The sequence below is a fragment of the Symphalangus syndactylus genome, chromosome 5 (assembly GCF_028878055.3).
Source record: "Symphalangus syndactylus isolate Jambi chromosome 5, NHGRI_mSymSyn1-v2.1_pri, whole genome shotgun sequence".
NCBI classification, from domain to species: Eukaryota; Metazoa; Chordata; class Mammalia; order Primates; family Hylobatidae; genus Symphalangus; species Symphalangus syndactylus.
In genome coordinates this window covers 147,967,532-148,028,479 of record NC_072427.2, presented here as the reverse complement: position 1 = coordinate 148,028,479, position 60,948 = coordinate 147,967,532, and the positions used below count along the sequence as shown (strand labels likewise).

Sequence of the window (60,948 nt, the reverse complement as noted above, 5' to 3'; positions counted from 1 at the left end):
CACAGGCTGGGCACTGTGTGGCGGCACAGCCCAACTCCTGCCCAGCTGACCCCTTGCTGACCTCAGGGATCTCTGGCCTTCCAGCTCTGCTGTGGGCAGGATCTGAGGCCACAGAGGAATGGGCTAGTCCTGGGGGCAGCAGCTGCTGTGGGGAGGGGACCCAAGGACAGCCCCCCTTTTTGTGCCTCTGGAGACAAGGGTGAGACTAGGCAGGTTGGAGAAAAGAGGCCCCTGGGAGAGGGTGGGAGGCCTAGAGGAGTGGCCAAGCCTTAGAGGAGGTGCCCGTGGCTGGCGCTGGGAGGGAAGGGGTTAAGGCAGTGGGGGGGCAGCCTATGGCAGGAGGACACACCTGTGCGCAGGGTGGCAGGCGGGGCCCAGGTAAGGAGCCTGCGCTGCCCGGCAGGCGGAGAAGGAAGGAGGAAGAGCGGAGGCCAGGGCGGGCTCTAGGCCGTGGAATCTGGGGACTTAAAGCTCCTTCGTCTCCCCAGCACCCACTCTCTGGGGGCAGGTGGGCCCGGTGACAGGTAAAGGCCACCAGGGGAGAGGTCCTGGGCTGAGCTTGGGACTGCAGAGGGGGGATGAGGGTGGGTAAATCGGTGTGTATTGCGTGTCGGGAAAGGCTGCGGGGGTGGGGGAAGGTGGCTCAGAGGCGGGTGGCTGACGGTCGAGGGGCTTCGGAGGGCCTGCTTGGACCGAAACCTGGGCCTAGTGATCAGCGAGCCAGGGTGTGGCTGGTGGCGGGCAGCAGGGCTCACCAGGAAGTGTCCCCAGGGACTCGGGTAGTGGGGGGATGGGAGCCAGGGATCTGCAGCTTTTCCGCAGGGAGCCTGGGCCTGAAGCTCCCCGACCCAAGGTGGGCGGGCTGGGTGGGGGCCCTCGTCTTACCCAGCAGTGTTTGGGTGCGGTTGGGAGTCTCTAATACTGCCGGGTAATGATGGAGGCCCCTGTCCCTGTGTCAGCAACATCCATCGCCTCAGGTCCCCAGCCCTTAGCTGGCTGCAGCCCCCTCCCCACTTCCCACGCACCCCGGAAGCCCCTTGTCTTGAGCTGAGAGTGTTGCACAAGGGGTGGTTCTTGTTGGCTGGCTGCCACTAAGGGACACAATGGGCCCCAGCCCCTCCTCCCACCCAGTGCTATTTGTCACCTGGTGGATCGAGAACCCACAGTCGACCTTGAGTTTGGGGTTGGCTCGCCCCCTCTCAAGAGACCTCACCTGGCCTGTGGCCAGGGTCCCTGTAGCAACTGGTGAGCGCGCACCGTAGTTCTCTGTTGGCCGGCCCTGGGTCCATCTTCCAGTACAGTGTTGGATGGTCTAATTGTGAAGCTCCTAACACTGTCTGGTAAAGATGGCCCCCGGGTGGGTTCTCTCGGCAGTGACCTTCAGGGAGCCCTGAAGACCATGGAGGACTACTGACCAACAACCTCTGACCTTCATCCCTCTGGATGGGGGACGAATCACTAGGCAAACGGGAACAATGGGAAGGAGACAAAATGGCTGCCTTTACAGCTGCAGCAAGATGTGGAAACACAGGTTCCCTAGGCACCTCCATTGTCTTCCCGCCTTGCGAACATGAAATAAAGTGTGAATGGGAACATGAGGAAGACTGATCCAGGTCACTTGACCTGTCTTTTGTCTAATTGTTGATCTCATCTTAGCCTCCCAGCAACTCAGGATTGGGGCTGCAACGTCTGCTTCGTCTTCGATGATAGTCAACCCCAAGCAGAGAAAAACATCTTAAAAATCGAAGCAGATTAACCCAGTCCCTCTGTTCAGATCCACCCATCTGCATTTGGCAGCTCCTGTACATACTTTGCCCCCATGTTTTGTCTGAGTTCCACATCTTCCTTGTCTCCCCGCAGAGGTGGGAAATGGGCAGTAGCGGGAGATTCAGGTATAAACGGTGGCTCTGGTTCTCTGGTGCCTGAGATTCGGGAAGGCCTGTCTTGGGAAGATAAGTGTCAGCTTATCTGTGGACTGAACAGACAGGCACCTGTTCTGTTGGCCCCAGAGCTGTGGGGATGAAAAGCCCACCTCCACAGGGGTTAGCTAGCAGCTCCTCACGCCTGGTGACTGAGAGATGGAGTCGCGAGCAGGCCACGCGATCCACTGGGCTGGGCACAGAAGTGCCTCAACAGGCACAGGCAGGCTCCCCACAGCCACAAGGAACCCTGCTACCAAGGAAGCAGCTCCTGTTGGGGTCATCAGATTTTTAATCTGGCTCAGCAAAGCCACGGCTGTCCAGCCTTAAAAAAATGGGTGATGTGGGAGAAATGGAGGGTGGGGTGAAGAACACAGCTGGGCCTCCAGAACTCAGGGACAGCCTTCCCAGCTCGGGACCTGTTTCGGAGCCCAGGCCTTGCTTCCCCTTAGCCGCCCCAGCCAGATTCTTTTGCGCCCCCTGCTGGCAGACACAAAGACAGACCCAGGAGCGTAGATGTGAACGTGCGCATGCGTGCTGCCCGTTACCCAGTTCATGAACACGTGAAGCCTTGACTTTGGGTTAAGTAATAAAAATTTATTGAGAATTCCTGGGTTGGTGGTTATCTCCTCCCAGCCTTGAGGGAGGGAACAACACTGTAGGAAATCACTGGGAAATCACGCACTGTCCCAACAGCCCCAGTGTACCCTGGGAGGAAGAAAGTAATTCCCCAGCAAAGGGGCTAGTCTTCAGTCTTCCTTAATCCAAGAGGGGTTCAGGGAACTGGTGTGGTGGACCATCGCATGATACTGGGGCAGGGTAGGGCTGTGCTGGACCCCTGGCTGGCTCCTCAAAAACTGGAGAAGCAGATCCACTTCCTCTGGGGGTGGAGTTCTTGGTAACTAGGCTCATTTCTTACCCTTGATAAGGCTGTCACTGTAGAAAAAAAAGATAGATAATGACATTATTAGGGGACATAAATGTGAGAGGCAGGACACTCTAGGCCATTCCCTCTACGACCCTCCTACCCTGATTGAGGGTTTGTCTGCGGGAAGGTGGGAAAGGGGGTAGGGTAGGAGGCAGGTACTGGGAGAAGGTGGCCTGCAGGACCCCACAGAAGCAGCAACAACTTACCTTCCTCTGTGGTGCCAGATCGCCAGATGAACAAGAAACAGAGAAGAGAAATGCACATGTTAATTGACAGCTTCAGGCCCCACTCAGCTTTGAACCCTCCTTCGCTCCCAAGAGAAAAGACAAACAGGGTTGCCAGCCAGGAATCTCAGGCTCATGAAAGGAGGAGGCATGTTCTCATGGCCACTGCTATTTCTCATCTCCTTTCCTAACATCCCTCCATGCACCAGGAGTTTGAGGGCTCTTGAGTAAGAAAACTGAGTATCATCTTTCATCACTTTTTGGTTAGACGAAAACTTTATAATTAAAGTGCTTTTTATGTGAATAATCCTATTTGATCTCATAAAATCAATCCTATGAGATGCAAGATAGAAACTGTCAACCACCCCCTTTTCTAATTTTGGTTCAATGTCTCTGAGCCATATGAATAGCTGTAGCAGGCTCCAGAGCCCAAGCAACCAGACTCAAGTCCCATGTTCTTTGTGATACCCCACTGTGTGGTCACATCTCTCACCTGGTGAAACTTTCATCCTGTAGGTTCAGTACAAGGTTGTCAGCCGTGAGATAGATACGATTCTGTGATGTGGCGATCTACAGGGCAGGAAATAAGACAGATGCGTGCATTAAGCAAAGACCTCAATTCTGACCCCTGCGATTCAGTAGCTACTTAATGGAGCACATGCAGATTAGGGCAGGGATACAGCAATGAATAATACATGGTTTCTGCTCTCATTTAGGGATCCAGAGCAGTGAGCAGCAGCTATGATTATTAGCAAAGTAACAGAGGCAAGAACAAAAGGTCAGGGAACCCAGAGGAATCATTCTTGATGGGAAGAGTACTGGAGAAGCCAATTATTTATTTATTTATTTTTGAGACGGAGTCTTGCTCTGTGGCCCAGGCTGGAGTGCAGCGGCATGATCTCAGCTCACTGCAACTTCCGCCTCCTGGGTTCAAGTGATTCTCCTGCCTCAGCCTCCTGCATAGCTGGGAATATAGCTAAACGCCACCACAGCAGGCTCATTATCTTTCGTATTTTTAGTAGAGATGGGGTTTCACCATGTTGGCCAGGTTGGTCTCGAACTCCTGACCTCAGGTGATCCACCCACCTTGGCCTCCCAAAGTGCGGGGATTACATGCGTCACCCACCGCGCCGGCCAGAGAAGCCAATCTGAGTAGAAACCCGAACAAGCAAGGTTCGAATTCCCTCACTTCAATGTGCCTTAACTGAAAGCACTTTCTCAAGGCAGCTCCATCAGAGCCGCTGGGCTGACACACTCACCGTCTTGGAGATATTCTGGGCTGCTCGAATCTTGCGAAGTTTGATGTAGCCAGGGTTCTTGCTCAGTGCTTCTCCAAGGTGAGGAGGGTTAAGGTTCACGCAAGGGCAGGTCTCAATCCCTGGCCCTGTCCTTACCACACTCCCTTGCTCCAGTCCTCCTCTGGGCTGTCAGATCCAAGGTTGCGCTCAGGTGGCTTGTGCCCAGCCCTACCTTGGACCCCACCTGTGGGCCTCCCTGCAGGCTGCTGCCAGGAACTAGGGGCAGCAGCAGAAATGAAGGCAAGGCCACCAATGCTATTGATCTGGCCTTACAGTGGGGAGTCATGGCTCAGGTACCCCCACTAAGATTTCAGATCTCATCTGTAGTCCCCACCCCCAACAAGAAGCCAAGGGCCAGAGAGCACGGAGTCGCATTCGCCTTAGTCTCATCAGCCTGCCCATGAAGGAGGATGGGGAACTCAGGCGCCCTAGGGGCTGCGCTGAGATCTCTCCAGCAGAAGGATATCATCTTGGCAGCCTCGGCCTCACCCTCGGCCTGCACAATCTTCTGCCGCTGTTCCTGCTTCGCTTTTTCTACCAAGAATTGGGCCCGCTGGGCCTCCTGCTGGGCTGTGGTGGGAGAGAGTCAGGGAGACCCTGTCCTGGGTCAGGAGCCCCGTCCACGGAGTCTTTCCACCTCCTGCATCTCGGAAGCCCTCACCCCATGGCTCTTGCAACTCACCCACTTGTTTGGCTTCTACAGCAGCTGTGTACTCTCGGCTAAAGCTCAGCTCTGTGATGGCCACATCATCCAGGATGAGGCTGAAGTCCTTGGCCCTCTCTGTCAGCTCCCGGCGGATCAACAGGGATACCTGAGGGCAAGGGAGGGGTGGTTTGAGGGGACTGGGGAACTGAAAGAAAGGTTGCGACCCCTAATGCTTCACTCTCAATACAAGAGGCACTGCCTTAGCTTCCTGTCAGGCAAACCTGTAACATAAGCCTCTCTGCTCAAAGAGGTGCAGGAAAAGCCAAGACTTGGCCATTTTCCTCTGTGCTTCCTAACACCAAGTGCTCTCGAGTTCTAATGCTGACTCTCCTTATTTCACAGTGGCAATTAGCACAGCTTTTAGGTGGAAATGGCACTAGGGTGACAATCCTTTTCTAATAAGCTGCCTTTCCTAATTCCCAATACCCTGGGCCTAGGAGGGAAAGGCTGACACCATGCAGATGGTGGTGGGAGTCAGACCTGGGCCCGCTGGGTGATCAGCTGTGAGGCATTGAACTTGGCCACCACACTCTTGAGCACCTCGTTGACAATGGACGGCAACACTCGTTCCTCGTAGTCCAGCCCTAGGCGCTGGTACATGCTAGGAAGCTCCTGAGCATTGGGTCGAGACAACACTCGCAGGGAGATATTCACCATCTGCAGGTCTGAGATTGAGGTCAGCAGTGGCTGGTCAAGGCTAAACACCCTTTCCCAAGCATTTTCTCCTTCATGTTCCTCCCTGTATGCCCTGTGCAATGGTGTACAGCCTGGCACTACCCTGGGGGGAGGAGAGTTAATCAGGCTGACAAGGAAGACAAGACGCAGCACAGGTGAAATGCACCCTCACCCACTGCGAAGCCTTGAACTGCAACCCCCGTCACCAGCAGAGCTGACTACCTTTTCCCTCTCTGTACTCTGTGCAACCTCTAACGTGGGCGCTTTCATGCTGTACCATAATCATGTCTCCTGTAAAGACTCGGGGAACAAGAATTGTGTTTAATGAATCTTTTATTAAAGATTAGGTATAGCATTAGGTATAGCACAAAGAAGTACGTTACAGGTGAGCTACCTGACCCACGGTGTATGTGTGTGGGTGGGTGGGGAGGAGGAAGAGGTCTGGGGAACTCAAAGGCACGGCTTTTATGTATGGTCTAGAAGGAGAGAACAGGTGAACTAGTCAAGAGTAGGGACAACCTTCTCCAGAACAGAGTGTACTAGTGGATGTAACTGTAGATATAATAAGTCAAGCAGTTAGAAAAAAAGGCTTTAAAACAAGGCTTTGATCTAGGCAGTGAGTAAGACAAGGGACAAACAATACTCTTATTGAATACACGTCAGGGAGGAGACAGTAAAAAGCACGCAAACACAGTGTGTTCAGAAAGTGCTGCTTTGACCCCAGGAGGCAGGTATTTTTGTTACAGCTCTTGCAGATGTGGAAACTAAGGCCTTTAGGCCTGACACTACCATCTTCCCCTGGGGTTTCTTGCCAGCTCCCTTTATCATCCCACCTACCATGTGATTACCAAGTGCTCAGACCTACCTTTGGAGCCTGTAGGGGAGGAGATTTTTCGAGGTCTGGCCCGAATGTCATAGATAATGGGGTACTGGAACCAAGGGATCCTGGAGAGGACAGGGATAGGTATTAAGAGTTAAGAGGCCGCAGTTTCGGCCAGGCGCGGTGGCTCACGCCTGTAATCCCAGCACTTTGGGAGGCCGAGGCGGGCGGATCATTTGAGGTCAGGAGTTCGAGACCAGCTTGACCTACACAGTGAAACCCCGTCTCTACTAAAATACAAAAATTAGCCGGGCGTGGTGGCGGGCGCCTGTAATCCCAGCTACTCGTGAGGCTGAGGCAGGAGAATCGCTTGAACCCAGGAGGCAGAGGTTGCAGTGAGCCGAGATCGCGCCACTGCACTCCAGCCTGGACGACAGAGCAACACTCCGTCTCAAAAAAAAAAACAAAAAAAAGCCGCAGTTTCACTAGCTTTGCCCGGTTTCCCCTCACCACGCGTTTTTTGGCCTGCTCCTCCCCACGACCACAGACAAAGAGAGATTCTCTTGTCCCTTTGGAAAACAGCAGTTTGTATGCTGCTAGAGGGTCGCGCAGCACCCACTATCCAAGGGGCAGGGATGAGGAGGGTGGGAAAAGAGCAGCGTTGAATCCTGTTGCACGTCCGACTATAGCCACTGCTGGGTCGGCGTTAAAGGTGAAAGGTCAGGGTCAGCAAGCTCTGCCCGCCATTACCTGAAGTGAAGGCCCTCGGCCAGGATAGTGTCCTGCTGCACTCCACCGATCCGATTGAAGAAGATGGCTCTGTGCCCGCCTTCCACTGTGGGGAGAGGGGTGGTGATCAGGCCAGGCCGATAGCAGCTCAAAGGAAATGCTAGGCTCGTGGAGGGGCGCGGGGACAGGGCAACGGGTTTGGGGGAGGGACTGGAAGCGTCCGGCGAGCGGGCGGAGGTTGCTCACCGGTGAACACGGATTCGCGCACACCGTAGGCCACGGCGCCGGCCCCCAGCAACAGCTTCAGGGCCGTGCCCATGCCCCGGGGCCCGGCGGGCAGCCGTCCCGCCAAGTCCTTCAAGTTCTGGGCCATGTCTGATCTTGAGGCCGGCGGCACCGGAGGTCAGAAGAGGGTGCCGGCCCGCCTCTACCCCGCTCTGGCTTAGGTACTGCACCCTTCACACGAGGGTTCGGGCCCGTAAGGCTGGCGAAAGAAAGGGCACCGGAAGTGCGCTCCTTTTGAAACCCTCCCCCTTAGCCCACTATGGACCCGAACTTCGCGCACAGGAATCGCGCATACGGAAGTCCCGCCCCTTTCTGGAAGCCTGCCCTCCCTGGGAGGGCAGAGCAAGACAGCAAGTCATCTCCATTTCCGAGCCCACTTTCAAAATGGCAGCCGGAAGGACATTTGTGATTAGAAGCCGCGCTGTTCTCATTTAAGAGCGTTAGCGCAACTTCCGGTCTCGTTGCAAGATGGCCGCACCCAGTGGTGGATTCAAGGCTCGTGAACGAAGCGGTGGGGAGCAGGCACAGGACTGGGATGCTGTGCCACCCAAGCGGCCCCGACTAGGGGCGGGAAACAAGATCGGAGGCCGTAGGCTTATTGTGGTGCTGGAAGGGGCCAGTCTGGAGACAGTCAAGGTACTTTGGGACAGGAAGCGGAGAAGTAGTAAATCGACAGGCTGGGACTCCGTGGAATGAGGGTAAGGGGCTTTTGAAGGAAGATACTTTTGAAGGAAGGCGAAAGATGCTTTTGAAGGAAGGTGGCTTGGTTGGCTTTGCGTTGATTTGACATCCTGGGATGGTAGTACTCATTTTTCCTTTCTTTTTTTTTTTTTTTTTTTTTTTGAGACGGAGTCTCGCTCTGTCGGCCAGGCTGGAGTGCAGTGGCGCGACCTCGGCTCACTGCAACCTCTGCCTCCCGGCTTCAAACAGTTCTCCTGAATCAGCCTCTGGAGTAGCTGGGACCACAGGCACGTGCCACCACGCCCGACTAATTTTTTTGTATTTTTAGTAGAGATGGGGTTTCACCATGTTGGCCAGGCTGGTCTGGAACTCCTGACCTCAAGTGATCCGCCCGCCTCGGCCTCCCAAAGTGTTGGGATTAGAGGCGTGAGCCACCGTGCCCGGCCGGTAGTACTCATTTTCTTTTGCTCTTCTTGAATGATATTCCAGCCCTCACCTCCTTGCTTCCAATTAGTTTACCAGGATTCTGTGATACAGTAGTCTAAGCAGAGAAAAGTTTCGTTCCTTGCGTCATTCCACATCCCAAGACAAGTTACTGGGCAGATGAGAAAGGTAGTTATGTAGCCTAGTCTGCCCACACTTTTTGTAAGGGCTTCATGTTTCAATTCATTAGTGTCCATAGTCACCTCTTTCTAATATCCACCTACGATACACTGTCCAGACCTGGTTATTATTTAAAACTTTTACATCTGCATTTTTATCTATCATTCATCTCTTTCCCCACATGTAATAGAACCAGCTGTTCTCTATCTTAAAGCCTTGGGCAGTGTTCTTCGTCCTCCTTTCTCTTACCCATTAGAACTAATTCAATGAATAGGCCCAGAAGAAATCGCATTGGTTTAGAAGTCAGACCAGGATTTTAATCTTCGTTCAAAATACATTTTTTTTTTTTTTTTTTTTTTTTGAGATAGAGTCTCAGTCTCTCCCAGGCTGGAGTGCAGTGGCACGATCTTGGCTCACTACAGCCTCCGCCTCCTGGGTTCAATAGATTCTCCTGCCTCAGCCTCCAGAGTAGCTGGGATTACAGGCCTGCGCCTGTAATCTATTAAAAGAATAGAAAACATGGTTATATCCTACTAATGGGTTGAAACTGTATTATTCATTCAAGAAGGTTTTTTTCTTCTATAACTAAGGGTGTCTCATGGACTTAGTTCTTGGTCATTTGTTCTTTCTTTGTGCTTACTCTCTGTGACATTATTACTTCAACTATTCAATTTCAAAATCTCTTTTTTCGCAGACTTTTTGGAGCCATATATCTCAAGAATCTTTTTTTTTTTTTTTTTTTTTTTTGAGATGGAGTCTCGCTCTGTTGCCCAGGCTGGAGTGCAGTGGCGCGATCTCGGCTCACTGCAAGCTCCGGCTCCCGGGTTCACGCCATTCTCCTGCCTCAGCCTCCCGAGTAGCTGGGACTACAGGCGCCCGCCAACACGCCCGGCTAATTTTTTGTATTTTTAGTAGAGACGGGGTTTCACCGTGTTAGCCAGGATGGTCTCGATCTCCTGACCTCGTGATCCGCCCGCCTCGGCCTCCCAAAGTGCTGGGATTACAGGCTTGAGCCACCGCGCCCGGCCTATCTCAAGAATCTTGCTAGACATATACATTCCAGTGATACATAAAAACTTAGCCTTCCAAAACTTGTATTTGTATATAACAGTTTGTTTTTAGACTTTTTACTGACCACCCTAATGCTCCTTGGGACTCCAAATTGCAACTTGGAATTATTTCTTTCAGCTGCTACAGATGTAGTCCACTTCTTTAACAGCAAACTTCTGATGTCTTTTCCAGTGTACAGAGAGTTGTTAGGATAGTGTCTGTCAGTCATTCCCATCCTGCCCTGCTTACTCCATAATTATTTTTGGCTTTGTGCTTGATACATTAGGATTCTGTGGTTTACAAAGCAGCTTCATGTATAATCACTGCCCTTCAGTGTCTCAGCTCCCAATTTTCCTCAAAATTTCCTTTCTTCGTTTCCACTTTTTTGTTTCTTTTTTAAGATAGGGTCTTGCTCTGTTGCCTGGGCAACAGAGTGCAGTGGTGTGATGGTTCACTGCAGCCTCTACCTCCCTGGCTCAAGCAGTCCTCCCACCTCATCCTCCTGAGTAACTGGGACTGCCAGCAAATGCCACTGTGCCTGGCTTTTTTTTTTTTTTTTTTTTTTGTGAGACAAGGTCCCACCGTGTTGCCCAGGCCGGTCTCAAATTCCTGGGCTCAAGTGATCCTCCCGCCTCGGCCTCCTAAAGTGTTGGGATCACAGGCATAAGCCACCACACCTGGCTACTTTGTCTTGATTCCATCTGTACCTTTGCTCATGCCAGTCTTTTTTTTTCTTTTTTTTGAGACAGGGTCTTGCTGTGTCACCCAGGCTGGAGTGCAGTGGTGCAGTCTTGGCTCACTGCAATCTCTGTCTCCCGGGCTCAAGCCATCCTCCCACTTTAGCCTCCCAAGTAGCTAGGACTACAGGCATGTGCCACCATGCCCAGCTAATTTTTGTATTTTTAGTAGAGATGGGGTTTTGCCATTTTGCCCAGGCTGGTCTTGAACTCCTGACCTTAAATGATTTGCCTGCCTTGGCCTCCCAGAGTGCTGGGATTACAGGCATGAGCCACTGCACCTGCCCCCATGCCAGTCTTAAAACTGGGAATAACCCCTCTTCATTTTACTTCTGAGAGTTTTCTTTGATTAAACTGCCTCCTGCATCATTAGTTTTCACATTTCTTTTTTTTTTTTTTTTTGAGACGGAGTCTTGCTCTGTTGCCCGGGCTGGAGTGCAGTGGCGCTACAAGCTCCACCTCCTGGGTTCACGCCATTCTCCTGCCTCCACCTCCCAAGTAGCTGGGACTACAGGTGCCTGCCACAACGCCCGGCTAATTTTTTATATTTTTAGTAGAGATGGGGTTTCACCGTGTTAGCCATGATGGTCTCCATCTCCTGACCTTGTGATCCGCCCGCCTCAGCCTCCCAAAGTGCTGGGATTACAGGGGTGAGCCACCACGCCTGGCCTTCACATTTCTTCTTGTTCAGATTTGCAGCTCTTCACTTAGTGCATGTTTGGTGTACGCAAACTGAAGGTAGTGACTGTGTATTTTGCACAGTACATACTTACTGCTCCTGTAATAAACACAGCATTCAGCCTTGCTCACTACTAACTCCTGCCTAGTTCCAGGATGTCTCATTGGCCTTGCCTAACAGCTACAGGTTTTTAAATTAAATCCAGTGTATTAGTAGATAATGTGAAGTCACAGGTTGTGCCCTTCCTCCTGTTTCCCTCTAAGACCATTTACTGGGGAGTGCAAATAAGGCTGCACGGTAATCCCCCGAAGGGCTTGCTGGGCTCCACCTCCAGTGTTTCTGGTTTAGTAGGTCTAGGGTGGGCCTGAGAATTTGCCTAACAAGTTTCCAGGTGCAGCTGCTGCTGGTAGTTTGGGGACCACACTTGAAGAACCACGGGGCTAGGTAACAGAAGCTTATGCTGTTCTTTTGTCATGCTCCCTGTTCTTCAGGTAGGGAAGACATATGAGCTACTCAACTGTGACAAGCACAAGTCTATATTGTTGAAGAATGGACGGGACCCTGGGGAAGTGCGGCCAGACATCGCCCACCAGGTAACTCCAGGGACAGTGCTCACAACTCTTTGAGCCTCTGTATGGAAGAGTTGGCAGCTGAATGCTGCCTCTCTTCAGCCTTAACCATGCCTTGGTTTCTGCTTTGCTCAGAGTTTGCTGATGCTGATGGATAGTCCCCTGAACCGAGCTGGCTTGCTACAGGTTTACATCCATACACAGAAGAATGTTCTGATTGAAGTGAATCCCCAGACCCGAATTCCCAGAACCTTTGACCGCTTTTGTGGCCTCATGGGTAAGAAGCCTTAGAACAAAGTTGGAATGAACTTGTCAGTAGGCAAGAAGGGAGGAAGAGGAAAAGGGAGAACTAAATATGTGATTTTTAAGCGAGGAAATGGGAGAACAACATGATTAATACCAGGACAAGGACTGTTACTATTTTTCTATGTTTGTGGAAACTCCACTCCTGTTCTTGCAGTAGCTTCCTGGCTGAGTGAAAGAGGGAGTCTGAACCCATCACTGTACAGCTAGCCATATGCTTAGCAACTGTTTGTTCCTAACATTTCAGGAGTCCAGTCTGGATATAAAGTACACAGGGAACTCATCTTACCTATGGGGTTTTCCTTGTTAGATGACTGGACAGAAGGACTGTGGTCTCCATCTAGCTCTGAACTCCTTTTCCCCCTTCTAGTTCAACTTTTACACAAGCTCAGTGTTCGAGCAGCTGATGGCCCCCAGAAGCTCTTGAAGGTGAGGTATTGAAACCTATTAGTTGAAGGTTGGTTCTGGGAATGTTTCTGGGGCTGACTTTTCTCTTTTTTACTTTAGGTAATTAAGAATCCAGTATCAGATCACTTTCCAGTTGGATGTATGAAAGTTGGCACTTCTTTTTCCATCCCAGTTGTCAGTGATGTGCGTGAGCTGGTGCCCAGCAGTGATCCTATTGTTTTTGTGGTAGGGGCCTTTGCCCATGGCAAGGTAAGGTCTGGGCTCAACCCTGAAATTCTTGGTAGAGCTGAACTTAGTATAGAATTCCCAGAGCAGTAGGCATTTTAACAATGCTTACAGTGAGCTAGACGACACATGACAGTTCCACACTCTGCCCCTTTGAGGACTGCTGCCATAATTGTAATAGTCACAGTTAGGACCTTCTTCATCCTTTGTCGGAATTTGATATTAAACAGCACAGCTGAAATACCAGCTCAGCCATAGTTTTCCTGCTCTAAAGAAGGGTTGAAACAGCTACTGAGTGACAGAGTTGGCTGACAAAACTGTTCTTTTCTTAGGTCAGTGTGGAGTATACAGAGAAGATGGTGTCCATCAGCAACTATCCCCTTTCTGCTGCCCTCACCTGTGCAAAACTTACCACAGCCTTTGAGGAAGTATGGGGGGTCATTTGACAGTAGTAGAACCTGTTCTGAAACCAGAAACTGTTGATGTAACATCCTTTGACCCTGGTCTGAGCCGACTGCTGGAAGATGATCTTTCTGCACTGAGGCTGTGGAGTTTGGGGAAGCCAAGGCTGTACATTTGCTGTTGGTTTATCCTATGAATGCTGTTCTTGCAAACCTGGTTGTTTTGGGATTCCTAAAGTATCCAATGTTGTAAAACTGTTTGTTCCCTGGGACTTCAGGGACAGATAAGAGGTTACAGAGTTTGCAATTTGGTTCCATGCTTTGAAGGCGGGCTGTAGCTCCCAGATTCCTGTGCACTAAAGGAGAGAACCCTGATGGTCAGCCATGGCAAGGATGGAGAAGAACTGTGAAAGAGAGCAGTCAGGAATGCTAGTGGTGAAAAACTGAACAAACAGAAGTGATTTTATCTAATACAGTTCCAAGGTAGAAAAAGTGGAGCAGGCAGGGCCTTGCACCCCTCTCCACCCCCCCATGGGGGGGGTGGTGGTAGCGGCACATACACAATCATAGTAAATTGGCAGAAGAAAAACACAATAGATTCCTGGCTAGATGGGGAGAGATAAGGCAATGTGCATGGGGGAGTCAGGGGAGATGTGGGCCCCTCTGCTCCTTCCACAGGAGTTTCCCCTTTGGGCCGGGCATGGTGGCTCACGCCTGTAATCCCAGCACTTTGGGAGGTGGAGGCGGGTGGATCACTTGCGGTCAGGAGTTCGAGACCAGCCTGGCCAACATGGTGAAACCCCGTTTCTACCGAAAATACAAAAATTAGCTGGGCGTGGTGGCGTGCCTGTATTCCCAGGTACTTGGGAGGCTGAGGCAGGAAAATCACTTGAACCCGGGAGGTGGAGGTTGCGGTGAGCTGAGATCGCGCCACTGCATTCCAGCGTGGGTGACAAAGCAAGACTCCTTCTCCAAAACAAAGTTTCCCCTTTGGCCCCAAATGAAGACTTGGCTGGCAGCAGAGGCACAGCTGGAAGCATCGATCTTCCACCTCCCTGGCTTTTCCATTCTCTGCTCTGGGGCAAAGGAGTGTTGTGAAAAGGGAGACAAGTAGTTTCTGCACCAGTCCTGCATAGGCCACCTGCAAGACAAGATGTGATTGGAAGGCTGGTTAGTTACTCCCCTAATTCCTGGTCTGTAGCCCTTCCAGATGTTTCCTAGCATGCCTCAGTAAGTCACAGCAGTCATTGCCCACACTGTGTTCCTTAGTAGCCAGGCTAATCCTTGGAATTCACCCCAGATTTCTAATACTATTGTTTTTTTTCCAGTCTGTTGCTCTATTCTGTAACCTGGTGGTAGTTTTAGCTTAGTTGTATTTACTCACCAGGGAAATGGATTATTCCATCTTCTTTAACTTCTCTTTCCTTGGCACCATTGCTTTGTGAATATAAGGCAATATGAATAGTAGGCTCAAGAAGAAGACGTGGCCAAGGAAATAGATGGATTTATACACCTGTGGAGAGAGAGGCCACTGAGGTAGACAGGCCTGGAGCGTCCCTTGCTGCCCGAGGTTGCAGTGGGTCCCTCCCAGTCTCACAAGCAGGCCTTCACTTGCCTTAAGCCATTTGTCCCACGTGAAGAGGCAGAAGGCAGTCATGGAGTAACCCATGAAGAGCCAGTGGATGGTCTGTTGCACCAAATAGTAGAAGGGCTGGAGGACAGTAATGGCGGCCAGGTTGCTCAGGGTGGGGCTCTCTTGAATGAGCCTGGCAGCCTGGGGAGGGAGGAGGAGCTTATCAGCATCTTGTCCCTTATATTCCCCTTCACCCCCACCCTGGAGGCCTACCTGTCTTTCCACGATAACAATGAGGAATTCCATCTGGAAGCAGACCAGGTATCCTGAGTGCAGGCCGTGCCAGAGGGCCAGGAATAGCAACGAGAGACCCTGAGAGAGTTCTTTATTTCCAAGGAACTTGAGTCGTTTGAAGAAGTAGCTGGAGAAAAGGGTGGGTGGGGCGACCCTCAAACTGACTGGTCCTTGCATCCCGCCACCTGCCTCTGGGTCCTCACCCTGAGGATTAGAGTGGAGTGCTGGTGGGCTCCCACGTGTAGCCCCCAGAGGGTACAGGAGGCAGTGCTGACTGATTACTTTTAGAGATGGAAAGCAGACCCAAGGCAGAGCTGGAGACCATGTGCGCACGAGCCACTTGGTTCAGCAGCAGTGACTGAGTGCTGATACCGAGATCAGTGGTGAACCAGACACTCTACTCAAGCTGCTCACACCCTAATGGTGGGGACAAACAAGTAAAGCTGTTTATAAACAGGGCAGTGGAGGACATAAGTCTATTGGCAGAGCTGGAGTAACACCCAGGTCTTAACGCACTTTTATATCTTGCCTTTTTTTCAAATATGACAGGAATGTTTTTTTTGGGGGAGGGTATAGGTGGGGGGGTCAAAGTCAGTGTGAGCGACGGGGGGTTCTGCCCAGGTAGGAAAGACACATAGGGGTGACATGGTACATCCCTGCCCTCCAATCTGGGAAGACAGTGGAAGGAAGGAACCAGGGTCCAGGCTCCCCACCAGCAGCTCACCGGGCCACCCAGGCGTTGGTGTTGATGTTGAATGAGGCAATGGTGCCAGTGAAGCGGGGGTTTGTTTCAAAGAGCCACACCTTCATGTTGGCACAGGCATCCCACTTTGCCTTGCCCTTTTCTTCAAAGCCATTGAAGCCCAGGCCCGTCAAAATGCATACTCCTTCCTGAGAGGGAATAGCTCAGTTAGGGCTCTTGCCATACCAGCCCCCATGGCTTGTCTAAATAGGACCCTGTTTCAACTTTCCTACTTACTGTGACCAGCCAACAGGTGACATATTTGTACAGCACAAACTTGCCCCAGATCAGCATGTACATGCAGCGGAACCAGAAGGGGTGGTTCTTGAGAGAAGAAAGCACAGTGCATTAGGGATATCGCATGATTAGGCAGTTTCTCTTAGCACTCTTCCTTTTCACACTTGTGGCTACTTCATACCTGCCTGAGTCCTGCTGCCAGATGCCCCCAATAGTCTGGCCTGATTGCCTTCACAACAGGCAGAGAGGAATAAGCAGAGGGCCTGGAGAATATTCATTCACCTTTCCCTTGGAGAGCCCCAAGGGCAGCACTGTGTTTAACTTCTCTACTGTTTGCCTTCATTGGCAAAGTTTTTGGAATGAGCATTTGGAATGTTAAGTATGGAGGGGCCCATACTGGATTTTAATTTAAGGAGAGAAACCTGCCCAGAATTACTGAACTGTTTTCAAGCCTTTCAGCTGGGCAGGAGCAAAAGCCAGCACTTCCCCCCTTCCCTTGGTTTCTGATTTCCCTAGAAGCACCCAAATGTATCAGTCAAGAGAAGAAAATAGGATGGAGAATCAGAAGCTGCTGTGCTCTGAGGGGTCACGTGGATGTGATAAGGCAAGCTAGGAGCGGCTCCTAGAGAAGGCAAGGGGTGCTAAATGTGCACCTGGCACAGCCCTGTGCCCGCGAAGGTCGTTCATTGCTGGCTGATGAACGTGTCCCGGCATGCCTGACATTGACACCAACTCACAGATCTACAGCAAAACCAACATGCATTTGTAGATGATATTTCCTACGTCTCTGCTATCTATAGGGATCCTTGCCTGTCCATTTTCTAGCTCTGGTGCAGTCATGCTGCTGCTGCTTTAGTAGACACTCACGTCATAGTCTTCAGTGAGGAGATAGTCTTCTGTGATGTGGGGGCTGAGCAGTGTGTAGCCCACTAGGTAGAAAAGGCCCAGACTCAGGCGCTTGAGAGCAGGAATGGTGCTGGAAAGGAACGAGTGAAGTTCCTGGTCACAGAGAGCAGAGACTATTCCCTTCACCCTCTGACCTTCAGTTATGGAGAGGAGTGTTTAGGGGTGTGGTTGTCTACCTGGAATGGGATGAGAAGCTGTGCTGCCCAAAGTGTTTCCTGTTTCAGGAAAAGATTTCTATGGCTGGCTATGAGGAATGGGAAGTGCAAACCTCTAAGAGTTGTGGGAAGGTCAGGGCAGCAGACAGTGGACCAGTCTTGTGTTTACCCCTCAGGGATGCTACTGATCTCAAGGTCTTGCCAGGTTTCACAGTCTCCATTGGGACTGAAAACCCAGTGGAGGTAAGATAATAAAAATAACTACTTTGAATCTGCTCCTTCATTTCTTGGTTGAATTGAAGCTGAAACACGGGATGGACAAGTTCTCAGTGAAGGAATTCTGGCAATTAAACTTTTTTTTTTTTTTTTTTTTACCATTTTAATTTTTATTTTCTAGAGACAGGGCCTTGCTCTGCCACTCGGGCTAGAGTACAGAGGCATAGTCATTGCTCGCTGTGGCCTTGAACTCCTGGGCTCAAGCGATCCTCCTGCCTTGGCCACCTGAGTAGCTGGGACTATGGGCAGGTACCACCTTGCCTGGATAATTTTTTTTGTGGAGATGGGGTCTCACTATGTTGCCCAGGCTGGTCTTGAACTCCTGGCCTCCAGTGATCCTCCTGCCTTGGCCTCCCAGAGCGTTGGCATTACAGGCATGAGCCACTGTGCCCTCCTACGTTTCCTACTGATAAATAAATATTTTTGAGACAGGATTTTGCTATGTCGCCCAGAATGGAGTGCAGTGGTGTGATCAAAGCTCACTGCAGCCTTGACCCACCTCCCCTGGGCTCAAGCAATCCTCCCACTTCAGCTTCCTAAGTAGCTGGGACTACAGATGTATGCCACTATGCCTGCTAATTTTTGTATTTTTTTGTAGAGACAGAGTCTGTCTATGTTGCCAGGCTGGTCTAGAACTCATGGGCTCAAGTGATCCTCCCACCTCGGCCTCCCAAAGTGCTGGGACTATAGAGGTGAAACCACTGTGCCCAGCCTCTATCTACCTACCTACCTATCAATCATAAATATATTTCATATATACATGAAAATAGGCTTTAAAGGCAGAAATGTGACTGGTGCAGGCAAAATCCTGTGGCATAAATGTGGATTTTTATGTTTGTACCAGTGTTAGAATGGATAGCTGGGAGAACCCTAAACTAAAAAGGCCTACTCCTGGCACAGAGTGCCTGTTACAACAGTCCAGGGCCTGCATGACACAGGTCTCTATGCCAGGGTCATGCTGGAGGAATGCAGCTTTCAGAAGAGTCACTTCAGTGAGTGAAATACCTACATGAACATCTGGACCAAGAGGGGCAATTACCTGTTTGGTATCTTTCCTGGTATGTCAGTCAGCTCTCCCTGCACCAGCTTCATGTAGTGATTCATTGAGAACTGGGGCCCTACCAAGAAGGCCCCATAGAAGTAGGAGAAACCAGCAACTTCCAGCAGGGAAGGAACACCACGTATGGCATATTTCTGTTGCTCAGAGGACAAGGAATTCTATGCCAAGAAGAGAATGCATGGTTCAGGATAGCCTTGAATCTCCCCACAAGAGCCATTTTGAATGTTCCCCACCCATGTGCCCCACTGACTGGGGTTCTTCAAATAGCCTTCTCTTTGGGGGATGACAAATAGTTGCTTCTTGTGGAAATGCGTATGTGTGTGCATAGCTGGCTGTTGCTGCTTTAGCAAATGCCTTGCTGGCATTGATCTCTGGACTTTGTGCAAGAGCTGGATCCTGGGCAAATTAGATTTGTTGATCCTCACTCAGTGCTGTCTGAAAGGGAGATTGCACAGGCTGGGGAATGAGGGAGAGGCTCTGCTCTGGAATTTGGGTTCAGTCTTCTGTTAACCTTTTTCTTCCCTTTCATTAAGTCTTGAACCTCTCTGCGGATGAATGGGTACTTACCTGATCTTTCCCTCCGTCAAAGTAGTCAACAGCCAAACCTGAGCAGAGAGAGAACGGGTGGGTAGGGTGGTGGGAGAGGACACTGAGGATGTGGCCTGTAGACTGAGTGCAGCCAGAAGTGTATGGCGGGGGAGTGCCGAGGAAGTTTTTAGTGAGATGGGGGAGGGACCTACATGTAAGGAAGGTAGGCAGTGACCATCACTCACCAATCAGCTTCAAAGTCAGAACACAATGTGGCATTGTCCACTTGATATCATAGTTGCCGGTGGCTGTGTAATAATATCCAGCCAGAAGGTAGGCCTAGGAGAGGCAGAAGTATTTATTCTAGCATCACTACTATTTCTTCTCCCTGCTCTGGAATTCAATGTTCTCTTTCCTTTTTCCTTTCTCCTCATCCCACCATTAAAAGCCTTAATAAATTCCTACAAATGGAGGTGCTGAAAACCTATAATGGGAAGAGCGTTGCTCAAGGCTTCTTGGCAAAATGAGGGCTAAACTGAGATGAGAATTTAGATGCTGGGACCACAGGTGCATGCCACCCCACCCGGCTAATTTTTAATTTTTTTTGTTTCACCATGTTGCCCAGGCTGGAGGGCTAATTCTTGTATTTTTTTTTGTAGAGATGGGGTTTCACCATGTTGCCCGGGTTAGTCTCAAACTCCTGGGCTCAAGCAATCTGACTGCCTTGGCCTCCCAAGGTGCTGGGATTACAGGTGTGAGCCACTTTGCCTGGCCTAGGCTTAGGTTCTTTAACTCATTCTAAGTTGCTTTTCTGTCCTGCCTTGAAGTGACTCTGCTCCTGGATAGTGGGCTAAACCAGAGCCTAATGGCACAGTATGCAAAGGGTTAGCTGGTGGCCCTTCCTTGAGGCAGGCAAAGAGTTACCATTACAATCTGTGGATGGAACACTTGGGGCCGGTGATAAGCCACCTACCTGAAGTCATACTGCTAAGTGCTGGGAGAGGGGTTAGAAATTAGGTCTACTAATTTCCATACTACAATCCCCTGCCTACCCCTGTCCCCTGAACTGCTGTCAGTTGTAGCCTGAGCTGCTAAGGGAAAGACGTTTACCATCTGGAAGCAAAAGGTAGTGAGGACGGCAGTGATGGTGCGGCCCATTAGTCGAAGGATGAGGAACTGAAGCACAATACATAGCAGGGAGTGGTAGAGCTGGTTTCCTGGATGCAAGAAGAGAGAATTTAGCTTGGTTTTTTTTTTTTTTGAGACGGAGTCTCGCTCTGTCGCCCAGGCTGGAGTGCAGTGGCGCAGTCTCGGCTCACTGCAAGCTCCGCCACCCAGGTTCACGCCATTCTCCTGCCTCAGCCTCTCCGAGTAGCTGGGACTACAGGCGCCCGCCACCACGCCCGGCTAATTTTTTGTATTTTTAGTAGAGACGGGGTTTCACTGTGGTCTCGATCTCCTGACCTCGTGATCCGCCCGCCTCGGCCTCCCAAAGTGCTGGGATTACAAGCGTGAGCCACCGCGCCCGGCCTTTAGCTTGGTTTTTACACTCCCATCCGTCCTGAGACTTCCAATCACAACGTAATATATAAAGAAATAACGTTGGCATCAGGATCTTTTTTTTCAGAATAACCTCATGTTTTGGAGGAGAGGATGGAAATTCGTTATTAAAATAAAAAGATTATTAGGGTGTTATTTTATTTCTTTTCTTTTTTTGTTTGTTTTTTTAGAGATGAGACTTGCTCTGTTGTCCAGACTTGAGTGCAGTAGCTCAATCATAGCTCACTGTAGCCTTGAATTCCTGGGCAAGGGCTACGACGCCCAGCTTGTTACTGTATTTTTGAATGTCTGAAGTGAAGAATGAATCTAAGTGGGGATTGCTTGGCTCGGTCATTCAGTTACATCCACAGCGGAGAGAAACTAAGGATTCTTTGTTGATGAGGTATGGCGAGGGTAACCACCCTCAAAATGTTTTTATCTGACAGATGAATGTACATAAAAGAAAAAAAGGAAAAGTTAAGCTGTGTTCCTCTTCATACATCCCTCTTTGCAAGTGGGAGCATTATAACTTCCCTACCTGTTAGATTCTCTCAAGGAAATTTTGTTCAAGTCTGTTCCCTCCAGGTTCCCACTACTTGCAGTGTCACTGCTAATTTAGTTTACTCACCAAAGTTAAAATAAGCAATTGAGAGGCCTGTAAAGGTATGGAAGAGGTGGATGAGGTAGCTCTCCTTGTAGAAAAGGTAATGCCGATAAAACAAAGCAAAGGGGTAACCTAGATGGGGAAAAAGATAAGAAGAGTGTTATTTGTGCCTGGGGCCATCCCAGTTTGGTTTGGAAGTTTATCTGGCATGAAACGCAGCCCAGAGGGAGAGAGAAAAAAGAAAACATACATTATATGTATGGCAACAGAGAAGGCAATAACAGTATCCCCAAAAACCAAAATTTTTTTGTAAATACAAATTTTGAACTAAAGATATTAATATTTGATTGAGGCAATATAAAGGTGGGTCCTAAGACTAGGTTTCATTTATAGCTTATGAACTATTGCCAGACATTTTCTCTTACTTGAATTTAAAAAAATGATACAAGGAAGCTAGATATGGTGGCTCCCATGTATAATCCCAGCACTCTGGGAGGCTGAGGCAAGGGGATTGCTTGAGCCGAGGAGTTTGACACCAGCCTGAGCAACACAGCGAAACCCCGTCTCTATTAAAAAACAAGATACAAAGATTTGAGGGTACCCATCTATGCTCCAGAAACACTCATTTACACTTTGTGATCTATCTTGCTAGCACAGTATTATCAGATTATGAGGAAAAATATAAATTAATATCAGGCTAAATACTGGAATTGCTGACTGCATATATAGCAGTTACAAGATATGTGGAGATACTCCTCACAGTCTGTAATCTGGGCATAAACCAAGTTATAAAATCCATTTAAGTATACTGGAAAAATGTCTTCTAAAGCCATGATTCAGAGTATAGTCCAAAGGCCATGAGTGAACCACAGAGGATCTCCTGATGGGTCATGAACTGATTACACACGGCCAAGGGTTGCTTATTGAATTAAAAACGGTCAATAACATTTGGTATTCCTAAACTAAAATTAGCATATTCCATGGCTTTACTGCAGACTCACCTTCAGTGTTCTATCTAGAGGTCTGGCTGCCATGCCTGGCAACGTTCCCACTGCCCTAGTGCATATGTGGAGGATGGGAATCTCTCAACTGCTTTTTGGAAAGACATTCTGCCTATTCTTTCATTGATTATTCTCTTGAGTTGGTCATGGTTTATACTTTCTGCAATTCTTGCTTTTATTTTTATTTATTTTGAGACAGGGTCTTGCTCTGTCACCCAGGCTGGAGCGCAGTGGCACGATCGTCGCTCACTGCGGCCTTGACCTCCTGGGCTCAAGTGATCCTCCAACTTTAGCCTCCTGAGTAGCTGGGACCACAGATGCTTGCCACCATGTCTGGCTATTTTGTAATTTTTATGGACATGAGGTCTCACTATGTTGCCCAGGCTGACCTTGAACTCCTGGGCTCAAGGAATCTTCCTACCTGGCCTCCTAAAGTGTTGGGATTACAGGCGTGAGCCACTGTGCCTGATGAATTGCTGCGATTCTTGCTTTTAAATTATGTAAGTGCAGTTTTTATCATGGGCAATACAGTTTACTGTGAGTTTCATTAACTCTAAAACGCTTAGAATAGTATCATACAGAAATAAGTTGCTCAATTATTTGTTAAATAAGTAAATGCACAATCATGTTATATGTTGGTTTCTGTCCTTCTAGTCACTTTCCCCCCATACATTAAAAAAAAAAAAAAAAAAAGGCCGGGCGCAGTGGCTCATGCCTGTAATCCCAGCACTATGGGAGGCTGAGATGGGCAGATCATGAGGTCAGGAGCTCGAGACCATCCTGGCTAACATGGTGAAACCCCATTTCTACAAAAATACAAAAAAAAAAAAAATTAGCCAGGTGTGGTGGTGGGCGCCTATAGTCCCAGCTACTCGGGTGGCTGAGGCAGGAGAATGGCATGAACCCGGGAGGCGGAGCTTGCAGTGAGCTGAGATGGCGCCACTGCACTCCAGCCTGGGCGACAGAGCGAGATTCCGTCTCAAAAAAACAAAACAAAACAAAAAACAAAAAACTGTACTGACTGGGTGCAGTGGCTCATGCCTGTAAACCAAGGCACTTTGGGAGGCTGAGGTGGGTGGATCACTTGAGATCAGGAGTTTGAGACCATACTGGCCAACATGGTGAAACCCCATCTCTACCAAAAATATAAAAAATTAGCTGGGTGTGGTGGCGGGCACCTGTAATCCCAGCTACTTGGGAGGCTGAGGCAGGAGAATCACTTGAACCTGGGAGGCAGAGTTTGCAGTGAGCTGAGATCGTGCCACTGCACTCCAGCCTGGGCAAGAGAGAGAGACTCTGTCTCAAAACAAACAAACAAACAAAGAAACTGTACTGATGTGTGTCCTAGTTTTCCCACACAACAGCATATCCACCATTTGATCTTCCCGGTGCCAGGATCAACTGGTGTTTTTTTTTTTTGAGATGGAGTTTAGCTGTTTTTACCCAGGCTGGAGCGCAATGGCGCGATCTTGGCGGCTCACTGCAACCTCCGGCCCATAGGTTCAAGCAATTCTCCTGCTTCAGCCTCCCGAGTAGCTGGGATTACAGGTGCCCGCCACCATGCCCAGTGAATTTTTGTATTTTTAGTGGAGACGGTATTTCACCATGTTGGCCAGGCTGGTCTCGAACTCCTGACCTCAGGTGATCCACCTGCCTCGGCCTCCCAAAGTGCTAGGATTACAGGCGTGAGCCACCACGCCCGGCCAACTGGTGTTTTTTTTTTTTATTGCTGTTCCCATAATGGGCTAGGCTCTTAAATTTATAGCTTCATGCAAGTATAGTTGACCCTTGATAAACACAATTTTGAACAGCATAGGTCCCCTTAGACTTCCCTCTGCCTCTGCCACTGCTGAGATGGCAACCCTTTCTCTTTCTCCTTCTCCTTGCCTGCTCAACCTGAAGATCATGAGGAGGAAGACCTTTATGCTGATCCACTTCCACTGAATGAATGAAGGGTAAACATATTTTCTCTTGCTTATGATTTTCTTAATAACATTTTCTTTTCTATAGTTTACTTTATGGTAAGAAATACATATATAATACAAATGACATATAAAATATATGTTAATCAACTTGTTTATGCTATTGGTAAGTCTACTATTAGTAGCTAAGTTTTTGGAGAGTCAAAATTTATATGTGGCTCATGCCTGTAATCTCAGCACTTAGGGAGGCCGAAGCAGGCGGATCACAAGGTCAGGAAATCAAGACCATCCTGGCTAATATGGTGAAATTCCGTCTCTACTAAAATACAAAAAATTAGCTGGGCATGGTGGCATGCAGCTGTAGTCCCAGCTACTCAGGAGGCTGAGGTAAGGGAATCGTCTGAACCCGGGAGGCAGAGGTTGCAGTGAGCAGAGATTGCACTGAGCAGAGAGAGCCACTGCACTTCAGCCTGGTGACAGTGCGAGACTCTGTCTCAAAAAAAAAAAAAAAAAAAAGTTATACGTGTGCGCCAGGTGCGGCAGCTCACACCTGTAATCCCCTACTTTGGGAGGCTTAGGCGGGTGGGTCGCCTGAGGTCAGGAGTTTGAGACAAGCCTGACCAACATGGTGAATCCCATCTCTACCAAAAATACAAAAATTAGTTAGGCATGGTGGCAGGCACCTGTAATCCCAGCTACTTGGGAAGCTGAGGCAGGAGAATTGCTTGAACCCGGGAGGCGGAGGTGGCAGTGAGCTGAGATCACGCCATTGCACTCCAGCTTGGGCAACAAGCAAGATTCTGTCTCAAAAAAAAAAAAAAGTTTTATGAGGATTTTTGACTGTACAAGGGGTGGGATCCCATAGGCCCTGTGCTGTTCAAGGCTCAACTGTAATTAATTCTACAGATATCTTGTGGATTACCGGCTCATGTATTCATTCACCAAGTGTTTAGTAAATGCCTGCTATATGCCAGGTATTCTGTTTATGGAGCACGTAATTGGGGAGGAGGTGGCATGTGATGGTTCATTTTCTAGCTGGCTGAGATGATGGGACATAGTATCACTACTAGCTCCAGGGAGGTGGAGACATCTATGACCCTTTCAGGCAGATGAATGAGCAAGGAAATAGGATCAAGTCTCATACATTTCACATGGGCAGAAATTTGGCAGAGACAGAACACCAGGTTAGCAGCAAATATTGCTAAGAACTAGAGCCAGGAACTAGAAAGTATATAGACTAAAAGTCAATGCCTTCAATCTTTTGCTTTATTTTTACTTTTTTTTAATAATGGGGTATAAATAAATAAAAATATAAAACAGAGTAGATAATTATCTAGAGCACTCATAAATAAGTTCTAGATAGCTAAGTTTCTCTCTTTAAGCATGAAAACCCTTAACCATTTGGAATGCTCGAAATTAAAAAACACCACACATATTACTCTGCCTCTTTAAGTTGAATCTAATTTAACATTTTCTAGGTGTCTGGATCATATGTATTCCAGAGTAAAGTCACGATGGCTTTATGACGTTCTGAGGTATGTGAAATTGTCTGCCTGACTCTAACAAGACCTACACTGTCCTGAGTTCTGAGTTCTTGTGTCCACTTCTTATAGCCTGTCTGTCCCTTTCCTTGCTACTCTGGGATCAACAGTCACCTCTTGAACTTTCGGGGTGCTTGGCAATAGTTCCTTTCCCTACTCCTAATTTACGGCAGGCCTTAGAAACCATAACCTTATTTTAAAGGTGTAAAAAAAAGATTTAAGACAAAAGCAAAGGGCTTGGGTGCTTTCCTTATGGACTTAGTGCATACGCCTGGTAACATCTGTTCTGGCCACTTAGAGGCCTTGTGTGCTATTTCTTGCTTTCAGGTACGTTCCAAACAGGTGAGGTATTGCACACTAGCAAACACATGATAAGAAGGTGGAGGAATTGGGAGAAAAATAAAAAGAATGCAGCAGGCCAGGTTAGCAGGAACGTTAAGACGGTGACAGGAACAGCAAAGCCTGGAAGCAAGCCGCCGTGGAGAAGGAAGAACTGTGCTGGGGTGAGTTGCTGTGACAACCCAGGCTGATTTTGAGTATGTAAACACCAAACCTTGTTCTTGGCTGCCGCTCAGCTCAGCGGGCTTTGGAGCCTGGCTGCCCAGCCACCACTTCAGGGATGTGCTGTTTTTAGGGAGGGTGTGACCCTACAAGATGTTTCTGAGCCTTAATGCTTTTTTGTGGGAGCCAATGTTTAATATGGTGGCTAGAGTTACCTGAAGAATCTATAAAAAATGACCGAAGCCCCTTCTGCTCACCCTCCCACTCATCAGAGTCGGCTTCTGTGGGTCTGAATAGGAAGGACTTCCACTTTTAACAGCATGAGACACGGTTCTGACAGCCCCACTAACATCCGAATGCAGGCTGCAGTGCTCAGTCCTGAGGATAAAATTCTCAGCTTGGAGATTGGGGTTGATGCCTTACCTTTATTAGCACCAGATGGGTTCGTAACAACCCAGAGGTTTGTAAGAACTTGTTGGCCGGGCGCGGTGGCTCACGCCTGTAATCCCAGCACTTTGGGAGGCTGAGGTGGGCGGATCACCTGAGGTCAGGAGTTTGAGACTAGCCTCAACATGGAGAAACCCTGTGTCTACTAAAAAAATACAAAATTAGCTGGGCGTGGTAGTGCATGCCTGTAATCCCAGCTACTCGGGAGGCTGAGGCAGGAGAATTGCTTGAACCTGGGAGGCGGAGGTTGGGGTGAGCCGAGATCACGCCATTGCACTCCAGCCTGGCAACAAGCGCGAAACTCTATCTCAAAAGAAAAAAAAAAAAAGAACTTGTTTGGCAGCACTGTAACTGTTCCTTCTTTTTGATTGTTTGTTTAAAGCAGGGCCTTCAGAAACTTAATAGCAGACGAAGGATGATGACCTTTAGTACACTCCAAACCTGAGGATCTTCTACTAGAATGGGAGCTCTATAAGCCCTAATGCTAGGGACATTCAAAATGCTGTGTGTTTTTTTTTTTTTCTTTTGAGACAGAGTCTCTGTCACCCAGGGTGGAGTGCAGTGGCGCGATCTCGGCTCACTGCAAGCTCCGCCTCCCAGGTTCACGCCATTCTCCTGCCTCAGCCTCTCCGAGTAGCTGGGACTACAGGCGCCCGCCACCACGCCCAGCTAATTTTTTGTATTTTTAGTAGAGACAGGGTTTCACCGTGGTCTCGATCTCCTGACCTCATGATCCGCCCGCCTCAGCCTCCCAAAGTGCTGGGATTACAAGCGTGAGCCACCATGCCTGGCCAATGCTGTGGTCTTTCAAGCAGCTGCTGGGATACATTTAATTTGTACAAGCCCTCTTTAGGGGTTGTAGTCAAGCACAGGGAGCGGACAGAACTGTATTCTTCAGTCTCTGGACTTCACTCAGTTCCAAGTGCTGTTTGTGTCAGGGACCAGTTCTATCACAACCTGCATTGTTAGTGGGAACGTTTTCTTATTTCCTGTGCAATAGTTGTGAGATTACTTATTAATCCTAAAGTTGTGAGGTTTCATCTGAAGAAACAGAAATGGGCTGTTTCCATTAAGTCTGGTAAATTTGGCTAGGAGTGGTGGCTCACGCCTGTAATCCCAGCGCTTTGGGAGGCTGAGACGGGAGAATCACTTGAACCCAGGAGTTTTGAGACCAGCCTGGGCAACATAGCAAGACTCTGTCTCTACAAAAAATAAAAAAAATAGCTGGGTGGGGTGGGTGGTGCGTGCCTGTAGTCCCAGCTACTTGAGGGGCTGAGGCAGGAGGATCACCTGAGTCTGGGGAGATGGAAGCTACAGTGAGCTACGATGATGCCACTGCATTCCAGCCTGGGCAACAAAGTTGGTTTTTTTTGAGACCCTGTCTCAAAAAATAAAAAATAAAAAAAAAAATAAGCTGGGCACGGTGGCTCATGCCTGTAATCCCAGCACTTTGGGAGGCCGAGGCGGGCGGATCACAAGGTCAGAAGATCGAGACCATCCTGGCTAACATGGTGAAACCCCGTCTCTACTAAAAATACAAAAAATTAGCCGGGCGTGGTGGCGGGTGCCTGTAGTCCCAGCTACTCGGGAGGCTGAGGCAGGAGAATGGCGTGAACCCGGGAGGCGGAGCTTGCAGTGAGCCGAGATTGCGCCACTGCACTCCAGCCTGGGCGACACAGTGAGATTCCGCCTCAAAAAATAAAAATAAAAATAAATACAGCACCCCAAACAACTTTTGTTAATGTGGGAACTATATCTCAATGTTTACTGTGTTAGAAAATAAGACTAAAGACCGGGTGTGGTGGCTCACTCCTGTAATCCCAATGCTTTGGGAGGCCAAGGTGGGTGGATCACTTGAGGTCAGGAGTTTGAGACCAGCCTGGACAACATGGTGAAGCCCTGTCTCTACTAAAAAATACAAAAATCAGCGAGACATGGTGGCAGGTGCCTGTGATCCCAGCTACTTGGGAGGCTGAGGCAGGAGAATCGCTTGAACCCAGGAGGCGGGGGTTGTAGTGAGCTGAGATCATGCCACTGTGCTCCAGACTAGGCAACAGAGCGAGACTCCATATCAAAAAAAAAAAAGAAAGAAAGAAAATAAAACTAAAAAAAAGTAAAAGATATGATTAATTCAGTAAAAATATTAACAGTAAAACTACTATACATTAATATAAATAACATACTTTAAATGTAAACCACTATATTTCCCAAAACAATCAAAGAAATAAAGCCATCTAATGAGAAGAATGCCATTGTTTTACATTTTCATAAATTTATGGCCTCTGTCTGACTTAATAGAAGATGGCTGGATTCTCAAATCTGCTTCTGCATTTAATCTGTTGTAATATGTTAGTTTGGTTAAAATATACAAAGAAAATCTGGCTTTACAAAGACAGAGAAAGTATCTGCATTTTCAGATAATTTTGGATATTCTTTAGCACTACATAAAAACTTGACAAGTAGTAGTTTCTTAACAGGAACTTTTGTTATAATAAAACCCATTGGCTTCTCTTGCGCTTTGAATGGATATTTTACCATGCATGACTTTGTAACATCACACATGGGTCACTGCAAAATACCGGTTCACTGTTGTTAGGCAGATCTTCTAAATATTGACATATTTCATTAGAATGCATATCAAAAAATCATATTCCTTAAATTTCACCATTGATTTCAGCAGAAAAGTCTGTATATATCGGCAAGTGGTCAAGCTCATGGGAGTGGATACAAGTTTTCCAAAATTCTAATTTTTACTTGAAAGTGTAAATTTTATCACTGGCTACAAATATTGTCATTTGTTTACCTTGAAGTGACAGGCTCATTTCATACAGTTTCAAAAGACTGTCTGCCAGATGCCTAAGTCTAAAACCATAGTTTGTCCATCATTCTTTCAAGTAAAAATGGTGGTCGGTGAAAAAAGAAGCTGCTAAATCAATATGCAACTTGAATAATCGCCCAAATGCTTTTCCTTGTGACAACCACTGTACTCTACCAGTGTGCAGCACTGGTAGCGGTTTATGCATATTTCCCATTTCTTCAGACAAGGTTAAAAAGATGTACTCAGGATCAGGCATGGTGGGCTACGCCTCCTAGCACTTTGGGAGGCCAAGACAGTGGATCACTTGAGGTCAGGAGTTCCAGACCAGCCTGGCTAACATGGCGAAACCCTGTCTCTACTAAAAATACAAAAATTAGCTGGGTGTGGTGGTGCATACCAGTTAAAAAAAAGATTTATTCAAGGACTGACATTTGATACAATTAACAATATTTAGCCTGGGCAACAGAGTGAAACCCCATCTCTAAAACAAAACAAAACAAAAACAAAAATTAGCCAGGTGTGGTGGTACACACCTGTAGCCTCAGCTACTCAGGAGGCTGAGGTAGGATCATCTGAGCCCAGGAAGTTGAGGCGGCAGTGAGCTGTGATGGCCCCACTGCACTCCAGCTTGGGTGAGACCCTCACTCAAAAAAAAAAACAAAAAAATTTACCACTTCATCAACGATTCTTAAGTGAAAGTGGCTCTGTTTTGATTGTGAGTGCATGGCAGTAAAGAATGCAGCCACCACTGGTACAGTTTGGTGCCACTTTCCTGATTTGTGCTAAGGTGCCAGCGGTTTTACCACCATTTTGCAACATCAGTGCAAGTGTCAACCCAGTGAAAAGACAAATACATCTTAGTAGTATCATGAAAATAATTTTTACCCCAAAGAAAAGAAGTCTCAGGAACTTTTAGGAGTAGTCTGTGGACTGCATGCTGATATGGAATGATTTGTTTTAATCTTTCATCTTCTAATACCCAAATCCAGTAGTCTTTCCTTCCTCCCTGGTTTCCTTGACTGCCCTGCTGTGTTTTCAATCTTTTTGAAACTTCTCTGTCACTGGTTTCATTGGTTTTGAATACAGTTATCTCTTGGTATCCATAAAGGATTGGTTCTAGTACTCCCAGAGGACACCACAGATGCTCAAGTCCCTTATATAATATGGTGTGGTATTGCATGTAACCTATGCACATCTTCACATACACTTTAAATCATCTCTGGATTACTCATAATACCTAATATAATGTAAATGCTATGCAAATAGCTGCTATATAGCATATTGTTTTTTATTTATATTTTTATTATTGTATTATTATTTAGCTTAGAATCCATGAATGTGGTACCCACAAATATGGAGGGCTGACTATACACAGTTTCCTGGATTTTTTCTACTGAGATATAATTTAACATAAAATTCACCCTTCAAAGTGTAAAATGTAATGTTTTTTAGTATATTCAAAAGGTTGTGGCTGGGCACGGTGGCTCATGCCTGTAATCCCAGCACTTTGGGAGCCCGAGGGGGCAGATCACGAGGTCAGGAGATCAAGACCATCCTGGCCAACATGGTGAAACCCTGTCTCTACTAAAATACAAAAAATTAGCCAGGCGTGGTGGTGCCTGCCTGTAGTCCCAGCTACTCAGGAGGCTGAGGCAGGAGAATTGCTTGAACCCAGGAGGCACAGATTGCAGTGAGCTGAGATGGCGCCACTGCACTCCAGCCTGGCAACAGAGCGAGACTCTGTCTCAAAAAGAAAAAAAAAAAAAAAAAAGGTTGTGCAACCATCCCCACTATCTATCTAATTTCAGAATATCTTCATCACCTCAAGTAGAAACCCCATACATGCTGGCAGTCATTTCCCATTCTCTCTTAACTCCCAGAGCCTGGCAACCATTAATCTACTTTATGTCTCTATAGATTTGCCTATTCTAGGTGTTTCATATAAATAGAGTCATGCAATATGTAGATTTTGTGTCTAGCTTATTTCACTTAGCATGTTTTCAAGGTTCATCCATGTTGTAGCATGTATCAGTACTTCATTCCTGTTTATGGCTGAATAATATTCCATTGTATGGATACTCCGCATTTTTTTTTTTTAACATTTAAAAACTTTTTTATAGACAAGGTCTCACCATGTTGCTCAGGCTGATCTTGAATTCCTGAGCTCAAATGATCTGTCCACCTCAGCTTCCCAAAGTGCTAGGATTGCAGGCATAAGCCACCATGCCCAGCCTGGATACTCTGCATATAATCCACCCATTCATCAGCTGACAAACAACTGGCTTGTTTCCACTTTTGGGGCATTATGAAGAATGCTGCTACAAACATTCATGCATTTTGTAGAGACAGGGTCTCACTATGTTGCCTAGGCTGGTCTTGAACTCCTGGCCTCAAATGATCCTCCTGCTTTGGCCTCCCAGAGTGCTGCAATTACAGGTATGAGCCCATGTACAAGTTTTTGTGTGAACATATGTTTTTATGCTTTCAATTCTCTTGGGTATATACCTAGGAATGGATCTCCTGGATCTTTTTTTTTTTTTCCCTTTGGGACAGAGTCTCTCTCTGTTGTCCAGGCTGAAGTGCAGTGGCATCATCTTGGCTCACTGCAACCTCCGCTTCCCAGGTTCAAGTGATTCTCCTGTCTCAGCCTCCCAAGTAGCTGGGATTACAGTTGTGCACCACCATGCCCAGCTAATTTTTGTATTTTCAGTAGAGATGGGGTTTCTCCATGTTGGCCAGGCTAGTCTCCAACTCCTGACCTCAAGTGATCCACCTGCCTTGGCTTCCCAAAGTGCTAGGATTACAGGCATGAGCCACCGGTCTGTTGCCCACACTGGAGTGCAGTGGCATGCTCACGGCTCACTGCAGCCTCAACTTTCTAGGTTTAAGTGATCCTCCCACCTGAGCCTCCCTAGCAGCTGGGACTACAGGTGTGCACAGAACGGGCTAATTTCTTGTAGAGTTGGAGTTTCACCATGTTGCCCAGGCTGGTCTCGAACTCCTGAGCTCAAGCAATCTGCCCGCCTCGGCCTCCCAAAGTGTTGGGATTATAGGCATCAGCCACTGTGCTTGGCCAATGTTCACTCTTACTTTCTGTGCTTACTTCTGGCATGGGTTGGCTGACTACAATTTGAATAGACCCATCTTTCTGTCTCTTTCACCGAAGGCATTTCTTTCTGGCTCCTAGATGTTGCTGACTCTCAGGATCCAGTCTTGGCCCTCCACTATTCTTGCTACACTGCTTCTTTGGAAACTCATCTACTCTCATGTAACTTCATATAATCTTTATGCCAAAGACAGATCCACATCTTTAGTTCTAACTTCTTTTTCAGTTCCACATTTCCTACTTCCTTGCAGGACAGTTTTAATTTGATATTTCATTACCATCTCAAACTCTGTATAACTAAGGCATAAATTTCTCCCTAAGTCAGCCTTCTCTGGGCTTTTTTTTTTTTTTTTTAATTAACAATGGTACCATTCTCCAGGTCACACAACATTCAAAAGTGTGTTTTCCTGCCTGGGCGTGGTGGCTCCACGTCTGTAATCCCAGCACTTTGGGAGGCCAAGGCAGGCGGATCACCAGGTCAAGAGTTCAAGACCAGCCTGACCAACATGGTGAAACCCCATCTCTACTAAAAATACAAAAATTAGCCAGGCGTGGTGATGCATGCCTGTAATCCCAGCTACTCAGGAGGCTGAGGCAGGAGAATCGCTTGAACCCAGGAGGTGGAGGTTGCAGTGAGCCAAGATCGTCTCACTGTACTCCAGCCTGGGCAATAGAGCCAGACTCTGTCTCAAAAAAAAAAAAAAAAGGGTTTCCCTTCTTCATATTGGTTCTCTGTTATCTAGTCATGAAATCCTGTTGATTCCTCCTTTCCAATCTCTCTCACCATCACTGTCACCATGACCATCACCACTCCCTTTTTTCTCTGCTGATTTGCAGTTAAAACCCTCATGGATCTCACCCTTAAATCCTTGCAATGGCCTCCTACCTGATCTCTGCCTGCACCACGTCTTCCCAGCAGTCCTATACCGGGGTAATCTTCCTTCAGCTCCTGCCCAGAAACCATCAATAGCTCCCAGCTGACTACTCAACAGTCAGCAATCCTGTCTGTTCTACCTTCAAAATAAATCCAAAATCTGACCACTTCTCTCCGCCTCTACTGCTTCCCCTGGTCTGAGGTGCCACTATCTCTGGATTATTATTATTAATATATCATTATTATATTCAATGTATTATCATTATATAGTTGCCTCCTGACCGATCTCGCCCTTTCTGGCTTTGCCTCCCTTCAGTCTAGCCTTAATGAAGCATCTAGAGGGTTCTATTCAACTTAAGTCAGCAGGTCACTCCTCTGCTCAAAGCCCTCTCAAGGCCTCCATTCTCACTCAGATCAAAAGCCTGAGTGCAGCCAGCACCTGCAGGTTCTGTCCCTCTGCCCGGGCCCCACTGTCCTCTGACTCATCTCTCAATCTGGCCTCCATCCTTCTGCTCCAGCCCCTTCCTGGAATGTTAAGCAGGCCCAGCCTTGGTGCCTTCACATGATAAGTTCCTTGCCCGGAAGGCTCTTTGCACAGATAAGCTCAAATCCTTCCTACACCTCAGGTGCTTTGTAAAATGTCACCGTAAGTATCAGTGAGGACTTCCCTGTCTTATCTAGAACTGTATACAACACTACCCCTCCCCACCCTGTAACCCTCCCCCATCACATACTTCCTGTTCTTTCCTGCTTTTTCTATTTTTCCTTTCAATACTTACTACCTTTTGACATACCATATATCTTACTTTTCAGTCTTTTAAAGCAGGGATTGTCATCTACTTTAGTCCCTACCGTACCCCAGTGCCTAGTACAGTTCCTGGTACACAAAATTTCTCAAAAAGTATTAGCTGAATGGCCGAAAGAATGAGTGAACAAGTGCTCTGTACTCTAGGCAGTCAATACAATATTTATTAAGCACTCACTATGTGGTTAGCATTGCATTAGGCATTAGGGGGAATATGGTAGAATTTTAAGAGGTGCTTTCTATTCTTAAGGAGCAAAATCAAATAATGATGTTCTATGCTAAGGGCTAACTGTATGGAATAGCCAATGTTGTAGAGGTTAAAGAGAAATCAGTCTCGACCACAGTAGTCGGGAGAAGTAGTTCTTGAACAGAGAAGAGATGACGGCATTCCAAGGGAGGACAATGTAAAGACACAGAAGTAGGAAGGAGCATGGGGCATTCGCTCCAAGAGACTGGGCTAATTTCAAGAGGGGAAAAATATTGTAACACAATGGATGGGAAAGTAAAAAACCAGGCAGAGTCTGAAATTGATAAACGGGAAAAAAAGTCAATAGACTAGGTGTAGGAGAAGGAAAAGGACAAATTAAAGATGTTTATGCCACTGATATAATGGTCTTCAGGTCTTCAAACCTTTTTGGTGGCATAGCTCCTAGAAGAATTTTGAAAAACTATATATCCTCCTTTCACATTTTAAAGTTGCCATCTAAACCTTATGTTTTTATTTCTTTATTTTTTTATTTTCTTGAGACAGTACCTCACTCTGTTGCCCAGGCTGGAGTGCAGCGGCACAATCACAGCTCACTGCAGTTTCAACTTCCTGGGTTCAAGTGATCCTCCTGCCTGAGCCTCCCAAATAGCTAGGACTATAGGTATGTGCCACTATGCCGCCAAAACGACAGCAAATTATGTGTGTGTGTGTGTGTGTGTTTTTCAAGACACAGTCTCACTCTGTTGCCCAGGCTGGAGTGCAGTGGTGCAATCTTGGCTCACTGCAACCTCTGCCTCCCAGGTTGAAGCGATTCTCCTGCCTCAGCCTCCCAAGTAGATGGGATTACAACTATGTGTCACCATGCATGGCTGATTTTCTTTTTTCTTTTTTTTTTGAGATGGAGTTTCGCTCTTGTTGCCCAGGCTGGAGTGCAATGGCGTGATCTTGGCTCACTGTAACCTCTGCCTCCTGGGTTCAAGTGATTCTCCTGCCTCAGCCTCCTGAGTAGCTGGGATTACAGGCATGCGCCACCACGCAGGGCTAATTTTGTATTTTTAGTAGAGACAGGATTTCACCATGTTGGTCGGGCTGGTCTCGAACTCCTGACCTCAGGTGATCCTCCTGCCTTAGCTTCCCAAAGTGCTGGGATTACAGGCGAGAGCCACCGCACCCGGCCACATGGCTGATTTTTGTATTTTTCGTAGAGTAGGGTTTCACCATGTTGGCCAGGCTGGTCTTGAACTCCTGACCTCAAGTGATCCGCCTTCCTCAGCCTCCTAAAGTGCTGGGCATAAGCCACCATCCCTAGTCAGTGTGTGTGTTTTGTGGCAGGGTCCTGCTCTGTGGCAAAGGCTGGAGTGCAATGGCGCAGTCATGGCTCACTGCAGCCTTGATCTCCTGGGCTCAAGTGATCTTCCCACCTCAGACCCCTGAGTAGCTGAGACCACAGGAGTGTGCTACCACGCTCAGATAATTTTTAAATTTTTTGTAGAGATGGCATCTTGCTATATTGCCCAGGCTGGTCTTGAACTCCTGGGCTCAAGCAATCCTCCTGCCTCAGCCTCACAAAGTTTTGGGATTACGGGTGTGAGCTACTGTGTTTGGCTGTGTGTGTGTGCTTTCTAATGCCTATTGAAGGTGTGTTTTAAGTGCTTATGGCAGATGTCTGCCATGCAATCTAAATGGCAAACCAATCAGCTGGATCAGTCTTACTTACAACACACCTAGCCTGTCCCTCAACTTTTCTATTCTTTCACCAAAATGGAAGTTCCTTATGTTAGAGAACTTACAGAGAAAAGGAAGACAAAGAAAAGTAAGAAGGAGAGTTAAGCTCTGCCTGACACTGTCTGCTTAAGTGATGGGTAACTGATTAGGCTCAGTGCTTAGAACTTCATATAATGAGATACAAAATCTCATTACTGACCCACTCGGCCAGCTGGAAGAGCACCTGTAGATCATGGACATTTAGGTGGGGATATAGCCACCTTTGATCCTTTCTGTTCACTAGATTAAGCCTTGTTGCTAGTACGGGCAGGAGCCAACATACCTCCCACACTCCAGCAATCCTGTACACCTTGGGCTGAGTCATATGCTGAACAGTTATTCATGAATACAGACTCTTAGAACTGAAGAATTACCTGCTCCAAACCCTTCATTAGGTAGATAAGAGACTAAGGCCCAAAGGGGATAACTGGCATGCCCAGGGTTAACAGAGCAGAGCTCAAATTAGAATCCACATCACCTGATTTCCATTCTACTATTCTTGCCACATGCCTTGGCACTTAGCAGTGACCTGGGAGTGAATCACTAATAACCAGCTGTGTGCTCTTTTAAAGCTACAGCTCTATTATTCTTTGATGTCCAGATAACAATCTATGCTCCAGCACCTGTTTATAGACATAAGCACACCCATTTTAATGTTTGCTTATCCTCCTATTGAAAAATATTTTAAAAGTTCATTTTAATGCTAAATTTAGGTGTACTTTCTTTGTTAATCTAATTCTTGTGCACTCTGCCCCCTTCAGCAGTTCATTTCTGAAAGTTACCTCCACCTGAATAGCTCAAGCATTGTGACAACTGATACAGGACTCATGGAAACTGGGACAAGTGATCAAAAATGTCTGGGGGAGGAACAATAGAGGGGACATTTTAAAGGCAAGCTATTGGATAGTTGTTACTTGTGAGAAAGAAAGAAAAAGGGTTAGGTTAAGAAATGTTAGTTTTTTACTCTCTCAACCCAGCCAAACAACCTAAACTTGAACTGTCCCAAAGGCCTACCAAAATTCTTTAATTTCTTCACTTAAGCTGAGTGCTCTTAATAAGCAAGACTTCTGAGGTGTAGTGCTAGTGATTAATGTTATACACACCCATTGGCTGACTGGTGAAACCTGCTGCAAAAACTAAAAATTTTTCTATAAAAATGTATAGACAGAAAGAATGTTAAAGCTAAAAGAGGCCTTTGACTCATTTCTTTGTTTTAGTAGAACAGGTGCAACAGATTGAGGCACTTTAAGACATCTAAATGGCTTTACTAGCAAAGATAAAAATCACACTTGCCTGTACTCAGGGCATTTTATCACATTCTAATTCTTTGTAAATTAGTAAACCCCTGGTGCAACTTCTAGCCAGATTATCTGGGCTTTGGAATCAGAATGATCTAGTTTAAAATTTAGCTCTGCAGCTTGGGCAAATTACTTACATTTTTTTTTTTTTTTTTGAGACAGAGTCTCGCTCTGTTCCTCAGGATGGAGTGCAGTGGCGCAGTCTTGGCTCACTGAAACCTCTGCCTCTCTGAAACCTCTGCCTCTCAGGTTCAAGCAATTCTCCTGCCTCAGCCTCCCAAGTAGCTGGGACTACAGGCGTGTACCACCATGCCTGGCTAATTTTTGTATTTTTAGTAGAGACGGGGGTTTCACCATGTTGGTCAGGCTGGTCTTGAACTCCTGACCTCTGGTGATCCGCCCGCCTCAGACTCCCAAAGTGCTGGGATTATAGGCGTGAGTCACCGCGCCTGGCCTACTTACATTCGTTAAACCTCAATTTCTTCATCTGTGAAATCGGGAAAATACCAGCCATCTTGTAGGGCATCTTAAAAGTGAAAATATTTGGCCGGGCACGGTGGCTCATGCCTGTAATCCCAGCACTTTGGGAGGCCGAGACAGGCAGATCACAAGGTCAGGAGATCGAGACCATCCTGGCTAACACGGTGAAGCCCCGTCTCTACTAAAAATACAAAAGCCGGGCATGGTGGTGGGTGCCTGTAGTCCCAGCTACTCGGGAGGCTGAGGCAGGAGAATGGCGTGAACCTGGGAGGCAGAGCTTGCAGTGAGCCGAGATCACGCCACTGCACTCCAGCCTGGGCGACAGAGTGAGACTCAGTCTCAAAAAAAAAAAAAAAACAAGCAAAAATATTTGCAAAAGTAGCATACATGTACTTCCTTCAGGCCACTTAAAATACTTATGCATGTCTAAATATTTTATATAAGCATACCTACACCTAACTTCTTAAAAATTTTTTTTTTTTTTTTTTTTTTTGAGACAGCTGTCGCCCAGGCTGTAGTGCAGTGGCGCGATCTTGGCTCACTGCAAGCTCCGCCTCCCGGGTTCACGCCATTCTCCTGCCTCTCAGCCTCCTGTGTAGCTGGGACTACAGGTGCCCGCCACCACGCCTGGCTAATTTTTTTGTATTTTTAGTATAGACGGGGTTTCACTGTGTTAGCCAGGATGGTCTCGATCTCCTGACCTCGTGATCCGCCCACCTCGGCCTCCCAAAGTGCTGGGATTATAGACATGAGCCACTGCGCCCAGCCGAAAATTGAGTAGTCTTTTTTTTTTTTTTTTTTTTGAGACGGAGTCTTTCTCTGTCCCCCAGGCTGGAGTGCAGTGGCGCGATTTCGGCTCACTGCAAGCTCCGCCTCCCAGGTTCACGCCATTCTCCTGCCTCAGCCTCCCGAGTAGCTGGGACTACAGGCACCCGCCAACACGCCCGGCTAATTTTTTGTATTTTTAGTAGAGACGGGGTTTCACCATGTTAGCCAGAATGGTCTCGAGCTCCTGACCTCGTGATCCGCCCGCCTCGGCCTCCCAAAGTGCTGGGATTACAGGCTTGAGCCACCGCGCCCGGCCTGAGTATTCTTTTAATGGATTTTAAGACATAAAACCTCAGGCTCAGAAATTTGAGCCACCTAGGGGGGGAGAAATTTTGGCCTTTGCCTGCTTCGAACTGACTTAACTAAATTAAATCTATAGAAAGTAAAAAATAAAGGTCTGTAAATGTACCCAGTACTCCCAGGAAGAAGCATATTTGCCATGAAGCTAAAAAAGCTTCAGTTTCACTCCCCTTCCAAGGCTCTGGGGGGTGGGGTGGGGGCGGGAGCTAGCAACGTGCTCACATGGTCATATATTTTTGTAAAACTTATAGAAGATATTTTTGTATTCTTTTTCTTAAAGAAGGTATCCAAGATTGTATAAGCTTCAGATCCCAGAAATCCTAGATTTAAAAAAAATAATCAACCACCACCCCAACAAAATTAGGCATATGCCTGAAAATTCTGCTGCTACTACCAGAATTCTGCGGGTAGGGGCTTCATCCAAGGTGTTCCTAATAATAGGCAGAGTGCCCGGATTAGTTCTGGTGAGGCTTTTGGGAGGGGTTATTTGGCGTGGTGTTGGCGTTGGTAGGATCCTGGCTGTGAGGCTGAGGCAGGCCTGAGGAGAACGGGGGCTGACAGGTAGGCAGAGTTGGCTGGGATGTGAGGTGCAAGGGGTGGTACTTCGGAAACAAACTTTGAAGAGGAGAAGGGGCAGCAAGACTGTGAGTCTGACTTTGTGATACACTGTCATCCCTAGTTTAGTGTGCCTGGTTAAGGAGAATCACGCAGCATGGAACCCCTCTTCCTTTTTCACTAACATTTTTCTGTATAGCGGTTGAAACCCAGTGTTAAGAGACTGCATGACATGGGAAAAAAATGGAGGAGAAAAAGAGCCCATATGAGGCAGGAACAGAATGCAGCCAGAATTAGGGCAGGCAGAGAAAGGAAGGGAGTGAAATGTGGGAGTCGGGGGGAGTTGAGGTAACCTGCATTTTATATGCTAGAGCTCTGTATTTTAGATGCAGGGGCAACTGTTTCGGTCGAGGAGTGGAAAGGACTGTAGAAGCAATCTAGCACAGCTGTTTCTCACTTGGGACAACTGAAGCCCTCAGAGGCACAGAGGGAGGAGTGGGGAGCGGCCAGGCCAGGACAGGACTCAGTCCCCAGTTCCTCTTCTCAGGCTGTCCAATTCCTTCTGATCTTTCTCTCCTGCCCTTTCTGTTACTGTTTCCTCCTGTTATTACCCTTATATACACTTGAAGTTTTATCCCCATTTTTTATGCTTATGAGATTGTACACTTTCTGGTTCTCTCTCAAGTCCAACCAGTATGTGGTAACTCGTCTCTTCCCACTTCATTTGTGGCACTGGTTTGCAGTGGACAAACGGTCTGCGGCTCCTCTTCTAACCTAATCTGGACTGGGTTGCCTAAAGGTTGCCCTGCCACACTGCCAAGTGACTAATTAGCTGTTTTCTCTCCAACCCCTCCAAACACTTATCATGATAATTTCTCTTGTCTTTAGAGTTGCCAAATCTAATCTCTGTAAATACAAATGTGGTGAGACTTTTTCTCAGGAGTTTCAGCAAATGAAACAACACACTTTTTTACCCTGCTAAGATTCTAAAGATAACCATGAGAATACCCCTAATTATCCTTATAAATTTGAATAAGTGTGGTTGTTGGGTTCTCTCACCCTTTTTATATCCCTTCAAAAGAAAATACAAGTTTGAATTCTATAAAAATATTTTTCTGGCCGGGCGCAGTGGCTAACGCCTGTAATCCCAGCACTTTGGGAGGCTGAGGTGGGTGGATCACAAGGTCAGGAGTTCAAGACCAGCCTGGCCAACATGGTGAAACCCCATCTCTACTAAAAAATACAAAAGTTAACTGGGTGTGGTGGCGGGCGCCTGTAATCCCAGCTGCTCAGGAGGCTGAGGCAGGAGAATCACTTGAAACTAGAAGGCAGAGGTTGCAGTGAGCTGAGATCGCACCACTGCACTCCAGCCTGAGCAAAAGAGTGAAATTCCATCTCAAAAAAAGAGAAAAAAATTTCTAATACTTACGGAATGCACTCTCTTATATACCAACATATATATGTAGCATTTTTTTCCCTTCAGAGTATGAAGAAATCAGTAAAAATGGGCAAAGCACAAATGACAAATAATGGATTTTGTTAAGTCCTATGTGTCACTTTAAGAACTTGAAACTGGCTCAGATAAAAACCATTTTATTTGGTTATTAAAATGAGATTTAAAAACTTAAAACAAGATTTTAAGTTATCTTAAAATATCCTACAGAAGATTTTAGAGGCAATGTAGTACAAAAAGCTCTTCCTTTTCTCTGAAGAATTTATTGAGTGCTTTGGGAGTAGGGTGAGTTTTTTTTTTTTTTTTTAAACATATATTTGATTCAATTAAGCAAAAATATTGTTTCATGTCTCACTGAACTGAATACATTCTACTATCCATTGGTTTTCAATGTTCACTTACTTATTTTATTTTAGTAGAGACTGGGTCTCACTGTGTTGTCCAGGTTGGGTTTTCAAATTTTATGTCTAATACAGTGTGCTAAATACAACTGAGTTTCATAAGCCATTTTTCCCACTTCTGTACATGGCACTGGTCTCAACCTGTATCATGCATAAGAATTACCTAGGATGCTTATTAAAAATGCAGATTCCCAATTCCTGAGGGGAGGTCATGCCTTGGCATCTTACTTAGAGAATCAGTGCTATACAGAAAGTATGAGAGACTGGTTCATATCAAAGAATATTGTGAAACTGCACTACATTTGTTAAGATATAGAAAACCCATTTTATGGCTAAAAATCATCATTTTACTACTACTAAGCTTCATTATTAGTAGATGGAGTTTTTTTTAAAGGGTCATTTTTCACAAAGAAAAATTTGTTTTGTCTTTTAACACTTTAGGACTGTTACTTCATAGGTTATCGGGGGCAGAGAACAACAGCGGGCTACTCTCAAACCTGCTCTGGAGTTTCAGACTAGCAGCTGACATTTTTGGGGACCTTTCTTTAAGCTTGACATTGTAAACACTTTATATGTATTAACCCACTTAATCCTCAAAACAACCTTGATGAGTAGATATCTTTATCTTATGGAACAGGAAGCTGAAGCACAGACAGGCTTAGTGACTTACCTAAGGTCACAGTGCTGGAAGGTAGCTGAGCTGGAATTTGAACCCAGACAGCATGTGGGTTCTGAGTGTTTTCATTTTTAACTACTCTGCTATATTACCTCTCTAGTTTTCAGTATTCATATTAGCACCTCAGCCTTCCCCAGATGACGATGAATCCCATACACGTGTATACACACATACATAGGGTCATTCATCAAATCTGAAACTTCAGGTGTTCAATTTGACTTTATAGAACCTTCTACCTCTCCTGGCTGATAGTATCTCTTTCTCATTTCACAAATTAAACTTCCTATAACACTACCTTAAACATGCCACTCCTGCTCAAAATACTCTGGTGGCTTCCTACTATCTGTAAGATGAAAGCCAACTTCTTTAGCTTGCCATTCAAGGCCCTTCACAATCTGTCTTCCCAGTCTTACTGTTTATTCTATCCCTACTGGAGCCCAAAGCATTTTTTTCTTTGATCATGCATAGTCCTTTCTTCTTTTTTTTTTAAGTGTATAATTCAGTGGATTTTAGTATATTCAGTGTTATGCAACCATCTCCACTATCTAATGCCAGAACGTTTTCATCTCCGCTATCTAGTGCCAGAACATTAGAAACCCTGAACCGCATAGCGGCCATTCCCAGTTCACCCTTCCTCTTATCCCCTAGCAACCACCAATCTATTTTCTATCTTTGTGAATTAGCTTATTCTGGGTATTTCATATAAATGGAATCATACAATATGTGGCCATTTGTGTCTGGCTTGTTTCATGTAGCAAGTTTTCAAGGTTATCTGTGTCGCAGCATGTGATCAGGATTTCACTGTTTTCTTATGGCTGAATAACATTCCATTGTATGGATACAATATTTTGTTTATTCATTCAATTTGTCCCAAGTGGTGGACAACTGGGTTGTTTCCACTTTGGGCTATTATAATAAGGCTATGAACATTTGTGTATAAGTTTTTGTGTGAATGTATGCTTTCAGTTCCCTTGGGTATAACCCTAGGAATGGAATTGCTGGGTCATATGGTAGCTGTGAACTTTTTAAGGAACTGACAAACTATTTTCCACAAGTGGCTGCACCATTTTACATTCCCACCAGGAATACATGAGGGTTCCAATTTCTCCATATCTTCACCAACACCTTTTTGTGTGTTTTTGTTTATTGCCATCCTAGTAGGTATGAAGTGATGATATCATTGTGGTTTTGATTTGCATTTCCCTAATGACTAAAGATATTAAACAGCTTTTCACGAGCTTATTGGCCATGTATATGTTGTTTTTAGAGAACTGTCTATTCATATCCATTTTGTAAAGTGGGTTATCTTTTTATTGTTGAGTTCTAAGAGTTCTTTAAACATCTGAATACTAGACTCATGATTTACAAATATTTTCTCCTATTCTGTGGGATAGCTTTTTACTTTCTTGACAGTATCCTTTGGTGCACAAAAGCTTTTAATTTTGATGAAGTCCAATTTATCACTGATCATACCAGCTGGAAATCTACTTTTTTCTATGTCAGCATCTCAATATTACTTGATGATTTGGGGAGAATTTTTGAAAATATAAAAATAATATACATAAAGTTTTGATATACAACAAGAGGGCCAAGACTTGAAGAAATCTGGAGCTTCTGTTGAGACGATGACCTGGGGTCCCAATGATTACTGTTAGGATCTTAATGTACTTAGTGGAAAGGTTGAGAGGCGCTGGCCTACGGCAGGCACTCCTACAGTAAGACTGAACCTAAACTGACATTGGTCAGTTTACTTGGGAAGTTGACCATATGTGTTTTTTGTTTGTTTGTTTTCTCCCAGGCTATAGTACAGTGGCGTGATCTTGGCTCCCTGCAACCTCTGTCTTCCAGGTTCAAGCAGTTCTACTGCCTCAGCCTCCTGAGTAGCTGGGATTACAGGTGTGTGCTACCACGCCCAGTTAGTTTTTGTATTTTTAGTAGAGATGGGGTTTCACCATGTTGCCCAGGGTGGTCTCCAACTCCTGACCTCAAATGATCCGCCCACCTTGGCCTCCCAAAGTGCTGGGATTACAGGCGTGAGCCATGGTGCCTGGCCGACGGTACACATTTTAAAAATAAAGGTATGCTATCTAGGAGTTTCCATGAATAGTCAATGAAGAATTAAAAGTGAAGTCAGATTATCCTTTAGCTAAAGAATGGGGATTTCTAGTAGTATGGTTCAATATTTTTGGTCAGGGCCCCATATGTTTGTACTCCAACTTTAATCAATCTTTTCCACTTCTGACTGAGGGATATGCTGTAGGAACTTTACGGGTACTATTTCAGTTGGTCGCTGCTGGCTTATAAACAGTAGTTGATATTTAGGGACAGTAATCCAGAGTAGTGTCCAAGTCCATCTGAGTTTAGAATTGCTACCACAGCAGAAACTGGAAACCTCGAGAGTTATAAGCCATTTACCACATCTACATGGATGCCACTTCTCCTTAAAGCATATACAAATATACAGAGATCAGAACTTTAACCTTCTGGGATCTAATATCTTCCTAAGATTTGCATACAGAATGTACACATGGATCTTCTATTATAGCAAATTCTTTTTTTTTTTTTTTGAGACGGAGTTTTTGCTCTTGTTGCCTAGGTGGAGTGCAATGGCGCGATCTCGGCTCACTGCAACCTCTGCCTCCCAGGTTCAAGTGATTCTCCTGCCTCAGCCGCCCAGGTTGCTGGGATTACAGGCGCCCGCCACCATGCCCGGCTAATTTTCTGGATTTTTTTTTGTAGAGATGGGGTTTCGCCATGTTGGCCAGGCTGGTCTCAAACTCCTGACCTCAGGTGATCCACCCACCTTGGCCTTCCAAAATGCTGGGATTACAGGTGTAAGCCACCGTGCCTGGCCAGCAAATTCTTAATTGCCTGTAAAATTACCATCTCACTATGTATTATTTTAGGTAGCAGATATGACTGTGTACAGTTTTCTTATAAAAATGCCATAGCAACATGAATACTCAGTACTGACAAGCATCTTTAATTGACAAAAGCTTTTCTTTTTTTTTGAGACGGAGTCTTGCTCGGTCCCCCAGGCTGGAGTGCAATGGTATGATCTCGGATCACTGCAACCTCCCCCTCAGGTTCAAACGATTCTCTTGCCTCAGCCTTCCGAGTAGCTGGGATTACAGGCGTGCACCACCGTGCCTGGCTAATTTTTGTATTTTTAGTAGAGACAGGGTTTCACCACGTTGGTCAGGCCAGTCTCAAATTCCTGACCTCAGGTGATCCACCCACCTCAGCCTCCCAAAGTGCTGGGATTACAGGCATGAGCCACTGTGCCCGGCCATGACAAAAGCTTTTTATTTTTAATTTAATCTTAGCCTATGGTTAAAGTGAAGCATTTAAATAGCCTACTTGATGACTTCATGTGAGCCAAGAACAAAACCTGGGCCTGATAATCTTCTACCTACTCTCTGACAAACTGTCCCTACAATTATCATGCAATGACATTTCTATGAGAAGCCTCTATTACTAACAGTTATTATACACTTGGTTCTTATACAGAATACTTCATTCAAGATGTCCAGAGCTTCATGTATCTCACTATCTTCAAAGCTTCTGCTTGAAAAGGGAGGAACTTACACAATCAGTCCATTTTAAGCCAAAAGGAAATTCTCACCCAGAAATTAATTACTTATCCTTTTTTCAGTGTGTTACTCTCCACACCCCCTTCCTGTTTTGAAAGCAGGGAGAAATAATGATGTATACAATATCTTTTGAACTATACAAATTACAGATAAGCTTTAAAGGTCTCTAGGAAGCTATTACTGTTTTACCATAAGAACTCCAAGCGGGCCCTAAATCTCCTGGTCCTTGACTTTAGCCACTGCTAGGAAAATGTCAATAAACACACACTCCTATCTTAAAAACTCTGTGCTTGAGAAGAAGGATGGTTTGCTTTGATATTAGACTAGCTTTCCCTGGCAGCTGCAACTAGGGCACCTAATTTTTGTTAAAGCTACAAGTCACAATTTATTACTTATATTAAGAAATGTAAGGAGATCAATCAGGAGAATGCTATATTGCTCAAGGTGGTTGATGCAACACAAAAAAGATGGAGCCATTAGTCCAATAACCTTATTTAAAAAACTCCTCCTCTGGGTGTGGTGGCTCATGCCTGTAATCCCAGCACTTTGGGAGGCCGATCACCTGAGGTCAGGAGTTCGAGACTAGCCTGGCCAATGTGGTGAAACCCCGTCTCTACTAAAAAGACAAAAATTAGCCAGGCGTGGTGGTACATGCCTGTAATCCCAGCTACTCTGGAGGCTGAGGCAGGAGAATTGCTTGAACCCCAGAGGCGGGGGTTGCAGTGAGCTGAGATTGTACCTCTGCACTCCAGCCTGGGCAACAAAGTGAGACTCCGTCTCAAAAAAACAAACAAACAAAGAAACAAAAAAAACTCCTCTGTATCTAACCTTCTCATCAAAAGTGTGAAGCAGATGGTGTATGTAATGATCCTGATAATGAACATAATAACAATGTGAACATAATAACAACAACATCTCTTTATTCTTCAAATAACATCCAGAGCAGGAACTCTGGAGTCAGGCAGAACTGAGTGTGACTTTAAGCAAGTTACTCAATTTTTGTAGGCTCAACTTTCCTATCTGTCAGGCCTACAAATGGGAAAAACTAAACCATAAGGAATCTAAGAGTTTTGTTTATTCCAAAGAGTACAGGATACAATGATCTTTCTTTTTTTTTCTGTCACCCAGGCTGGAGTGCAATGGTGCAATCTCGGCTCACTACAACCTCTGCCTCCTGGGTTCCAGTGATTCTCCTGTCTCAGCTTCCCAAGTAGCTGGGATTACAGGCGTGTGCCACCATGCCCAGCTAATTTTTATCTTTTTAATAGAAATGGGTTTCACCATGTTGGCCAGGCTAGTCTCGAACTCCTGACCTCAGGTGATCTGCCTGCCTTGGCCTCCCAAAGTGCTGAGATTACAGGCGTGAACCACCGCACCTGACCAATGACATTTCAAAAAGGTGCTATCAGGACATCAAGTACTACAAAATAGGCACCGGAAGAAATATAATAAATTAGTAATCCTCAAACTCTAGAGTAATAAGTATAACCTGGCTTGCTAAAACAGATTACTGGGCACTATCCTCAGAGTTTCTCAATCAGTAGTTTTGGAGTAGACCAAAGAATTTGCATTTCTAACAGGCTCCCATGAGATACAGACGCTGTTGGTCACAAGACCATACTTTGTGTCTCCTTGGAAAGGGAGAAAATAAATATTTATTGACAGGGAAGGGAAGAACAATGATTTAAGATGGTCTTGGGTCAGGCATGGTTAAATGTTTACATAGTTTATCTTATTTAGTCCTTACAACATCCCAGTGAGCAACAGTTCTCAAACTTTTCCAGACCAAAGGAGAATGAACACATCACAAAACAGTATGCCTAAGCAGTCTTCTAGAAATAGAAAATTCCTTTGATGACTGTATTTAAAAATTCATATAAATTTTGTATTCTGTTTCAAAATACTGCTGCTAGTTATGAATGAAATAGAAATCTAAAAATTATTTATCAGATAAACTGCTTAACTCTTAATTGCAATTCTTTAGTAAAATTGGCCTGTGCGAATATAAAGAAATGGGTGGTTGAAGTTTGGTAATGAGCTTATGGTGAAACAGCTAGTACATATTTATTTGATCCAGCATTTGAACCTAGGCCAGAAGGTCTCTAGAGACAATGCACATATTACTACCTTACTCTGTCATTGACCTCCACCTACATAAAAGGCCTACCATGTTTTTCCCTACTGCTCTTTTATGATCTATTGTTCTAGCTAAAGAGGACTACTTGCTGTTCCTCAGATTTTTCTCAAAATTTTTTTTTCTTTTTCCTTAGATTCAGGGACAGACAGGATCTTACTCTTCCTGATCTCCAGATTACTCTTTGCAGCTGGAAAGCTCCTCCGCTTTCATCTCTACTTGACTAGAATCTTACCATCCCCTTTAAGGCCCAGCTAAAATGCCACTTTCTTTCAGAAGACCACATACCATTATTGATTGACTGATTGATTGACTGACTGACTGACTGAGACACGGCCTCACTCCTGTTGCCCAGGCTGGTGCAGTGGTGCGATCATGGCTCACTGCAGCCTTGACTTCTGGGGCTCTGGTGCATCCTCTCACTTCAGTCTCCTGAGTAGCTGGGACTACAGACACATGCTACCATGCCCAGCTAATGCAAATATCATTTTTAAAAGGCGACTCAACTGGACGCCTCATATGAGCTCCCATGGCTGCCCAGACATGCTTTCATGTCAGTGATTATGTAATTTTTTTTGTAAATTAGCTTATGCAAATAATCTTGTGAACCCTAACTTATACATGCTTCTGCAAAGAAACATGTTTAACAATAAAGTTATATTGGAATTCAAAACATAATGTTTTATGGAATGTAAGACATTGGGGTATAGATAAAAAGTGGCTGGAAAAAATATATATATTTATTTTTAGAGATGAGGTCTCCTTCTGTCATCTAGGTTGGAATGCAGTGGCATCATCATAGCTCACTGCAGTCTCAAATTCCTGGGCTCAAATGATCCTCCCACCTTGGTCTCCTGAGTAGCTGGGACTATAGGTGCATGCCATCATGCCTGGCTAATTAAAAAAAAATTTTATTTATTTATTTTTGAGACAGAATCTTGCTCTGTTGCGCATGCTGGAGTGTAGAGGTATGATCTTGGCTCGATGCAGCCTCAACGTCCTGAGTTGAGCGGAGGACCCCGGGCTCCAGTGATCCTTCCACCTCAGCTTCCCAAGCAGCAGGAAATACAGGCATATGCCACACAGCCCAGTTAATTCTGTTCACTTTTTGTAGAGATGAGGTATCACTATGTTGCCCAGGCTGATCTTGAACTCCTGGACTCAACTGATCCTCTCGCCTTGGCCTCCCAAAGTGCTGGGGTTACAGGCGTGAGCCACCGTGCCTGACCTGGAACATTGTATTTAAAAGAAATTCTTGGCCAGGGGCAATGGCTTACGCCTGTAATCTCAGCATTTTGGGAGGCTGAGGCGGGTGGATTGCTTGAGCTCAGGAGTTCGAGACCATCCTGGGCAACATGGTGAAACCCTGTTTCTACAAAAAATACAAAAAAAAATTAGCCAGGCATGGTGGCTCACGCCTGTAGTTCCAATTACTCAGGAGGCTGAGGCTGGAGAATTGCTTGATCTGGGAAGCAGAGGTTGCAGTGAGCTGAGATTGCACCACTGCACACCAGCCTGAATGACAGAGTAAGACCATGTCTCAAAAAAAAAAAAAAAAAAAAAAAGGAAAAGAAATTCTCAAACAGGAAGGTTTAGATTATGATGAAATTTGTGGCTATGAACTAGAATAAAGTCTAAACATGTAGAAGTAATATACCTAGACTTTTAAAATTGGAAGGGTCCTTGAAAGTCATTTAGGACAATCTCCCTATTTTATAGCAGTAGAATTTTTGGACCCCGCTTTGTATTATGGTCAGAAGTCTCTTTGTTTTGTTAATGCTGCTTAATTTTCATCTAGCTTATCTTTGGTCTCTTTATATTGTGATTCCAGTGCTACCTGAAGAAAGCTTTTTGCACTGAATAATGGATTTTTTTCTGCAGGGCCAGACCTGACTTTGGTCCAAAGGGAACTAAACTGCAGGACCTCCTTTGATTTTAAAGGTCGCTAACTTTAGTGATGCTAATTCTGAACCTCTGAGGAAAGAATTGTTACCCTCAGCTGCAATTTTTGATCAGTCTAACAGCCAAGCCACCATCATGGCCAAGACTAGGGAACACTCACACTAAGCAGGGTGGCCATCTGCTCCATTTGGCCAGCTCTAGCTTTGGACGCTGAGAGTTGGCTCATATGCTGATTGCATCTTGGTTTAACCACCGAGAGTGAAAAGAGAAAAGGACACCAAGGGCATTTATCTTTTCCACCTCCACATGCTCCTCCCAATCTCAGTGGTAAAGAGCAGGAACTCTGGAGTCAGGCAGAACTGAGTGTGACTTTAAGAAAGTTACTCAATCTTTGTAGGGCTGACTTTCCTATCTGTACCAGGAGATCTTAACTATAATTACCTCACGGGTAATTGGCAGGTTTAGGTGGGGAACTGCCTGTTGACCATTTAGGACAATGTCTGGTACACAGAAAATCCTTAATAAATACCAGCTATTACTATTATCAAGGGGTAGCAACATTAACACACCCAATCAACGTGACTAACATCCTCTTCTCTGTATAAGCTTTTCCGTGGCATTTCATTCCCTCCCTGAGTCAGTTATGATACCAATACTGTCTCCTAAAATTCTGTCTTTAGCCTAGCTTCTTTCCTGAGCTCAAGACCAGGCTTCACAACTCCCAAGATACCTGGAAGAGCCCTTGGAACCTAAAGTAAATCCCAAACCAGATCATTTCCTGGCACTGAACAGTATCTGATCCTTGACCTCTGGCATTGGTCAAAGATACCCTTATCTTTCCAGCTACTCAGGCAGGATGGAGTCTTTTTAAAATTACGACTTTATCCTCCAGCTAATAAGCTGCCAAGTCATTCATTCATACATTCACCTATTCAAGTATTTATCGAGCCTTTTCTACAAGCCAAGTACTGTGTTAAACTCTGGGTACACTGTGGTAAACAAAACTTCCATGGTTTCTGCCCTCATCTACAAATATACAATTACAAAGTGTAATATATACTTGGAAGGAAATTCCAGTCAGTATGAGAAAGTGTAACAGGGGACATAATTTAACATGAGAGTCAGGAAAGAACTCAGAGGAAGATGAAAAGGAGTTTGTCAGGTGACTGAAGGGCACTCCAGGCAGCAGGTGAGCGTGTGCAAAGGCTCTGAGATAGGGAAGGCTTCATGCCTTTCCTGAGGAACTGAACAAAGACCATGTGGCTAAAAGGTTGTCAGCTTGCTTGGGACGAGGCTGGGGCAGCAGGCAGGGGCTTACCAGCCAGGTATGGAAGCCCCTGAAGGGTTCTGAGCAGGAGAGGCACAGGATCGGATCGCTCTGGCTGCTTTTGGAGAGTGGACTGAGGGGGCAAGAACAGAATTAGAGACCAGTCAGGAGGCTACTCGGGTGGTGCTGGTGACAGATGGCTGGTGGCTGTGGTGATGGAGAATAGTAGATGGATCTGAGACACAATCTAGAGGTTGTATTGATAGGATTGGGTGACTGGGATGTGGGGAGTGAGTGAAGAAAGGCAACAAAGCTGATTCTTGGGTTTCAGGCGTGAGCAGCTGTATAGATGACTGTCTACAGAATCTACCTTTCAGACGGTTCTGGTATTCCTAGAATATCTCACAGGAGATCCCCACTTTCTCCTCTCAGCGCAGCCACCCTGCCTCCAAGCCATTATAACTTCCTCTCTAGATCACTTCGTTCTCCTTGGTTTCTCTACTACTTGTCTATGCTGACTTCAAATCACCCCAGGCTGTATTATCTTTTTAAATACAGCTCCAGCCATTTTATTCCCCATTCAAAAATCTCCAATGTTCCCTATCACCTACGTGAGTACAAACTCTTTACCTTGGCTTTAAAGGCTCTTTAACCTACAGTTCCAGCTTGATTTTCCATCACTTCTCTAAAGTCCTGTTTTAGTCAAACTAGACTACTGATTGTTCCTTGGCTGTGTTGCCACATTCACACCTCAGTGCCTCTGCTCATGCTATTCCTTAAGTCTTACCATCTGATTATGCTGAAACCTTACTCATCTTTAAATGAAATGTCCCATCTTTAAATCTCACAAAGCTCTGTACCTCTCTTATGGTGCTTAAAATTTATTGGGGTTATTAGTATACTTATCTCATGCCCATTTCCTGTACCCTAACAGACCATAATACCTTCGAGTGCAGGGCTCCATGACTCATACATACTACACCGACTGCTCTTGCCCTTGCAGGGTTAAGAATACTGCTTTACCTGTAGTAGGTGCATGTTACTGAATTTATTTGAGCAATTCATGGTATTAGTTACATTAAGGAGTGATGAGATCCAAGTTGTTGAAGGGGAGATGTTTTCTGGTAGTATTTGCCAGCACCAGGGCTCATGGCAAAATTCCTCTTCAGCATCCTTCCATCAAACTCCTTGCAAGCATATACAACACAAACATAAACACACTCCTTTTACAGTCTTCTGACTGCTCAAAATACTCCAGTGCACCAGTCCACATAAACTTACTTTTTCTTTGAAATATTGAATATTAAAAATTGCAGCCTCGGCTGGGCGCAGTGGCTCATGCCTGTAATTTCACGCCTGTAATTCCAGCACTTTGGGAGGCCGAGGCAGGTGGATCACGAGGTCAGGAGATTGAGACCATCCAAGCCAACATGGTGAAACCCCGTCTCTACTAAAAATACAAAAATTAGCCGGGTATGGTGGCGTGCACCATAGTCCTAGCTACTCAGGAGGCTGAGAAGGAGAATTGCTTGAACCTGGGAGGCGGAGGTTGCAGTGAGCTGACATCGAGCCACTGCACTCCAGTGTGGGCAGCAGAGTGAGACTCCGTTTCAAAAAAAAAAAAAAAAAATTGCAGCCTCTAACTCAAGATTTTTCAAACTGTTGTAACTCATTAACAAGCCATGAAATCAACTTATTATGAAGGGCAAGTATTCTTTCCTGAAACTTGTTTCAAATACATGTATACACATACATGTCTGTGTGTTCTGGGTCACAATGTAAAACATATTTCTTACGATGGGTCTTAGTCAAAAAGGTTTGAAAGCCAGTGCTTTAATGCTCTGCATTCCACCCCAAGATCAGCACACAGAACTGAAGTAAAAAAAGTAAGATGTTAAGAAAACAGTAATTAGACTATCTGATTAAAAAGTACATTTTAAAATGTGAATGATATACCTAACTCTTCCCTTGGGGTATTTGCATTTAGGGAGGTGTTTTTAACCTGAATTAATCTAATCAGTGGAAAGTGAACCAGAAATCATTTTGGACTACAGGCTTTCTTGGTACCTCCAGCAAGGATTTCCTCCAGTATCCCAGTTCCCTGAGAGAGCTGGGTTCAAGAACCAGGAACTCCACTGCTGAAAGGCTACTGGTTTCTAGGTTACAATACACAGAAATGGTAATAACCTTTGTATAGGAAACATATTTACAGCCAAAATGCACTCCTACCACGCACACATCAAGCTTAATCAATTTATATTTACATGTATGTATTTAAACTATGCCTACTAGGAATACAATCCTACCTGTCCACATGATGAGCTATACCTGACAAGAGGCAAGTTGAAGCCCCAAGTTGATCTAAAAACGAGAAATACTATGAGTTACTGAAGGCAACAGGGTATGTGAGATAGGAAGGCAGACTGTGGGAAATGGCAGAATGAGCAAGGGGGCTCGGGAGTGTGGTAGATGCATTATACCAAGTGTTTATTACTTTGATGACTGGTGGTAATGAGAGAAGATGAGAGAAGAGGAGTGGGATACGGAGAAAACAATTTCCTAGTCAGCTGTATGCCCCGTGACAGTACACAGCAATAGCCCAGCACGAGTGCACAGGCAATATGTGATTATGTCAACACATAAAAGTTGAATTCCAAGTCCTAATTCCAGCCCTAACTCCATTTAACAGATTGCCCCTTATAACTGTTTGCTACTTGTGTTACATTCTGAATTTATTGTTGAGAAACCAACAGTTTCCTAACTAATGAATGTAATACAATTTTTTTTTTTTTTTGAGACAGGGTCTTGCTCTATCCTTCAGGCTGGAGTGCAGTGGCGCCACGGCTCACTGTAGCCTCAAACTCCCAGGCCCAAGTGATCCTCCCACCTCAATCTCGGGAGTAGCTGGGACCACAGGCATGGCATGAGCCACTACGCCCAGCTCATTTTTTTATTAATTTTTTTTTTCTGGAGACAGAGTCTTGCTCTGTCGCCCAGGCTGGAGTGCAGTAGAGCTAACTTGGCTCACTGTGACCTCCACCTCCAGGGTTCAAATGATTCTCCTGCCTCAGCCTCCCAAGTAGCTGGGATTACAGGTGCCCACTACCATGCCCAGCTAATTTTTATATTTTTAGGAGAGATGGGGTTTCACCATGTTGGCCAGGCTGGTCTCAAACTCCTGACCTCAAGCGATCTGCCCGCCTTGGCCTCCCAGAATGCCGGGATTACAGGCATGAGCCCCTGCGCCTGGCCTAATTTTTTAAAATTTTTTGTAGAGACAAATAAAATGTTGTCCAGGCTGGCCTCAAGCGATTCTCCCACCTTGGCCTCCCAAAGTGTTGGGATTATAAGCATAAGCTGCTGTGTCCTGTCAAATGTAAACACTAATTGCTAATTAAAATGTCAACAAATAACTGGGTCAGAAACAAGGATGAAAGAGTAGGAAGTTCAAAGCTGGTGTAGTGCAAATAACCCTAGACTGGGGTGCTGATAAATTTGGATGGTGTCTGGGTGACAATGAGCAAACTGTCCCCAGTTCCATTCCATCTTTAAAATCTTACAATTCCACAGAGGAAGGAAAAGGTGATCTTTATTTGGAAGAAAGGAAGACCTTGGTTTGATATGTAATAGGAAAGTAACAATGCTATTAGGCAAGGTTGTTTAAATATGAATTAATACCTATCCCATTATCTAGATTGGGTTAACACCCTCTGGTGATATTATATGTCAGTGTTTCTACTGAATACTGGATAAACGCCAAACTTCTCTCTGGCATTAAAGGCTTTCCACACCTGCCCAACTTTATCTCAAACTTCTCATGGTTCAGACCTCTAACCCTCTGCTCTAGCCCCAGTCCTGTTTCCTTATCATCACTTAGCACAGCTTTTGCTTAATCCTTCCCACCCACCCGCTCCTAAAGTTCTATAACCTTCATAAAACGTTCCAACTGCTTAAATTTTATGTATATATATGTACAGGTACTTCCCAATCTTGGCCTTTCTACAGGACTTTATGGCAATCCTATGTGGTAGGCACTGTTGTCCTCATTTCATAGATAAGGAAATTAGGCCCAGAGGGTTTTGTGGCCTGCGTAGGGTCCTTCAGTTTGTGAGCAGCAACAAGGCTGGGTCTGATTTGTTTGCCTTCAAAGCCCATACTTTATTCCATTGTACTATGCTACCTCCCTGTATTAAACCATGGAGTGAGGATGCGGTAAAAAAGCCTATAAACCAGTTGTAATACAGCTTGTTCTGGCGTAAATTCAGATACACCACATCCTTTGAACCACACGTGTAATAAACGCTTGGAATAGTATGGTTCGATTTTAAGGAGGTTGTTAGTCCTGTTTCCCAAGTCCAGCATTAAAATGATATTCCAGGGTAAATGACAGGTAGGTGGCTTGGAAAATAAAAAAAGCAACATGGTATAAAAAGAAAATAGTAGGAACGGGACAGAAAAGAGACGAAAGTATAATAGAAGCTGGCAATAAAACAGACACTCAGAATATGAAATATGGAATATGGGGCTGAAAAGGCCGAAAGGGCTAAAGTTAGGGGCCCTATGCCTACCGATGAGATGCGCGCGTGTGCGGAGTGGTTATTAATGACAGAGCAGGACACATGGCCAGACAGTGGAACTCAACAGAGCAACAAATAAAGATAGGTCGTGGGAGCAAGGGTAGAGCCTGGCACAAGAGGGCGGGGGCCCGACTGAGGGGCCAGAGGGCATGGCAGGGGTTGAAGAGTAAGGTGAAGAGGTTCAGAGGGCACAGCGCCCCAGCCTCGAGACAGGACTTCTGTCTTCCCTCAGTAGCAGTTGGTGTGCTTCAGGATTCACACCCGCACCCGGCACAGCCCTCCCAGGTGGCTCCGGGAAGAGAGGGAGGTCCTGTCCCCATTCCTCCCCTACTCCCCGGGGACTCCGCGAGGGGCGGAGGGAGGCAGGAGGGTCCTTACCCAGGAAGATGGAGATGATCAGCCGCAGCGCCTGTTCTGACGCGCCCAGGGACGTCGCCAACTTGTTAAGGCTCAGCTCCTGGAAACTCGACTGCAGAACCCCCGCCAGCGCCACCACAGTCCCCTCGTCCCCCTCCGCTGAGGACGCCATCTTAACTCCGGGCGCCCCACAGGGACCCCCCCAGCTCCGCGCGCCCCGAATGCGGGCAAAACGCTATCGCTTCACCCCCAATTCCGGCTCGGGGCCCGCCCACGGCGTGCGCATTGGCTGGAGGCCCGCCCCGCGGCGCCAGCTCACCCCGTTATTGGCCGACCTGCGCAGAGGGCGGGGCCTTACGCGGCAAGGTAGGAAGAGGGCGGGTCTGAAGGTTTGTAAGGCAAAGGTGACTCCTGCCGAGAATGCACACGGGGAGGTCCAGGGCTGGGCGGGGCTTGGCGTCGAGACCCAGTGCTGCCATTGGAAAGGTCTGAGCCCGTGGCCCGGCGACCGTTCAACTCCGTTCGAAATGCTCCCGGGAGGAGCCCTCCGGGGCGAGCGTCCGGCCGGCCCGTTCGCTGCTTTCCCATTGGCTGAGGCGGGAGCAGGCGAGAGTCTGGGCGCGGGGGGGGGGGTGCCGCCCGCGCGCGAGGTTACTCCCGGTCGCCGGCGCTGGGGTTACTGGGGCATGTAACGGGGAGGCGGGAACGCCCGCGCGGCCTCGCGCGCGCCCCCTAACGGCGCCTCCCGACCCCTTCTTAAATTCTTAGGTGGTTAGACTCGTCGCCTTCACTCCCGGGGGTTCAGCGGAAAGCCCGGTGCCCCAGGAACAGACATTGTCTGCTCCTTTTATTTCATGGATCCCTTTTCCATGCAATTTCCTGTAGTAAAACATGACCGTCCCCCGAGAGGCGATGAAATTAAGATATGCCTATTTAATACGTATTATTTGAATTAAAAATTCAAATAATTTTGCACTGAGTAATACATGTTTGTGATAAAAGTTCTAACGGTATAGAAATGTAAAACAGAAGAGTCCTATCTCCCGGCCCTGCTTTCCATTCTCACTTCCTACAGGTAATCCTGTTAAGATTACGCCAAAAAAAAAAAAAAAAAAAAATCTGTCGAGCACTTACCATATGCCAGGGAGTGTGCTGGGCTTGGGAATAGAATCAGCAGCCCAGAGCCACGGAGTGGGAGGATACACAAATAATAGCATCGATTAACGTGTTATTGCAAGTGAAGGTAAGTAGTCTGAAGGAAAGGGTCAAGGTTCTGTGAGAGTATGTTACAAAGGAATACTAAGAGTTTCTTGCAATAACTCTTAGTTACAATAATTTGTGGCACATTCTTGTAAAATTACAGCTTATACTTCTATAGCACTTGCACTTTATAAAGCACTTTTATCCGTATTATTTCACTTGCTTTGGCTGTGCAATAGAATATTTATTATGATGATGTCCTCTTACAGACCCAGAGGCTTGGAGAAATTAAGAAACTGGGTAAGTTCCTTTACAAGTAAGCGGCAGATAGAATTTAAACCTAGGTCTGTCAAATTCCCTACCCCTACTCCGTTTTGGGGCAAGATTTTAAAAAACAAAATATTTCATTTACACAGAAAAGTAGAGGATTATATAACTTCTCCAGGTTTAGAAACAAACATCACCTATACATTTGAAAAGCCAGTATATCCCTTCCTGAGGGCATTTCCCTCCTTTCTTTCTCAGAGGTCACCACTTTGCTGACTTTGGTATTTGTCAATCCCATGCCTATTTTAATACTTTACATACAGCATATATCCAGAAAGGAAAATTAGTATAGTTTTGCATGCCTTATATTGACCGGGCACAGTGGTTCATGCCTGTAATCCTAGCACTTAGGGAGGTTGAGGTGGGAAGATTGCTTGAGCCCAGGAGTTGGAGATCAGCCTGGGCAATATAGAGAGACCCTGTCTCTACAAAAAAAAAAAAAAAAAAATGTAGATGGGCATGTAGTCCCAGCTACTCAGGAAGGTGGGAGGATCACTTGAGCCTGGGAGGTTGAGGCTGTAGTGAGCCGTGATCATGACACTGCGCTCCAACCTGAGAGACAGAGTGAGACTCTGTCTTGCAAAAAACCCAAAAATTATATATATAGGCCTGTAATCCCAGCAATTTGGGAGGCTGAGACGGGTGGATCACCTGAGGTCATGAATTAGAGACCAGCCTGGCCAACATGGTGAAACCCTGTCTCTACTAAAAATACAAAAACATTAGCCAGGCGTGGTGGTGGGCTCCTGTAATCCCAGCTACTTGGGAGGCTGAGGCACGAGAATCACTTGAACCCGGGAGGTGGAGGTTGCAGTGAGCCGAGACTGCGCCATTGCACTCCAGCCTGGGCAACAAGAACAAAACTCCATCTCAAAAAAAAAAAAAAAAAAAGCCAGGCATGGTGGCTTACCCCTGTAATCCCAGCATTTTGGGAGGCTGAGATGGGCAGATCACCTGGGGCCAGGAGTTTGAAAGCAGCCTGGCCAACGTGGTGAAACCCTGACTCTACTAAAAATACAAAAATTAGCCAAACGCGGTGGTGGGCGCCTGTAATCCCAGCTACTTGGGAGGCTGAGGCAGGAGAATTGCCTAAACCTGGGAGGCGGAAGTTGCAGTGAGCTGAGATCGTGCCATTGTACTCCAGCCTGTGTGACAGAGCAAGACTCCGTCTCAAAAAAAAAAAAAAAGAAAATTATATATATAGAGATATATTTATAACTTCAGTGAAGCCTAAGCATATAGTGTTTATACAGTCCAAGTAAACTGCCTTTACAAAATTATGACAGTAAGAGAAATCTGATATTAGTTGACTTCGTCTTGCTTTTTTTGAGAGTCTTGCTCTGTCACCCAGGCTGGAGTGCAAGGGAGTGGTCTTAGTTGACTGCAACCTCTGCCTCGCAGGTTCAAGCAATTCTTGTGCCTCAGCCTCCCAAGAAGCTGGGATTACAGGCATGCGCCACCATGCCCAGCTAATTTTTGTGTTTTTAGTAGAGATGGGGTTTGGCCATGTTGGTCAGGCTGGTTTTGAACTCCTGGCCTCAAGTGATCTGCCCACCTCAACCTCCCCAAGTGCTGGGATTAACAGGTGTGAGCCACTGTGCCCAGCCTGCCTCATGCTTTTAACCTCTAAGCTATCTTTGGTCATTCCTGGGCATAAACCAACTGACTTTGGGAGAAATTTAGTTTCTAGTTAACCTTAAAGCAGGGATAATAGCCCTTTCCCAAACTAAACCACCTTTATAAAACTAATGAAAGGCCTCAAGGTTAGGCTTATGAAAGGGGCCTGAATTCTGCTAAAATGTAGGCATAATTAAGTGATTACCAACTGTTCAGGAGGTCACGAGATTTGTAACTTCCCCAGTTACGCCTCCAGATCACATCATATTGTAGAACTTAAGATTGACCTTTTAGGATGTCTTTTCAGATTTTGGCATTTCTGCAAACCCCACCTGGACTCGTGACTCAACCAGTCCTATGGACCCCACCCAGAGGTGGAGTCAGGGCATGAGGATCATTTGCCATACCTCTATGATTACATCCCCAACAAACCAGCAGCACTTATACCGTAGGCCCCTGCCCACCTAACTGTCTTTGAAAAATCCTAGCCTCCAAATTTTCAGGGAGATTGATTTGAGTGACAGCTTCATGTACCATGTGGCATGGTCAGCCTTGCATCAATTAAACTCTTTCTCTAATGCAATGCCATGGTCTCAGTGAATTGATTTTTTTTTTTTTTATTAATTTTTGCATACAAAAACAATAAACATTTTCTAAAAATACATACAAACAAAAAGATGCGTATCAAACATATTAGGAAGGTTGCACATGGGAAGTCGGGGAATAGAAATGGGGGGTGGGAGTTAAAATAAATGAGAGAGGGACTTTATATGGATCAGTGATAATAACTCAATCCTCTATTTGACAAAGAAGAGGGAGAAGGAAGAGGAAGAAAAAGAAAGTGGGATAAAGGATCAGAAAGGGAAGAAAATAGAAAAAATTAGAGTATGACTCCAGGGTAGACCTGTTTTGTTGTCACTGAGTTGGTTGGTTGGTTTGTCTGTTGTATTCTTCATGTTTCGCCAAGTTGGCCAGACTGGTCTCGAACTCCTAGCCCGAAGTGATCAACCCGCCTCGCCCCCCAGAGTGCCGGGACCACAGGCGTGAGCCACCACGTCCAGCCCCCACATTGCTTCTGGCCTCCGTGGTAGACCTCCCATATGGAGCGGCCAGGCAGAGGAGCTCCTCACTTCTACCCAGACACAGGGCGGCCGGGCAGAGGAGCTCCTCACTTCCCAGACGGAGCGGCCAGGCAGAGACGCTCCTCACTTCTTCCCAGACGATAGGTGGCCGGGCAGAGGCGCTCCTCACCTCCCAGACGATGGGTGGCCGGGCAGAGGCGCTCCTCACCTCCCAGACGATGGGTGGCCGGGCAGAGGCGCTCCTCACTTCTTCCCGGACGGGGCGGCCGGGCAGAGGCGCTCCTCACTTCTTCCCGGACGGGGCGGCCGGGCAGAGGCGCTCCTCACTTCTTCCCGGACGGGGCGGCCGGGCAGAGGCGCTCCTCACTTCTTCCCGGACGGGGCGGCCGGGCAGAGGCGCTCCTCACCTCCCAGACGATGGGTGGCCGGGCAGAGGCGCTGCTCTCAGTGAATTGATTTTGTCTGTGCAGCGGGCAGGAAGAAGCCCCCAGGGCAATTACATACGGTAGTGTATGGCAGTGTCCTAGGCCTTCACATTCACTCTCTGACTCTTCACACTCACTGACTCACTGAGAACAACTGCGAGTCCTGCAAGCTCCATTCAGGTAAATGGCCTATACAGGTGTACCATTTTTAAATTTTTAAATTTTTTTAAATTTTTATTGAGATGGAGTTTTGCTCTTGTTGCCCAGGCTGGAGTGCAATAGCATGATCTCGGCTCACTGTAACCTCTGCCTCCCGGGTTCAAGCGATTCTCCTG

The 60,948-nt window shown here is 46.3% G+C and overlaps 3 protein-coding genes, 2 long non-coding RNA genes and 1 other non-coding gene across 10 annotated transcripts; 3 read left to right on the top strand and 3 right to left on the bottom strand.

Annotated features, from left to right (window-relative positions):
* The first annotated feature begins 420 nt into the window (after positions 1-420).
* On the top strand, positions 421-1,617 carry LOC129481918 (uncharacterized). The gene is made up of 2 exons (XR_008657547.1): positions 421-524; positions 1,375-1,617. It is a non-coding gene; the product is annotated as an uncharacterized lncRNA (long non-coding RNA).
* Positions 1,618-2,495: 878 nt separating this feature from the next.
* On the bottom strand, positions 2,496-7,854 carry PHB2 (prohibitin 2). Of its 2 annotated transcripts, XM_055280833.2 has the most exons (10): positions 7,546-7,854; positions 7,321-7,405; positions 6,616-6,695; positions 5,556-5,740; positions 5,052-5,181; positions 4,836-4,939; positions 4,331-4,408; positions 3,565-3,641; positions 3,054-3,059; positions 2,496-2,855 (listed from the first exon to the last, which is right to left on the bottom strand). In XM_055280833.2, exons 1-10 carry the CDS (start codon positions 7,670-7,672, stop codon positions 2,828-2,830), a joined length of 900 nt encoding a protein of 299 aa, XP_055136808.1. In that variant the 5' UTR covers positions 7,673-7,854; the 3' UTR covers positions 2,496-2,827. The 2 variants fall into 2 exon arrangements, with proteins under 2 accessions (XP_055136808.1, XP_055136809.1); XM_055280834.2 differs by lacking the exon at positions 4,836-4,939 and having other exon boundaries at positions 4,331-4,398.
* On the bottom strand, positions 4,497-4,766 carry LOC129483821 (small nucleolar RNA U89). The gene has a single exon (XR_008658308.1). It is a non-coding gene; the product is annotated as a small nucleolar RNA U89 (small nucleolar RNA).
* An 80-nt stretch (positions 7,855-7,934) lies between the features above and the next one.
* EMG1 (EMG1 N1-specific pseudouridine methyltransferase) lies at positions 7,935-17,418 on the top strand. Of its 3 annotated transcripts, none has more exons than XM_055280835.2 (6): positions 7,935-8,220; positions 11,826-11,927; positions 12,039-12,180; positions 12,577-12,635; positions 12,714-12,863; positions 13,172-13,547. In XM_055280835.2, the coding sequence occupies exons 1-6, from the start codon at positions 8,053-8,055 to the stop codon at positions 13,283-13,285; spliced, it is 735 nt and encodes a 244-aa protein (XP_055136810.1). In that variant the 5' UTR covers positions 7,935-8,052; the 3' UTR covers positions 13,286-13,547. The 3 variants fall into 3 exon arrangements, with proteins under 3 accessions (XP_055136810.1, XP_055136811.1, XP_055136812.1); XM_055280837.2 differs by having other exon boundaries at positions 7,965-8,282; positions 13,172-17,418; XM_055280836.2 differs by lacking the exon at positions 12,714-12,863 and having other exon boundaries at positions 7,959-8,220; positions 13,172-17,418.
* On the bottom strand, positions 13,677-56,638 carry LPCAT3 (lysophosphatidylcholine acyltransferase 3). The gene is made up of 13 exons (XM_055280831.2): positions 55,984-56,638; positions 21,179-21,286; positions 20,122-20,228; positions 19,257-19,350; positions 19,051-19,088; positions 18,463-18,641; positions 16,954-17,062; positions 16,087-16,173; positions 15,832-15,998; positions 15,087-15,234; positions 14,856-15,014; positions 14,625-14,753; positions 13,677-14,381 (listed from the first exon to the last, which is right to left on the bottom strand). Exons 1-12 carry the CDS (start codon positions 56,132-56,134, stop codon positions 14,637-14,639), a joined length of 1,464 nt encoding a protein of 487 aa, XP_055136806.2. The 5' UTR covers positions 56,135-56,638; the 3' UTR covers positions 13,677-14,381; positions 14,625-14,636.
* LOC129483452 (uncharacterized) lies at positions 23,676-49,850 on the top strand. Of its 2 annotated transcripts, XR_010121250.1 has the most exons (6): positions 23,676-24,110; positions 25,556-25,612; positions 25,946-26,121; positions 34,921-35,038; positions 43,931-44,028; positions 47,996-49,850. It is a non-coding gene; the product is annotated as an uncharacterized lncRNA (long non-coding RNA). The 2 variants fall into 2 exon arrangements; XR_010121249.1 differs by having other exon boundaries at positions 23,676-25,612.
* Positions 56,639-60,948: the final 4,310 nt, after the last annotated feature.

Excerpts from the sequence above, each read along its gene's own strand:
- PHB2 (XM_055280833.2), bottom strand. The coding sequence starts at position 7,672 with ATGGCCCAGAACTTGAAGGACTTGGCGGGACGGCTGCCCGCCGGGCCC. Across the intron at positions 5,741-6,615 it reads CTCCCCTACAGGCTCCAAAG|ACCTGCAGATGGTGAATATC; the intron begins GTAGGTCTGAGC and ends CCTCAATCTCAG. Across the intron at positions 5,182-5,555 it reads TGATCACCCAGCGGGCCCAG|GTATCCCTGTTGATCCGCCG; the intron begins GTCTGACTCCCA and ends CCTTGCCCTCAG.
- EMG1 (XM_055280835.2), top strand. The coding sequence starts at position 8,053 with ATGGCCGCACCCAGTGGTGGATTCAAGGCTCGTGAACGAAGCGGTGGG. Across the intron at positions 8,221-11,825 it reads CCAGTCTGGAGACAGTCAAG|GTAGGGAAGACATATGAGCT; the intron begins GTACTTTGGGAC and ends CCTGTTCTTCAG. Across the intron at positions 12,864-13,171 it reads GGGCCTTTGCCCATGGCAAG|GTCAGTGTGGAGTATACAGA; the intron begins GTAAGGTCTGGG and ends TTCTTTTCTTAG.
- LPCAT3 (XM_055280831.2), bottom strand. The coding sequence starts at position 56,134 with ATGGCGTCCTCAGCGGAGGGGGACGAGGGGACTGTGGTGGCGCTGGCG. Across the intron at positions 20,229-21,178 it reads AATTGCTTATTTTAACTTTG|GAAACCAGCTCTACCACTCC; the intron begins GTGAGTAAACTA and ends TCTTGCATCCAG. Across the intron at positions 16,174-16,953 it reads TCCTCACTGAAGACTATGAC|AACCACCCCTTCTGGTTCCG; the intron begins GTGAGTGTCTAC and ends TCTTCTCTCAAG.